Here is a 71,124-nt window from a genome sequence, read left to right as displayed (position 1 = left end):
ATTACCGTAGTTTTGTACAAACAAAAATATCAAAATGTATTTTAGTCATGGCCAAAGTGAAACATATTCTAAACCTAAGATCTCTAAACTCAAAGCATGCACAACAAAAAAGAGCTTTTGTATAACAATATATGGAGTGAAGCTATGGAACAGTCAGAATGATGAGCTACGAATGAATAACAGCATAAACCACTTTAAGCAAAAACATAATAGTTTGCAGTAAATATAGTAAGGAAGAGGGATGATCCATCTAATTTAGTTATACAGGTTGTTGTCTATGAAAGTGATAGTTTATATGAGATACTCTTTTAGTGTATTGTTTATTATTGTGAATGGTAAAGCTGGTATATTTGTATACATGTACATCTTTGTGTGTGTATGATTATATGGACAGATGTCTGAGGGAAAAAAGGGTATTTAATCCCCATTTTTAATATAGTTTATAATGAAGATTAAACTAAAGATATATTGTTAGGGGGTAGGATTAAAAAGTCTTCCTACTCCATTTCGAACTACGTTTTTAATTTTTATTGTTTGAAATAAAGGACTAACATGTATGCCTTAAGCAGGAACACAAGCAAAAACATAGTGATCTACATTTAGATTAGAGTGTACTAGCCTCATTTATAAACCATAAAAAGATATTTTGTTGTATGTCATCATTTGATTAATGACATGACCATATTTTTCTAGCTGATTAAAATGTTTAGCTCTTTTTTTTAATGTGGCCCTACCAAATTTAAATTTATGTATGCTTGGAGGAATTTTACCTTCCAGGACATTTTTCTTTTTCTTTTTTTTTTTTTTTTGTCTTTCTGAAAATAAAGGCTTTCTATTCCGCTTTATCTGTTATTCAGAGTTAGCTGGGAAAAATGTTGATTAAATGAAGTTATTAGTGTTATTAATGCTTGTAACACATTATGCAGAAATATTTGTGCAACTTTTATGGTTTAAGCTTGCATGCTTAGTGTTATTTCAGAAATGTTTTGAAATTACACTAATAATTGATAGTTTATCAGAATTTAAAGACCTTAAAGATCCATGGACTTATTTATTTTACGTTTCAAATATGTTTTGCATTGTCAATAAATTCAGAAAAAAGATGGTTATGATTCACAAAAAGTCTGACATTTTTGAGAATAAAAATACATGTTGCGCTAAAAGTGGGCTCATGCCTGTAAGGATGTTCTTAATGTTAGTGATGTGTTAGCCTTTGGTTTTTCATAAAAAGTGTTTTTGTTGATCAGTACAGTTTTGGAAAATCATCCATAGATAGCAATTCCCCTGATGGGTGTTCTACTTCACTTTCATCAACTATTCCTGCTCTTAATCCTCTTTTCTACTTTTCTCTTTCCATATAAAATATATTTCTGCATATGTATTCAAAAATATAATTAAAGCTAATTTGTTTTCACTTTGCAGGATCTCAATTGCCTCATTGGAAGATATTTAACCCCACTGCAGAAAGAGACTTTTCTCACCCAGGATGAGGTATGTAAATTCGTCTGTGCATCTTTAAAGCGTTGATGGCCTTGCAGTTCCAGCGCTAAAACATTTTTTTCTAAAAGTTGGTTACATAATCACCTCAAGTGTTGCTGTTCGAAACAAAAGACATAACTAATAAAAAGGGGAAAGGCTTGGAGAGAGGTTTTTGCATGCACTTTCACTAATTTGATTCATTTATGCTTATTGTATCTAAAGATTTTTCCTGTACGTTTGCTTAAATTAACCTTTTTAAAATAATTGAACATGCATTAAAGTGAAAAAGCTGAAAGCTCCCTTTTCTCCACAGCTGGATGTTCTGTTTGGGAATTTGCCAGAAATGGTGGAGTTCCAGGTTGAGTTCCTCAAGACTCTGGAAGATGGAACCAGACTGGTTCCAGATCTGGAGAAGCTGGAAAGAGTGGATCAATTTAAGGTTCATTTTCTCTTTGTGAAGCAATATTATTAATCAGTACCTTATTAGAAAATGATCTTTAAACGATCCCTTTTTTTGTTTTTAATGACAGAAAATACTCTTTTCCTTGGGAGGCTCTTTCCTTTACTATGCAGACCGCTTTAAGATCTACAGTGCTTTCTGTGCCAGCCACACCAAGGTGCCAAAGGTTCTTGTGAAGGGTGAGTAACTGGAAATGTTTTCTTCTGGAATTGTGAAAACTTTATTAAAATTGACTTTCTTTTCTTAATTCATGACTCATATGGTTGATTTAAAATTACTTTTGAGATCTCCGGTCAACACGTCATCACATAAAACCACGGCCTTTTCCAGAATGGGAAAGATTCGTTCACTGTATATGAACTGGACTGAGTGAGTGTGACCATTTTCAAGAATATTAAATGCCATGTTAGAGCCAGGTGACATTGGGAAGCAGTGATTGGTCCAAATCGGTTGTAGTCATTGTTTCTATGACTTTTGCCAATCAGGAGTGAGCTTTTTGGAAGTCCACACCCCTGCCACATGAATCTGATTGACCAGTTTATAGGTTGACTATCATACATTACAGCAAATATATCATTAAAAAAATAGGATTAGCAAGAACATGTTAAAAAAAAGCATCAGTGTAGGAATGGTTAGTCTGACAAATAGATTGACTGAGTAATAGCAGTTTATTTCTCAATAGAAGTCTATGGGATTTTGGTTTCTTGGAGCCAACATGTACTTCCTGTTTGAAATCAATCAGTCCAATTTTTATATACAGTCAAAGAATTAATAAGAATGACAAACAAACCTGAGAATCTTTAGACACAAAGCACATTCTTCAGTCACTAGTTAGAAAACTGCTCCCCTCTCTTTAGGTCATGTGACAAACTGTAGTTTTCAACCAAGGTCCACACATTACACCAATGTGTTTCTGCATGGTTTGGTTACAATGACACATTAGATGTTGTGTCACTGTGTGTGTGCATGAGTGAATAGGACTGTGATTGCAAAGCACTTTGGGCCTTAAAAGTGCTTGTTTTAAGTTGAAACAAGGTAAAAAAAAAGTGCTATACAAGTAAACGTCATTTACTATTACAAAGTAAGATTGAAAGGACAGAAGAAACTGGAATGTGGTCACTCCACATCTCTTTTTATTTACATTTTATTTGTGATTTTAGAAAGGGTGACCAGTAGGGATGGAGTACCAAAACTGGCATTTTTGTAGCGGTGTGCGGTACACACAATCTGTGGTGCAGGTTTGGGCTTTGCTTGAATTAGCACTAATAGTTGCGATCGCAACATTACGAAATCCTGGAGGACTGACTTATGTGAAGCTTTTAAATCTGAAAGAGTTTTGTGAATTTCCTATAAGGGGGCGCAGATGAAGAGAACGCAGACCCTCCACAACACACAAACAGGCACGCAAACACTCCTGCATGGAAAAATGTCTTCTGCTCTGCATTTTTAAATTCAGATACATGCCGAGACCTTTTTTTTTTTTTTTTTTTTCATTTTCTGCACAGGTAAACACGTTGAGTTATTTATTTATTTTTTTTAACCAATTTCCTTATTCACAACAGTTTAAATTTGCAACACAATATACTGCAATTAGTCACGACATGATAAAATTAATCCACAACACAAAAAAAATCATCTTATCATATTATTCTGCCTCAATAATACTAAACGATCCAACATACAATGAAAAATGTATTAATATACATTACTGTGCATTTTATTTCCACTGTTATTAATCTTTAAAGTGAGGAGGCCATTTGATTTAGTCTACATTTCAATGTTGCATGTTACATTAAATTAAAATATTGTGTTTTAATTTGTTCTAAAATAAAAGCTTTTAATGTATATAGTTAATAAGAATATCGAACCGATAAGCGGTATTGATAAGAGGAGTAGTATCAATAAAATCTTAACACTACCCATCCCTAATCACCAGTTTCTGTGGTGACGAGGAAAAGGTTTTCTGCAGTCAGTAGAAGCGCCTGGTGCTGTTTCACTTACAGTTTTTAATAGTAATAGTTTATTTAAAAGAGGAAAATGCAATTTCAAAAAAACACATGATAACACATAGTTAGAAAAAGCCTGAATTAGACTAGATTTCATCTGGCCATATTAAAATACAAACACCTAATATACAAACGGATAAAAGACGACATCACAGCATTTATTCGCAGCATCAAAACAGGCTTTTAGTGTTGGCAGCTGTAGGTGTTTATGAAACACAATTTCTATTTTTTTTGTGTAGTAACCAAAGAAGAGGATGTATTACCCATCAACCATCTGCAACGTTTCATAAGTACCTATACATCTTTTATTCAGAGCTGTTAGTTCTAGACTGTTGTCCACCATACAGTGCAGCTGCAGGCTGTTGGGGTTAAAAGCTTTGTATGTAAATGTAATGAGCAGCGATAAACAGTTTGTTCTGTAGCTTGAACACCCACTCCTTTAGAAGTCTTCTGTCGGTACTTTCGTTTGCCACACTTGCATTTGGTGAGTCAGCTCCTTATCAGTACTGCGGGCATTATTTAAAGAACTTTTAGCACTTTTAAAGGGTGATTGGACACTTTTGTAGAAATCAAAGTGGTTAAAAGAGTACACAAAAATCACACAAGTGGTTGTGTAATTCAAGTGTTTCTGTGTACTGAAGAATCAGTTTAAAAAACACAATGATTGGAGTTCAACTTTAGTGCTTTAGATTTTACTTTTTTTTTAGAATTGTAAGATATAAATATTTAGTAAGTAGTTGCCAAATATTTGTATGCATTTTTGCTCCTGACTTGTCATTTCCTGAACTTATGTAACACACTAGCACTGACAAAGACAAAGAAAAGTTACACTAACCATGTTCTCTAGTCATTTCTAAATGGAAGTGAAAGACTCGCAAGCAGAATCTAATAAACACAAATGTCTAAATCAGATATGCAACCTTCAACATTCAAAGAGCTATTCGAGTCGATATCTGTTCGACCACAACCTGCTAGGAGCTACAAAGTCTTACATTCACCCTTAACCCTAGAACACTTTCGCTATTAAACGTTACACCATCACTTTTTTCAATTTTTATGAAAATATGACAATGTGTGATAAAGTAAAGTAGTTTTACTTTATTTTCAACTGTAGTTTATATAATAAAATGGAAAATAAAAACACACGAAGTTCCTAAAAACATGCTTGAAAATGACAGAAAAATTAGTAATTTAAGGAAAAAAAATCTAAAAAAAATAATGACACTGGAGAATTGACCTTTGCATTTACAATAATAATACAATTATGATGAATGTTAATCAACTTTTCTTTTTACTTAAATAAAACCTGACCATAAAGACACACATTTTTTTCTAATTATGAACTTGTTTTGACAGAGGTTCCTATGACTCCCTTTCAAAATAAAAGGCTTCCTGTCATATAGGATCATCTCAATGTAGCAGCAGATGGTGTAATGTCAACAGTAATTAAAAATATATGCTTTAGTTTGCATATCTATTTTTTCTTGTATAAATATGTAAATCTAAAAACAAAAATTAAATTAGAACTAAACTAAATCCTTGCATTTCGCTCATTAATAGAAATATTAATACAATTGGGTGCTCCCAAAGTTAGATTCTGGCTGGAGCTCTAACAGTGGTAGACACCACTCAAAAATCTCTTGCATTTTTCGACTTTGGTTAAGCCACAGCAGGTGATGGAGCATTATGGGTAATGTAGTCAGGAGCCTGGTGAAGTGATTCATACTGTGCATCAACTTTGTGCAAATGAGTTGAATAAAATCTGAATTTAAAAAAAAAAAAAGTTACTTTTTAAAATAAAAAAAACATTTAATTTTATTTAACCACATGTGGCTCCGGAGTCTCAGGCAGCAGACCACTGATCTAAACAAAAGTTGCCAACTGTACTTCTTTGAAAACATATTAAATAAATCAGTTCCATTTTAACATTTTTTCTCTCCCTTTCTTGCAGCAAAAAGTGACGCCAACTTTAAGGCTTTCCTTGATGAGCGGAACCCGAAGCAGCAGCACTCCTCCACCCTCGAATCCTACCTAATCAAACCCATACAGAGGGTGCTGAAGTACCCCCTCCTGCTGAGGGAGCTCTACTCACTCACAGACCCAGACAGTGAAGAACACTACCATCTGGATGGTAAGACGGTTTCCTCTGAACGCATTCAGTCATGACAGTTTATCTCTAACTCTGCCTTCTACTTTTACTTTAGTTGCTATGAAAGCCATGAACAAGGTCGCCAGTCACATCAACGAGATGCAGAAGATCCACGAAGAGTTTGGGTCGGTGTTTGACCAGCTCATCACCGAGCAGAGCGGCGAGAAAAAAGAGGTGGAGTTGAACAAACACGGCTTGTTCTGATGTCTCACAAAAGGTCACTGATGATTTTTTTTTTATCTTAATGCCAGGTTGCTGATCTGTCGATGGGCGACCTGCTGCTCCACAGCACCGTGACCTGGATCAACCCACCTGTATCCTTAGGAAAATGGAAGAAAGAACCACAGCTGACCACGTTTGGTATGAAATCAGGGATTCATTCTGTCGCCACTTATCAAGTCTATTTATGTATGAAAAAAATCTGATGTTAAAAGTAATCCTGCTGACATGAACAGATAGTTGTGGATTCATTTCTATCATATTCTGCACAATGCATGTGCTGATTTACCAAGACACCAAAGATTTTTGTATTTTTCAGTGTTCAAAACTGCAGTGGTCTTCATATGCAAAGATGGATCTAAACAGAAGAAGAAAATGGTTGGTTTTAGGAAATTAACATATTTTTTTGCTAAATATGAAAAAGTATTGACATTTTTTTTTCTGCATTTTTAAGGGTGGCTCCCATCGGTTATCAGTGTCCTCAGAGGACAAAGATCCCTTCCGGTTTCGTCACATGATCCCAACAGAGGCTCTCCAAGTCAGATCAATAGGAAACACAGGTTTACATTTTTTCTTCCCCCACTAATGAGTCTGGATTGTACTAAGTGCGCCTGCTGTTCCTCCTTAAAAATAATTTGTGTTTGTCCAGCAGATGGCGAGAGTTCCGCTGTGTGTGAGATCGTTCACACAAAATCAGAATCGGAGGGAAGGCCAGAAAGGATATTTCAGCTGTGCTGTAGGTGAGGAGACCGTAGGCTTCATTTTACTGCAGTTTAAAGCATTTTTTTCACTGATGATGTCCCGCCACAATAGAAAAAAAAAAACGTTGTAATTCATGGTTCTGTCTCCCTCAGCTCTCCAGAGAGCAGAAAGGACTTTCTGAAGACGGTGCATTCCATCTTGAGGGAGAAGCATCGCCGACAGCTCCTAAAAACAGAGAGCTTACCTCTCAGCCAGCAGTATGTGCCATTTGGAGGGAAGCGGCTGTGTGCCCTGAAGGGAGCCCGTCCAGCCATAAATAGAGCCGGTAATTGCCAATCTGTGGCTGCATTCAGTCTGCAGCATCAAGTGCCCCACTTCCTCACTTGCTGACATAATTCCTATCAAATATTTTGCTTATTCATTTAAAAAAATCCAACAGAAATGCATAAGTGGCATTCATTTTTTCGGTAAATGGTGTTTACAAAAAACAACTTTTCCTTTATACTTATTTATATCAGCAGCATCAATAGACGGATAGAGACACTCGACTCCTCCCCCTGTGTTTCTCCAACAGTGTTTGTGGTCTTTTCTGCTGTGAATGTATTTTGCCCCAAACGTTCACTTAGTAACCTTTAAAGAGCATTATTGCATTATGAAGATCATGCATAAGCCTGCTTTAGAGCTCACGGCTGCAGCCGGCAAGATGGAGACTATCTTGCAAGTAATTTTACTGTTGAATTTTCCTCAGCTGCAATTTTGGTTATGGACACTTATTGCTGAGTCCCCTGTAGGGCACAATCTCATTGTGAGTCATGCTTGTCACCGGCCCAGGCGGTTAATACGCTGCGTCCCGCCTGCTGTATGAAAGCAGAAAATCCAACAAGCCTTCGCATGTGGATTTAGAAGTCATGCTTTTCAAGGTCACGCTACAGTTTTTAAGTTTAGAACTTCGCCCTCTAAATTCTTTCCCTAATTTAAAGACTAATTCTGATAAAAGTTATTTTTTATTGGAGGATATATGTAAAGAACTTTAAGCTTAAAATTGCATTTCTTACTTTTTTTTATCCAATTTGCTGTAAATCCAAAAATGCTGTTTCAAAAGGCTTGTAGTGGTGATGTAGATGCTAGAAATGGCAGGCGAAAAGCTAAATGCTCCTCTCCATTCTGATGCATCCACTCGTAGACGAATACGTCTCCATTTTTCTCATCTTAGCTGGCATTTGGTTCAAAACTGTATGGCTGGATAGCTCCAATACAATGATAATGTTAGCTTAGGGCTGTGAGGGTCTGTACGCTAGCAGCAAAGCATGTAAACAGATGGATAATGGGGAGTCTAAAGATTTTATTATTTTGAAAAATCTAACCTGAATCTCACAGCTTCACCTTGGCTCACTTGAGGTGTGAAGTTTGGTCAAGGAAAGAAAATGACTACGTTTAAATGAGCTTTTATTCTGAAAAATCTTTTTGGCTTTGAAGACGACAGGATTCTCTCGGTTGCATTTCAGTCACTTGGGCGATAAAAGTCGTCTGGCTAGAAAAGTTGTGTGTGAGATGTTTTTTTGCAAGTGAATAAGGGATGAATTCAGGATTGAAAGTACAGACGGAAAAATGAATAAATACAACAATAGGCTACCAGGAGTCCTATTTATAATATGGATTTATTGCAACAGGAGATTCCCGCACACTCAGCCTGTTTGCATAATATTCTTGACATTAATTGACAGAGGATGTTACCAGAGTTGGATGTTCCACTGGTGTTATTATTAATATTACATATTTTGTTGTATTCAAGCATGCCCCCACACCCCAGGCCTCGGCTAGATCCTCAGGGATGCAGTTTCACAAAATGACCACTGGAGGCTGGTTTCAGAAGTTTGGCTTCCTATTGGCTATCACCTTAAAATTTTTATGCCCAAAAGAAGTTTAATCTTATATCATATTTTATCTTTTTTGTTTCTGTCCACACTGTCCCATTAGTTAGGTTAGGAGGCTTTTAGAACAGCTACAAGATTGGGCAAAGCTGTGCCTAAAGGAGGTCTCACTTCAATAATTTTTCTGATTTGTTTTCAAACCGTTCCCAGTGATCTTTTAAATATGATTGTGCCGTTTTTACCCAAAGTACAAAAACTTTTCTCACACAGTTTTTGCAGAGCTGCATTAGAAATTCACCTCAGAGTTGTGTTGAGAGTTGAGTATTTTCTACATGACATACAAGCTCTTTTTTTCACTGAATAAATATTGATTCATACTCAGAAATACTATTTTTAGCTTAATTTTCTTTATAAATGTCCCCATCATCAGAGAAATGCCACAAAACCATGTTAAATCACCATTTCCATCAGTGAACTTCAAGGGATACCTTTAGTGGAACCACACAAGATGAGCTCGATTTGCACTGTCAGTGGTTCCATTTCCTCATTTGATAAAACTTTATCTGCAACTGTCTTAATGTGAAATTTAAAAAGGTCTTCAAAAATAAAAGTATTCTGTCTTTTTTATAGAAAAATAGGTAACATCTAAAATGTATGTTTTATTTTTATCAGCATCTGCCCCTACCAGGACACTGGGCAGACGGAAGTTGGTCCGCAATCGCTTCACCATAGACACCGACATCGTCTTCGACGGGGACCCCGACCAGAATGACCTCACGTCACCACCAGAATCTAACTCTAGAAAGCTGCAGCAGAAAACCGAATCATCAGACGAGCAGCAGCAGCAGTCTGAGGAGGGGGACACAGACCGCTGGGTGGAGGAGCAGTTCGACCTGGAGGAGTACGAAGACCAGGAGGACATGAAAGAGACCGACATCCTGAGCGACGAGGACGAAGAGTTTTGCCAGGCTCCCAAAGCTCAGTCTGAAGATCTGGAAGCCCCAATGAAAGCTCTGTCCTTGGAAGGGGCTGAAGAAGTGGAGAGCGAGAGCTTGAAGTCGCCGTCTCTCAGCGACACGCACGATGATGATGAGAAGCTGTCTGACATGGAGGAAGGTGACGCTACTGATGACACGGAGGATCAGAAGGATGAGGTTTGGGTAAGACGGGAGCCATCAGGCTCATCTCAAGACTGATCCGCATAAAGATCCTCCATTTGCATTGATTTATATTGCACAGCTAGTAGAATAATCTTTACCTTACTGTTGCTGTTTCTACAGGGAAGATGGTTTGTAAAGCAATAAGGAATCAAATCAGATGTTTCATGAATTAGGCTTTGAAAGATGAACTGATGGTACAATCACGTAATCATGCGCTCTGATTGGCATTGTTTGCACATTCGGGCAGCGTTTTATAGTTTTACCTGCTGTTGCCAAATCTGATCATTGTAAAAACAATAATGTTAGTGAGATCTTCTCATAGCTAAGGGCTTTATATTATTTGTCCTTAAAGACATAGATTAATGAATTTCAGATTCAAGTCTTGTCATTTAGGCTACTTGTACATTTTGACTCTTTCTTGGATGGTGGTTTTCACTGTTTTACAGACTTCAAAAATAGTTATTTATCCTGTTACTTTTTCAAGCGATGTTGTAAAATGGATTTTTAGTTGTTTTAAATGAACAGGATCCTGTTTTACTTGAATTTGTTTGAGTTGCTCCTTGTTTTTACTTTTACTGTGAAGTCATTTACAGCTGTACATATTTCCTGTTTGGTGTCGCCACGCACATACACCCACACAACGCTTCTCTGTAGAGAAATCACACGTCACAAGAGTCTCAAAAACAGCTGCTTGTTTTTGTTGCATTAAAAAGACAGTGGGTTTTATTTATTTATGTGTAAATAATCATGGCTACAAACTGGTATGTAGTTTTTTTTTTCACAAAAAAAGTCAAAATTTGCTTAAACAATCAGGGGAAAAGACTTGGAATACCTAAATCATGGAAGATGTTATACTTGTAAACAAGTTATTGCGCTACTAAATGGCTTTTTTTGTTACTGTGTAAATATATATATGAAATGAATTCATATCATAATAAATACAGTTGTTTCCTACTTACGATATTTTTGTATGTGTTGTCATTGATTTATTTGATTGGTTTGATGTTTTTTGGACAGCAAAGTCAATGTTTTGGCAAAAATAATCTTGAGAATGAACCGAGCAGATAATCAAATGTTTTTTTTCTAACAGCAAAGACAACAAAAAAGGAAAATAACAAAAAAAAGGGCAACCCCAAACAAAAAGAAACAAATAATTGTGGATTGTTGCTTTGTGCTATATGCTAAAAATGTAAACAAAAATGAACAAGAACATTTAATTAATGATTGGCCAAGTATTTTACTGAAGAAAAGTCTCCTTTGCAAAGAGGCTCAAATGGGAGAGACATTGAAAGTGCATTAGCGTCAACTTCCCAGTACAGAAACAGCCCTCCTTAAGATTACCAATGACCTCCTTCTCGTCGGAGACTCTGGTTTAGTTTCCATCCTCCTCCTGTTTGATCTGACTGCGGCCTTTGATACCATCTCCCCTCCCATACTTCTGGAAAAACTTTCAAATCTCAGCACCTCTAACTTACCCTTCAACTGGTTCCAGTCATACCTCTCTGACCGCACTCAATTCATTCAGTTAAAATCCTTCACTTCTCCAACAGTGCCAGTCACAGCAGGTGTGCCCCAAGGCTCTGTCCTGGGGCCCCTGGTTTTCATCATCTATCTTCTCCCCCTTGGTCAAATCTTCTGTTAAACACGTTCATTTCCGCTGCTATGCGGATGACACCCAGCTCTACTTCTCATTCAAGCCTAATGCCACTCTCCCTCCTGCCTCCCTCTCCAGTTGCCTCCTAGAAATAAAATCCTGGTTCACTGTAAATTTCCTTAAACTAAATAGTAATAAAACTGAACTTCTCATTGTAGGAACCAAGACCACCTTAAATAAGCTCAATAACTTCTCAGTGTCCTTTGATAAAAGCTCCATCCTCCCTTCCTCACAGGTTAAGACTCTGGGTGTCATCCTTGATAGCACTCTTTCATTTACTGCCCACGTTAATGACATCACGCTTACTTCCGCCTCCATTCACCATCTCCGTCCCTCCCTACACTCCACAGCTGTTCTAGTGCACAGTCTCATCACCTCCTGTCTGGACTATTACAACTCCCTTTAATCTGGGCTCCCCTACAAAGCTACGTAAACTTCAACTGCTTCAAAACTCTGCCTCAAACACCCAACTAACACTTTTCACATCACACCTGTCCTGCAGCAGCTCCACTGGCTGCCAATGCCTCAACGGATCAACTATAAACTCCTTACTCTGATGTTCAAAGCCCTCCACAACCTCGCACCTCCATACCTGTGACCTTATCCATGTTATCCATATCCTCCTCCCTTCAGCTGGTTGTACCCACCAGTCGCCTCATCTCCATGGGGCGCCTCTGGAACTCCCTTCCTTCTGATCTACGGAACATGGACTCCCTCAGGTTGCCAAAAATCTCAAAAACCCCCTCTTCAGACAGGCATATCCACCCTAATTTAACGGAACTTCACTACATTTTATAAGTTTTATGACTGTCATTTTTAAACTATGTATTATGTTTAGTTTTTACCTGTAAGGCGACCTTGAGTGTCCAGAAAGGCCCCATATTAACAAAATGTATTATTATCATTATTAGAGGAAAGAACAATAATTGTGCATAACTAATTGGCCACCCAAAAGGAAAATTAGAGGGAATTAGTATGAACTGAAACATCAGAAAACCTATATCTGCAATGTTGCTTCCACAAAAATGACTTTTGCAGTTATTTCTTTATTTTCTCCTCCAAGATTTTTGTGAAAATTAACGTTTTATGTGCTCTTATTTTGAAAATAAACGACCTAAACAAATGAAAGTAGTGACTATCTTCTTTTAATTTTTAAACAAGTAAAAAAAAGCATTTTTTAATATTATTTTTACAGAAAAAATTGGATTAAATAAAAATATATAATTAAAAATGTGGAAAATATTATTTATTAATATTGGTTACTTGTTAAACTTAATAGTCTTTTGTTTTGACTGAGGAAACTAAATTTTCTACTCCCTATTATAGCAGTTGTCCACTTGGAACAGTAGGCATGGATAGCAGCGTACTGACAGCTGAATCATCACAGTCTGTCAGTTTCATTTCCACACTTGTATTATAACCCCACATGGTTCCTGTCAGCCATTGCACTCATCATTAAACTGGTTTTAGGTCCATCATGAAGGATTTAATGCCGCTAATGTCTTTGAGAAATTGCTATGACAGAAGCAAACATTTGCCATGGTGTCTTTGACTGTACAGCAAGTCACGATGATAGTGAAAAAAAAACATTTATTTAGTAAATGGAAACACACTGAAATTAAAATACACTTAGGGAGTGGAAATGAGTAGTTGCATTTATGTACAGCAGGTGGCATACTTCTCTTTTTTTATACATATAAATCCCAGAACATTTCATTCCACTTTTAAATTACTTTATTTACTTGTATCAAACCATATTAAGGTTAATTATTATGATTTTTGCGAATAAATGTTAGTAACAAATGCTTTTTTTTTTTTTTTTTAATTAAGCCACTCCTCTGTAGGGTGGTTTTCGTGAGCGCATCTGTTTACTTTCACAGCGGCTGGGAACAGGGACAATGGTTTCAGACGCAAACCAGCTCGACTGGTTTTTCAGTTTCTGTTCCTGTTTTATGACCTCCCTAGACAAATATCCCTGCCTATCTCTCTCTCTCTCTGTTTTTCTTTTATTTCTGGTCTATCATGATTCTCAGAAAACAGCCGGCGTTAGTTTGGGCCCTCCCCTTCCCTGACCAAATATGGTGTATTTCGTGTAATTCCTCAAAATGGTTGATCTACTTTAACATGACATTTTCACGGCAGTAAATTAAGATCAAATTCATCCTCTTTCAGACTTAGGAGGTTAGATTTCACATTTGTTTCTCTTTTGTTCTAAAATAACGTTGAAACAAATTAAAGGACTGCTTTAAAAATGGGAATGTGGTCAAGCTTTATGTGGTCGGATTCTGTAACTTTATGCTCTTTTAAAAATTCTGTTACTTCAAGAATGTAATAATGAAAACTCAGAGGAGGTATGTAAATTTTTTTAAGTTCACTCCGATCATCCTTGATCTATTTTCAAAGCATTTCCAGGTGTCCTTCATTTATGTTGAAACAGTTTTTAGCCAAAATAATAATACATTTAAAAAAAAAAGTTGTTTTCTAGCACAATAAGCCAAATAAGGTTTATTAACATACTTACTAAGATTCATTGCCATCTAAAGTGAGACCATTGTTTACAAAGGCCATATTAATAAACTGCTTAAAAAATATATTAACTATCTTTATTAACATTATATGGAGTGTTTTGCAGCACCTCATCTAAATTTTTACCAAAAGCTTAAATTTCTTTGTCCTCCGTCATCAGAAAAATACCACAAAAACACGTTAAAAAGACAATTTACATTGAAGTGGGACTTCAAGGTGACAAAATTTGCTCGCTCTGGGTTCTCCTAATTCGGGGATATAGGCAGCTCCAGGCCTCAAAGGACGCTGTGTCTGCATGATTTATAGATTTCCAAGCCCTCCTTATGACTGATTACCTGGTTCAGGTGAGTCCAGCCAATCAGAACATGCCAGGGAAGGATATATTGGAAAACGTGCAGAAATGCAACCCCTGTAGTTGCCTATCTCCGTTCGAGTTACTTTATTACAGAAATAACTTAAATACAAGTGAATGTGAGTACTTGACAAACAAGCAGACATATGTTGACAACTGTACGACATCACTTTCATTTTTAGATGAGGAAAAACCAGAAAGTTTTCCTTGTTTTTTTTGTCATGGAGAGCTTGCAGGTTTTGTGTCTCCAAACCAGCTTGATGGCATAACTTGCATGTTAGTTCTATCGGACAATCTTCAGTTTTTACTGTAGCCACAGTGAAAGCTTTTCTTTAGATGTAAGGAGTAAGGCGAGCTGTCACTTCTTCCAACCATGAAGGTCAAAGTGGAAATCTTAGCGTTGGTTCTGGGTGTCGTTAGCCTGGTTGGGACCATAGCAATCACCGCTTTACCCACATGGAAGGTTTCTGCTTTCATTGGTGCCAATCTCATCGTCATGGAGGAACTCCAGGAAGGATTGTGGATGACTTGCTACAGACACGCCAACTTCAGAATGCAGTGCAAGGCCTACGACTCGCTGCTGATTCTCCCCGGGGAGCTGCAGGCAGGCCGGGGGCTGATGTGCCTCTCCATAGCGCTGGTTATTTTTGCCATAATCGTCATGACTTGCGGGCTGAAAGAGACCTCTTGCTGCCGTGACAGTATTAAGAAAAAGAACATCGTGCTGGCCATTGGAGGAAGTTTGTATTTGGTTTCTTGTTTGACCACACTCATCCCTGTGTGCTGGGTGAGCCACTCCATCATCAGTGACTTCTACAATCCCACAATGGGGGACGGTCAGAGACGGGAGCTCGGGTCAGCCATCTACATCGGGTGGGCCACTTCACTGCTCCTGCTGATCACTGGAGTCATCCTCCTGATCCGATGCAGCAAACGGACAACACAGGAAGAGGAGTACTACTATGAAGATGACCTTCCAGAGGGGAGGGATGTCCAAGAGAAGAGGAGCATCTCACTAGCAAGGATAACATCCAGTGTTCAAGAATATGTCTAATGATGGTGCTGCTCTGCAGTAAGTCTGAAACATTTAGGGTTCAAAACAGAAGAATTTAACTTTAAATCCCTCCAGAAACAACACTTTCTTTCATTTTGTCTTTTGTAATCCGTTAACACTCAAACCATTTTTGTGAGATCTAATAGATGATGAAATCAAGCAAACAATGATGGACATGTATTCACTCAGGAAGTTATGTTTTCGTTTCATTGTATTTTAATTTATGCCTGATTCTTATGTAACATCCCTTATAATGAGACACTCATTTATCCCATAATGAAAGCTAAAGCTCTTCCATCCTGATATACCACTTTTACAGACACAAATATGTAAGAATGCACGTGTGTGCAAACCGCACACCTGCTACAGTGACAAAAGGGGAAAAGGAACAGGAATTGTTGAAAATACAAAATAAATCAGAAAAAAAATTCCCTTTACTTTGTGAAGTAAGATGGTGATTTGTGTTTTGATTGTCATCAAAAGAAAAAAGAGAAGTTAAAGTTTGAGATCATTTTCACTGTAAAGTTGTACATTTGTGTGCAGTTTGTCCACAGAGATGATGACTGTCTTCCCTTTGTGAGGATTGTATTTCTTTTAAGTTGTTTTTTCTTTTTTTGTGGTGCTTGGTGTGTTCCTGCTATCACAGTCCCACCAGATTCCACTTGTTAATCATCCACAGCTGTCATCATTTATGCTAATTTTCCTCTGTGTTTCTGAGTGTCTGGTTTCCAACCTTGTAAGATTGTTTACATTGTCATATTTCGCTGGTTTCTTCCATTGATCATATCTACATGTATTTATTAAACATTTAAATTCCTGCCACAACCTTAAGTGTCTCTTGTAATTTGGGTTATAGCTTCCATTTCATGACACCCTTTCTTTATCATTTTCTGTGAACGTAAAAAAAATCCTCATAGCGTTAATGTATTTCTTTGGGAAACTGATTGTTTTTGGGTCCAGTTGTTTCTGTACCAACTCTTTGTAATGGGCATGCTTCAAATTTGTAATAATCATCTGTGATTAAAACCAGATTGTTCTTAAAGCTGAGTAATCCACACTGTGGTGGCCAAAATTTCCAAGTATTTGATCCCTTGCTGATTTTGTAGATTTGCACACCTTTAAGTATAATAGTAGGCTCATTTAAACGGTGAGTGAAAAAAAAAAAAACACACAAAAATCAATTTTCAAGAATTTCTACACATTTATTTTCTAAGTATTTGAACCCCTTGTAACCATTAGGAGTTCTGGTTCATACAGACCTTGTAGACTCAGCCAAGCAATCTGTCAACTGAATTTATGGCTTCGTCTGAATTCCCCCCGTAATCCCCAACTACTACAAAACTATATAGTGCAGGAATATATAGTGCCCTGGATTTTAAAGGTATTTCGGACAAGTTTTTCTAAACACCGGATATGACGTCACCCATTTCACGAAGGGGAAAAAAAGAATAAATAAGAACATTTCACAACATTTATTCATGACTTTACTGTGTTCTGACGGTGAAAATGTGGTTGGTTTATTCAAATATTACATTTAAACACATTTTTTTTGTTCGAAATTGTTCGACCGCAATGTGGTCTATATCCGCTAATCTAGAGACCATCGATATAGGCTAGTTTTTTGCAAAGACTTCTGGGAAATTTCCAGTGCACTCGATTTTGGAATTAGTAGATTCGGACAGCACTAAATATAGTGAATGCACTATATCAGGGGTGGCCAACCCTGGTCCTCAAGAGCCTCAACCCTGCCTGTTTTCCAGCTCTCCCTGGACTGATTGATGCTGACAATTGAAATCAGGTGTGTTCAGTCAATCAGGATGTGGAATCATTTACGTCAACTAATCAGCAGGAAGCTGGTCAGGGAGAACTAGAAAACAGGCAGGGTTGAGGCTCCTGAGGACCAGGGTTGGCCACCCCTGCACTATATAGTGATTAGGAGTGGAATTAGGACACAACCGAAGACACCTGTTTGAACTAATCACCTGTAGAAAAGACACCAGTCACTTCTTTGTCAAGCATGGAGGTGGAAATATTATGCTTTTGGGTTGTTTTTCGGCACAGGGCTACTTCACCATGTCGATGGGTGGAGCCCTGTACCTTCAAATTCTGAGTGAGAACCTCCTTCCCTCTGCCACAAGGCCTAAAATGGATCATGGACGGGTCTCCAACAGCATTATGGCCCAAAACAATCAGCGAGGGCAACCAAGGCAAGGACTGGCTGAAGAAGCATATCAAGATCATAAAGTGACCCAGCCATCAATACTATAGAAACTTGAAGCTCAGAGTTGCCAAGAAACAGCCAACAAATCTGACTGATTTATGTAAAGAAGAGTGGATCAGAATTCCTAAAAAGATATTTCCCCCAATGAAATATTAATATATATATATATATATATATATAAGTATTCTTAAAAGCAGATTTTACGATTTTCTTTGTAATATTCTATCTCTCACTGTTCAAATGAACCTACCATTAAGATGATAGACGGTCATTTTATTTTAAATTGGACAAAACTACATGATCAGCAAGGAATCAAATACTTATTTTCTCCTCTGTAAATAAAACAGAATGATGAAGACATGGCGGTATAATGTGGAAAGTGTTTTACGGACAAACAGAGCTTAGGATATAAATTCTTTAAAGTTGATTTCTTAATTTTCTTTGTGTTTTTCTATCTCTTACTGTTCCAAGGAACCTACCGTTAAGATGACAGATTGTCTTTTTTTTAAGTGGACAAACCTACAAAGTCGGGAACGGACAGGACACTGTTTTCGTCCACTGTAGTCATCTACATTGAGGGAAGATGTTGATGCACTGAAGAAGTTGGGTTTGCTTTCAGATCATGTTTTTTAGATAAGGAAAAAACAAACAAAGTCTTTCTTTTTGTTTGGACAATAGGCCACATGCAAGCTTTATCAGTTCAAGCTAACTGGGTGGCATTGCGTGTCAAGAAAGCCCATCGCAGTTTCTAAAAAGAACCGACTCCAGAGAATTTGGTTTAGATGTAAGAAGACAGAGCAACCATCACAGCCATGCCTTCCCGCTGGGACATTCTTCCGATGCACTTGGGCATCATTGGCCTGATTGGGGCCATAGCAGTAACTGGTTTGTCCACATGGAAAGTTTTTGTTTTTCCCAGTGACAGTCCTGATGTCACAGAGGAACTGTGGGAAGGATTGTGGATAACCTGCCACAAATATTCTGAGCTCCAGGTGGATTGCAAGCCGTATGACTTGGACCATGATCTTACTCCAGAGCTGAAGGCGAGCAGATGGCTGATGTGCTTCTCCATTGGTGTGATTGTTGTTGCTTTGATCATCACAGGTTCGTTGTTTCACGAGACCTTTTCCTTTTGTGACACTGAGAAGAACAAGAACGTCATTCTGGCTGTTGGAGGAATCTTGTTTTGGGTTTCTGTTTTAACCCTGCTTATCCCTGTCAGCTGGGGGAGACACTCTATCAATGGGTCCGACAATGGAGTGGATTCTCAGAAATGGGAGAGGGGCTCAGCTATCTACATCGGCTGGGCCTCTTCAGCGTTCCTGTTCCTCGCTGGAGCAATCCTCCTGATCAGATGGAGCAATTCCGTTCTTCTTCAGAGTCATTCTCTTGATCAGAGGAAGGGACGTTAAATATTAAGAACGCTTTGCTGAAGACAATCTTCTGGAGGGAAAGGAAGTCCACGAAAAGTAAAGTAAACAATCAACAAGGACACCAGCTAGCTCTGACAACAATGGAAAAAAAGTTGATTTACTTCTATTTCACATTAAGCATCAATATACTAACTAAATACTTCGCTTTGCCTGATGAAAGACTTTTAACCCCTTCCACAATATAAAGTCATCTCTCAGCAAAAGACTTTCTTACTTGTAGGCCAAAAAATTGTTCTAAAATCTGTCAAAAAAAAAGCCACACCAGGAGCAGATTTGTGGTTTGCTTTGGCAATCCTTTCCAGGCTGTTGCTCCAAGACTCTGGAATAAGCTCCCTCTCTCCCTCCGTTCCCTGGACTCTGTTCACTCTTTTAAAAGCCAACTTAAAACCTTTTATTTTGCTCAGCATTTTAACTGAGTCTATTTTTAATTGGGCTTGAAATGATTGTTTTATGTGGTACTTGCTCCTGTCTTTTATGTTTCTTAGCTTGTGAGGCTTTCATCTTTTATGTTTTTAATCGAGAAAGCTTTGTCTTTTGTTTTTTTATCTTTTGAAGTATTTGTTTTTATGCTTTTAACTTGTGAAGCACCTTGTGACTGTTGTCGGTGAAAGGTGCTATATAAATAAAACTTACTTACTTACTTACTTACTTACTTACTTACTAACAATTCACCTCGTAAAACACAAAAATATTACAGAAACATGCCTCTTGATTGGAAATGACTTTAAAAGGAAACATTTTGATTTTTTTTTTTTTTTTTCAAAATTGTGGTTTTTATTCTTATTTTAGCCATTTTCGCTAAAACTCAAACTCAGGGAAATGATGTGGTGTTGGAATAGTCAGAAAAATGACTGTCCCACTTGGAAATCACACATGAATATAAGAAAACAATTAATCTTCAAACACTACATGAATGCAGAATAACTTCCTGCACCTGAAAAACGGTGAATTTATTTGTAGTGCGCCATCTATGGGGAAACACCTGAACTACAAAGAAAATAAAACATTAATAAAGATAATCAAAATCATTCATTCCAGTTTGGCGGGACAGATTAAATGGTTTAACAAGCCACATTTGGCCCCTGTGTCATTGTTTACCCACCCACAGTCTAAAGAAAGAGTACTGCAGGTCATTTTGCTTCAGTCAGACTATAGATCAAAGATGATCAACTGCTTTAATTATCATTTTAACACCTTGTAATACCCTCACTGAAAAATCCTTCCTGTTATGCAAATATTTGTCTTTCTTAATCATATATTGTGCATTTTTTCTGCTCATTTATATTCTTTTTTGTTGAAACCAGAAAAAAGTCACCAACGACAAAAGGGGTTCCAACGTATTAAATTCTTTGTTTTCAGTAATTATGGACATTCATGTATAAACATGAAACAACTAATCAGATACTTAATTAGTTATGTTTAGTCCTATTTTGTTATTCCTGCTTTAAAAAGACTGATATCGACAGCTTTTGAACATGTTTCTTACAATCAAATGTTTAAATGAGTCAAAATTAGAATCTTCAATAAAAAAATGCTTTTATTTCCTTGTCTGTCATTATTTTCCTCATAAATTCATCAAAACATTCAACTAACTTTACACACTTTAAGCATATCCCAGTTTATTTTTTGAACAGGAAAAATCTTGTGTATAAAGGTTTAGTTTGTGTTTTTTACATTATTAAAGTGAGAAATTCTTCAGTGTAACAGGAACACTGAGACCTGCTGGTGTGTGTTATAATGAAACTGGATCTCATTGAGTTTCTGTACTCAACACCTTCTTCTGGACTCACTTTACAAATAGACGCCTGATCATCGTATCAGCTTTCAGTCTGTGAGACAAAAGCACACCAACCATCACTCATTATGGGAAGCTTTTATTCACAAAAAAATTAAAAGTCTGTCCGTTAAAACTCTTAAACTCTTAAGTATTTTTAAAATTTGAACTATTTATAACTAAGATTACTGTGAAACTGTTTTTCAGTGTAACCCAAAGTGAAGCTTAAAAAATGATTTAATCCTGTTTTTAAAAAAAGTATAGTTAGATGATTAGAAACCAATCTTAGTGCTTCATTTGCATCGATTGAAAGGGATTAAGTTGTTTATCAGAAAGCCTCTCAGGTGATTGGTTGAAGTAGAAGTTTCATGTGCACTTTAAACAAACAGCACTCTTTGGTCCTACCCAGTTATCTCTCGGATGTGAAGAAGTTTAACCAGTAGGACAGCATTGCTGTTATTTTGGGTGTATAGGCTGCATAACTTGCCCTTCTCTTCAGTTTTGCTTCCTGCCCTGTAGGAGGACAGCCAAAGAGTGCGTCTTTGGCCTCAGCAGCAATGAGCGTCTACACTCCCTACAGCGGCTACACCAAGCCACCTCTGACTTACCCGGCGAGCTACTACGATGAGAAGCAGTACCAGCCGTATCAGCCGTATACAGAAGGCCCCCCGGACTCCGTGGATGAGGAAAAGAGAAAGATTGAGAAGAGAAAGCGCCGAAGTGCCATCTGCTGTGAGGTGGTGGCCCTCATCATCGGGTTTGTCGGCCTTATTGGAGTAGCTGCCGTGACGGGTTTGCCTATGTGGAAGGTAACAGCCTTCATTCAGGAGAACATCATTGTGATGGAGACCCGCTGGGAAGGCTTGTGGATGAACTGCTACAGACAAGCTAATATCAGGATGCAGTGCAAAGTGTACGACTCCCTGCTGTATCTGCCCGCCGACCTCCAGGCTGCCAGAGGTCTGATGTGCGCCTCGGTAGCTGTGACCACCCTGGCCCTCATCGTCTCAGCAGTGGGGATGAAATGTACCAAACTGGTGGACCACCGCGCTCGCACCAAGCACGTGGTTCTCGTGGCAGGAGGCAGTCTCTTCCTCTTGGGCTGCGCCACCACCCTAATCCCCGTGTCCTGGACCGGCCATGTCATCATCCAAGACTTCTACAACCCCCTGCTGATCGATGCCCAGCGCAGAGAGCTGGGGGAGGCCCTTTACATCGGTTGGGTGACCTCGGCTTTGCTCTTCACCGCGGGAGTGATCCTGCTGTGCCGCCATGCTCCCAAGACCCAGATAGAAGAGGAACGTGTGATTTACAACGAGGGAAGCGTTTACCAGCCTCCATACACATACCAGCCGTACACCTACCAGCCACAATACAGCTACCAACCAGCTTATTCTGCACCTCCAGGGTCTGTGGTTTACAGTGCGCGTTAGTAACAAACTCATTGGGGACTTTGCTTCAAAATCGATTGAGTTTGCTTGTTAAATGGAAAATGAGCCTAACCTCTCCATACAGAGATGTGGGGTTTAGAGGATTAGGGTGTGAGTTAAAACATTTTTTTTCATTTTAGGTGTTACTTAAAGTGAAGTACAGATGGAAATTCTTTGACAGTAATGATAGACTTTATGTCTGAATCATGAAAACCTGTGCGTCACCTTTTACCCCCATACGTTTAATACCCATTCCTGTTTTGACTATTGTCTAAAACAAAAACGGTTTGCAATTACTTTGCACAAAGTACTGACTTTTTTCTGTGACATGTAGTGCACTAAATTCTTTGTAAATTAAATGATTTTGTTTTTCTTACTTTAGATTTGGCCATGCGTGTTGGCTGGCAAGATTTCAATAAATGTAAATAAAGAAATGGGTTAAAGAGTTTTTGTTATATGTTTTTTGCTTTTATGTATTGTAAAATATTTACTAAAGTTTCGCTTAGTCACAAAGTTTCCCCATCTTGTTTTACCGTGAAGAGACACTCAAAGGGTTGGTATGTTCTTTGGACTGTTGTCAATAGAAATGTGCCTAAACTGGTCAAACCAGATTCATAGCTCCACCCACCAAACAAGTCTAAAACCAGTATAGATTTCAATCAAGCTGAAGGTGCAGCTGCTTGTTTCAAATCTAAGGCCTATAAGGGCCTGGATGAAAAAAATGTTATTATCTCCTTTAGGAGAAACACACAGTATCAGTGATTATTTAACCCTGTAAAACCCACTACTTTAAATTATTGACAAAATTAGGTCAACTTTTGTGGAAGTGTTGTGCATTTTTTATAAACCTTTTGATAAAATCCACAAAAAAAAAATCTTTGTAGTTTCATTTTTTATGAGACATATAGTATTATTCAGGATACGTTGGATGATTTGGTAAGTTTTTGCAATCTTATTCTTGTTTTAGGGTCGGCACTGACCTGTTTCAGTTTTTAATTGAATAAAATAATCACTTTAACCCTTCCGCTCTCCTTAGTTTGTTTACATTAAAAGTGGGGTCATCTGGACCCCCCAAGACAGTGCGCTGAACTTTTTTTTTATCTTTGATTTTTGAGTTTCACTAATGTCCATGACAGACATAAAATCCTGTCCACCTTTGTCATGGAGGAAATCACATATCAATATGTGGTTGGAGTCAACTGGACCCCAAAGAGAGCGGAAGGGTTAAATTAGTTTATCAAGGCTCTTATAATTTGTCATAAAATGAATTTCAACTAAATTCAAATTTTAAATGTTTTAATTCTAAAATGCTCTGGTAGAAATCAAGAAAAGATTAATAAAACAAAAAAAAAATCTCTAAGCCCCCAGTGAGGTCTGAACCGGTAACCTTTTGATTGTAAGAGCGGGAGGTTTAACCGCTAGGCCATCTAGAAACTGAAAATAACATCCTTTCTGGTGTTAGGGTCGTTTTTGACCTGCTCATATAAAGTAAGTTTAAAAAAGAATAATTAGAGCTAAAATTAGAATCATTAATAGATTTCGCCTAATTTCCCAACCTGGGATGAATAAAGTATTGCTATTCTATTCTATTCTAGATTTCAGTCAACACACTGACCCCTTTTTTCCCAATCATATGAGGTTCAAAGGAGGCTCATTTGTCCAGTATAGTTGCAACAAAGCAAAATAAATAAACTCAGTCATATGCAGACACACAAAGACTTTCCTCTGATTTAGCTTCTAATACTTTTGGAAGTTGTAAGTGATTCTATTAGTTTGATTTATTGGTAGTTTGTGTTCTAATGTGTTTAGATTGAGGTTCTATTGCTGACATATATAATATTCTATATTTACCCTCCAATTTGAAACCCATTTTTTAAATGGTGTGACTGTATTATATAATAAAAACATTAACTAACTCAGCTTTTTTCAAAACAGCAAGTAGTCATTTCAAAAATGTATTAATAGATTACATGGAGGCAGTCATTTTGAAATGTAGGAAAAGGCCTTCTACTGCCTCTTGTGCAGGGCGTCTGAAACAGTGGAGTTTCTGAAGACCCCCTAAGGTATTCTTAAGCCCCCCCTAATTAATTTAGGGAGTTTTAAGTTTTTAATTCATTTATCTTCTAAGATTTATTTAACTCAAGCTTTTAGAGTCAAGATTACAAAGGGGAGAGACTAAGCATATATGAGTCAAATAAGCTTGTGCCAAATATTGTTGAGGGTTATATTTTAGCATTATGTCATCTCAAGTAATTTAATAATGATTTTCAGTCCTTTGAATTGCAACCATTTTAGTCACATGTGTCCAAAATTTAATCTATGCAACATCAATACATATGGGAGCAACAAATTACTGTGTTGTGTGAGCAAAAGTCGTGACATTGCTTCTATGTTGGATTAGCTATCAATTCAATATGTTTTAATGTCTCTTGAAGGTCCAGGCAGAAGGAGAAGCTAAGGGAGAAAAAAAGACAAGCTCAAGGGAGAAAGACAGATGAGTTGCAGCAGGTGGATGGAGAGGCAGAGGTAGATCTGAGTGTTACAGAGAAAGGAGAGCAGACAGATAGGGAAAATTATTAGGGGACAAAGACACTGGACCCAGACAGGTAAAGTTGAACAGCTACACACAAGATAATTTTGGTACATAGAAGATTAGAAAAACACAATATTCAGTCAACAAGAATACACCTTTCTGTAGTATTTAGCAAAAACACCAAACATGATAGTTTAGTCAGTAGTGGTTGTAAGAATTGGAAGAAAGCTTTAGTCGTCTTTGACAACAAGCAGAAAATGGATAATCAAAAGGGCATTGTTACATTGAAAAGCTACCAGGAAACTAGCAAACAGGGAAACTCAAATAATAGCAACTACAAATGCGCTATGTTTGTTCATATTCCGTGCATCTCTGAGGGGTTAAGCCCCCCTGGTCTGCAATCTGTAGTTTTTATCAGTCCATTGTGGCTCTTTTTGCTTTAAAGAAATATGGTAACAATTTGAAAATATATTGAATTTTCATTTTTGGTGAATTAGATTTAGTTAATTACATGTTGTCATTTACGTTTAGATTTTTAACATGTCTGATAAATGAACAAAATGATTGGTTAGCTCTACTGTCAACATCATATGTATGTGTGTATATATATATATATATATATATATATATATATATATATATATATATATATATATAGTGTTCCCCAGCTTATTCACATTTCTTTATTTGCAGTTTCACGTATTTGCGAATTTTCAGTCACGTGACTTATCTGGTTCATCTCAAAAACTCTGACAACTCAAGGTGCTTGTATCAAGCTATTGCTTCCAAAGGTGCTGCGGGAATTTCCCAGGAGGGGAGGGCAGTTGAATAGCACGCCAGCCCTTCCGCTACAAAAAGAGGCGCGCACACTCACAGTGAACCTGCATGGAGGAATGGCATAAGCTGACTCAGAAGCAGCTCGAAAATATCCTGATAATTGCAGAGGATAAATTATCTTTGAGAAAGTGTTTATTGCTGATGAAACCGGCAAATTCTGGATAGAAAGGCCCTCTCTCACTTATTTGTTGAGCAATACTCCAATGTTCTTTAATTAATGTTTACAAAGGCCGTGGGGGGTGAGACGGAAACTTGGGTATTCGGCGTATTTGCGGAGGTCTACGGTCCTTAACGGTTCCTGTGAATAAGGGTGGAATACTGTAAATATATATATAAAGAGAGAGAGAGAGAGAGAAGTGATCATTTTAGATTATTTGAAATATTAAAAACTACAATTTACAAATAAAAAAAAGTTGATTTTTCTAAATGAAATCAAACTTTGTAGTTCTCACTGGATTTGGTCAAAGAGAAACTGAGCCAAACAGCTTTTTTAGTCTTAAAGGTTGCAGACCTCTGTTCTAATTGAATTTATAATCCACTACAGGACAGAAAACATGGATCAATTTATATACAATGTTTTTTAAGGACAGTTGTGATCATACCAAGAGATAGGGGCCTCATAAACATTTCATAAAAAGGTTAAAAGGGGGTAAAAAGAAGGATTTAAAAAAAAAATCACAAATCATTCAAAAATAAATATAACTGCTTCACCTAAAGTAAGGTTGTTTTTTTTAGTCTGCTGTTGTAGACTTTGAAGGTGCATAAAAACGAGGAAGCAAATGTTAAAAGCAATTGGCTAAAAGCAAGAAAAGGGAATTATAAATGTTTTAGAAACACGACATATTTTTAGTAAAAGTGATTAAATGCAAATTTCCAAATAGGTTTATTTAGCCTATTTTGGTCTTTCTAAAGTTTCTCTACAAACACGACATTCTTGAATGTAAGTCAACACCACTGAACAAACAAAGCGGCAGGTTACAGAAGCTCTAGTAGCTGGTGCCCAAAGAAAAAAAACAAGCCCTGAAGACTAAATTTCCTAGCAACCGCTTGAAGTTCCCACCCCCTCTCATTTGACTGTATTATCCACAGGGAAAAGGCTGTTCAGCAGAAGGTGGACATCATCCTGCTCCTCCTCCAGCTCCATGCTGTTGAAATAGTCACTCATTGTCTGCCCAGGATTATGAGCTTCGATGTGTGACAGGAAGCAGGATGGCCAACTCAACGATGGAGATTGTGGCTGTTGTGTTGACCTTGGTTGGGTTGATCGGGGCCGCTGCAAGCACCGGGATGCCTATGTGGCGGGTAACAGCCTTCATCGGAGAGAACATCATCGTGATGGAGACGCGCTGGGAGGGCTTGTGGATGAATTGCTTCCGACAGGCCAACATCAGGATGCAGTGCAAGGTGTATGACTCTCTCCTGGCTCTTCCCCAGGACCTACAGGCAGCTAGAGGCCTGATGTGCACTGCTCTCGCTCTGTGTGGAATAGGTATCCTGATCAGTGTGGTCGGGATGCAGTGCACGTCATGCATCATGAACAACGACAGAGCAAAGCGACTAGTCCTCGTTATCGCAGGAAGCTTGATATTAATGTCTTGCATCTGTGTCCTCATTCCCGTTTCTTGGACTGGCCATGTCATCATCAGGGACTTCTACAACCCTTTGCTGATCGACGCCCAGCGCAGGGAGCTTGGAGAAGCTCTCTACATCGGCTGGGTGGCCTCTGCTTTCTTATTCGCCGGCGGATGCATATTCATCTGTTGTAACATACAATCTGACGAGAAAGACTCACGGAGGTATTTGTATTCCAAGAACGCTGACTACAAGTCTTACACCCCAATGCCACTGCAGCCTCAGCAGCTGGTGATGATCCCTCAAGCACGACCTCAGCCGATGCTGTCCAGACAACCATCCACTGTCTACAGCTACAATTCAAGACACGAACTACCGCCTCTGCAGCCTCAGGAGCTGGTGATGATCCCTCAACCACAACCTCAGCCAATGCTGTCAAGACAACCATCGACCATCTACAGCTACAATTCAAGATACCCCTCTGTGCGCAGCGGAGTCGCTTATCTCTGATCGCTAATGGTCCTCTTTTGTATGAATTCTTCTCATGGTAATTATTTTTTTTTATGGCTCTTCAAAGGAGAACTCGTAATATATATATATATATAATAAGTGGATTGCAAAAGAATCACTTTTAAATGCAATCTTTTCAAGCTACATGACGCAACAATGACAGCATGCTAATCTCAATTTGTAAATACCTGATTAAATGTAAATTTTAGTGTATAATTTTTTTAAATTTAAGTGGTTTTCATCTTTTGTTTTCATTAAAGTATGTTAAGAAATGCAGATGTTATTGCTGATATTAAGAGCTCAATGTAAAACAATTGTGTTTTCTACTTTTTCCACATTAACTTGATAAAAAAAAAGTTTTTTACTTTAAGTTTAACATCCATATTATTATATTATTGCATAAAAGTGAAGCAGAAACAAGCTTCTGTGAGCCGTAAATTTTAACCACATGGTGGATAAAACCATAGTAGATGTGTTGTGAAGACTTGGGACATCAAATCCCGATATGGTAATGTAGTGTTTTGAATTGATTTGTGTCTTTTATGTCTGTTTATTATAATATCCTGGGGCAGTTAACCTGCAATATGACACTGCTTGTTCAGGGTGTGGACTCGGAGGTGATCCAGCCACAGACGTCAGCATTTCTGAGAACAATCTGACCTCAGAATCATGGATCATGTGATCAAAATTTGCAAGTTGCTTTGAATAGACAGAGGGAGAGTTTGAAAAGGTTTCAGTCACCTTCAGGTTTAGAGAATTTTTTTGTAATTTCAGTGGTCTCTTCATTTCACTTTTACCAAATGAAAAAAAATAGCAAAAATAAAATAAGAAATATTCTTTCTTCTTGAAAACATTTTGTGATATCATGAAAATGTTTATCAAGCTGTGAAAAACATGGGTTCAAAGAACTTTGTTTTAACAAGGAAATGTCAAAGGATTGACTGACCGGTGTGACTTCCTCAATGATCTTAAAGGTCATATGTGCTACCTTGTGGATAAAACAAGAACTGCAGGAGCTTTGTTTTTATTCGCTTTTGTACTGAATAAAAAATAAAATTGAATCGAGTGAAGTTGTGAGTTTACAACACCCATCCTGTCTTGTTTTTGTATATGTGTACTGCTTGAAAACGCGATCTCAGTGACAAACTCTTATCAACTCAGCAAACCATAAACACTAAATAAGGAGTCTTTGAATTATTTGTATATAGTGGAAGAATTTATGATTTATTGCTCATTTTTCATAGACTGATGACGATACTGAATGATAACACAACAATTTTTCCTACTCATAGTTAGTGGTTTGGCGAAGCCATTTATTGTCAAAAAATTCAGTTTACCCTTTTTAAATCCGGATGACAACATAAACTTCCCCAAATGACCCCATTCAAGAGTTTACATATCTTGATGACTTTGTTATAAAAAGCTGACCCAAAAGGGTTTGAATGACAGCTTAAAGCAGTGTTTCCCAACCCTGGTCCTCAGGGCACACTGTCCTGCATGTTTTCCATGTTGCCCTGCTTATGCACACCTGATTCAGCTCATCATCAGGCTCAGCAGAAGCCTGACAATGACGGTCATCAAAGGCAGGTGTGTTTGAGCACGGTTGGATTAAAAAAATGCCGTACAGTGTGCCTTGAGGACCGGGGTTGGGAAACACTGGCTTAAAGTAACCATCCTCACCTGTGACTTGTTTGCCTGTAATCATAAATATCTTGGAGATTCTGGGCTCTCAACAGATCCGTCCTCCAGTGCGGCACTGACATTTCTGGATCTTGAGCTTTATGGGGAAAGATACAGAGCTGCCGAAAGATCTATGGGAAAAGGTAACCAAACTATACCAAACAGGAAAGGGACATTAAGAAGATATCCAAGAAACTGGGGATGCCAGTTAGCAGCGTTCAAACTTTGATCAATAAGTAGAAAGTGAGGGGTTCTGTTAAACCCATTATATATTAGATCTATGGTTAAACCCAAACACGGTCACAAAAATTCCATTCACAACTTCCAGAAAAATTGTTTGGGATGCAAAGAAAATTCTATGAATAACTTTAGCTGTGATCTAGAACTCCGAAAAACAGGGGTGTAAAAAATGAATTGAGTGGATTAAATGACGTTGTGGGTTTATAACCCTATGTTGTCTTGTCTTTTGTTTATGTGAACTACTTGAAAACTGGATCTCAGTGACATTCCCACATCATTCAACAAACCGTAAACACTAAACAAGCAGGAGTCTTCTTTACAGTCTTCCGTATGAGCCAATCAAGTGAGCAGAAAGCATTTTTCCCCACAACAAAAAGAATTTCTCAGCAACCAAACCCTATCAGGTGAGGTTTTTCCAGAATTGGATGCAACTGAGACAGATTTTTCTCCTTTCATTATGCCAGGTCAAAAGTTGGATTATTACTGTTTTTAAAAGAGTGCTCAGCAAGTTTTGGACTCCCTAGAGGGATTCTCTTAAACTTATAAAAATGGTTCAAGGTGTGTCTGAGTTGGCTGCCATGTGCGTTGGAGTTATTGGGCTGATTGGAGCAGCGGCCACGACCGGTTTGCCCATGTGGAAGGTGACGGCTTTCATTGAGGAGAACATTATCGTGATGGAGACCCGCTGGGAGGGCTTGTGGATGAACTGCTACCGCCAAGCCAACATCCGGATGCAGTGTAAGGTCTACGACTCCCTGCTTTACCTGCCCTCGGAGCTGCAGGCGGCCAGAGGCTTGATGTGCTGCTCTGTGGCCTTGTCAAGTTTGGGGCTCTGTGCGGCTCTATTAGGCATGAGATGCGTCTCCTGCTTTCAGAGTAACATATTGGTGAAAAACATCATCCTCTTGGTGGCAGGAGCCATGCAGCTCATGGCCTCGCTGTGTGTTTTTATCCCCGTGTCTTGGACCGGTCATGTCATCATTAGAGATTTCTACAATCCCCTGCTGATTGATGCTCAAAGAAGAGAGCTTGGAGAGGCTCTGTACATTGGTTGGGTGACTGGTGCCTTACTGTTTGCCTCATCGTTGTTATTCCTCTGCCGTCGTGTCCCCGTGAAAAAAGACTCGTTTGATGTTTATCGTCCTGTTAACTTAATGAATCAAGAACCACCAGTAGCCACTAGCAAGCCATCATCAATGATTTATGAGCCCATCTCAAGCGTTCCCAGCCTGGAACCAACATACCAGCATTTTGTGTCGAACAATGGTTCTATCGGGCAGCAGTTTGCTGTTCCGCTGCAGAGTGTTCCACCAGTGATGGCGTCTCAAAGATCCCTGGTCAACCCGTCTTTCATTTACAACCCTCCTCGTCCTGAAAGTGTGCCCTTCTTCTATCAAGGCAGCATTGCTCAGCCATCTCCCATGCACAGTTTGAACCACAACGCAGGCATGTTCACCCCTGCAAACTCTCTGTATATGAGCCACAATTACCCAAGCAATGCCACTTCGTCCTTCCAGTCCAGTTTCCATCCCAGGTCACAAACTCCTGTTTTCATAACATACAAAAAGTCCATGGTTCTACCAGAGTCCTACAACGGGAGCAGCCCTGGACTGTACATATAAAGATAAAAAAATAAACACAAGTTTTGTTTCAAACTGACATTAGAAGCATAAGGAACAATGCATTTGCATTTACATTTAGCTAAATTGGATGTTTATTCTTTTGAGAGTCCAAGCTTTTTTCTGTTCATATTCAGAAGTTTTTTGAGTACAAAAAATAAAATAAAACAGTTACCAGGATATTATTACAAATGTAGATGTATACTTATATGAGTTTGTATCAAATACTTGGTCTGATACACTTTTAGTATAGATAAATATTTAGAGGAACATTTGTTTCATCACTGTATATGATATATATATATTGTATTTTACCCAAATGCCTTGAGAATTTTATTTCAATGAAAAAACATTATTATACAATTTCATGATTAGTTTTTTTAAGTTTCAAATCACCATGATTTTTCATTGTTATTCTTTAAAATTTAGGTCAGAAATTTGACTTAATAGAAAAATTGTGATTTAAAGTTACCGGTAGGAAATCATGTGTGTATTGCTGAATAAATCTTCAGAAATTTTGAGCTTTTGAGTTCTTTTTCATTCCTTATTTTGTCTGATAACTTTTCATGTAACATTTCGAGATGTAAAGCATTATGTCCACGCCATTAAAAATATTAAAAACTAAATTACCATTAATTTGAACAAACATAAATAACTGCCTTTAGAATTGTAAACCTAATGGCACCTAACCGGAAGCATGTAATTAAAATCATTTTTTTATTTTTCTAAACTCAAACCAAGTGTGCAGACTGAAAGATGATCTTCTGTGACAACCCCTATGCTAAAAAAGTGAACAACAAAATGTGTGTAAAACATTCAAATTTTCTCATATTTGATGTTCTAACACATTTATATAGAATGGACATTAAAATAGGACACATCTCTTGAATATGTTACTTTTCACCACTAGATAGCAGCAGACAACACAGTGTTCCTAGTTTAAACCAGAGCTGTGCCTCTCATTGTCTTATCAGTATAGGATCTTTAAGGTTTTAAGATAACCACCAAAACAGGGAAGTTTATTGATAAGCACAAGCCTTAACAAAAGAACATGCCATCTTTGGATTGATGTGAATGTCCTAAAATGTAACAAACTAAGGTAAAATCATGTTAAAGCAGAGTAAGGCAGGGGAGAGCCAGGAGTTGGCAGAGAAGTTGAAATTGTGATAATATAACAGATGAGGATCAGTATACATGCCTGTAAGTGATTGAAGGTGTATTTTTAAACATGTTGAAAAATCTTAAATGTGTGCAAAAGAACAGAGTTTTGGTATATTTAGATCAGTTTATTGGTTTTTACAACACTACATTTTACTGTTTAGCAGTTCATTACATGAATTTGGACATTAAGACTTGAAACATTACACATTTCTTTTAAAGGTTAAGCCAAAGGGAAATATATAACTGTGGATGTGCCATTAAGTATTTTTTTTCTTTTCTTTAGCTAAATTTAAAAATATATGTATTAAAAATAACTAAAATATGTAAACAAAAAAAATAATAATAAAAAAGTTGAAAATCAAAAAAATAATTACAAATAAATACAATAAAAACCACCAGTTTCCCTATAGGAATTAATAAAGTATATATCTATTTAAATTGATTAAATTGTTGTTCTCATGGTCTTATTTATCACTTCTCTGTGTTTTTATGAGGTGACCTTGAGTGTCCAGAAAGGCGCCATATAAATCAAAATTATTATTAGTTTTAAAATCTGGCAAAATAGTATGACCTACTAAAGAAAGGGTTATCTAAGAACTTTCTTGGTGCCCTTAGAACAAGCACAAGATGCATGAATGCTGTATTTGATGGAGCTTTAAGCTCTACATTTTAACAGGACAATGAAAAAGTTCAACACAATAAAGACTGTAGGATTCCATTTTGACAACGAGGACTTTTGATAGAATCCAATGGTCATGAAGCGAAAACATAAATCCATTTTATGCATTCATTTAAAGTCCCACTTCGATCAACTTTTGATTCATTGTACAAGTGTTCATGCCATTTTTAGCAAAACATTTTAAAAACTGTTGTTTTTTTAGTTTCTGCAGTGATTCATTTGAAACTCGCCTCTGAGTTATAGGTGGTACCATTTTTATGGAGTAAGTCTTTCCCTTTTTTCCCTAACATCCCTTTGTTTACACTCTCTCCTGCTAGCTTATTCCAACCTAACAAAAATGGCGAGTAATATTGGGGCTTTCCAGCCGTACAGTTTGGAGCCAGATGTCAGCTCGGATGAGGAAAATAAAGACGTACATGAATCTAGTCGTCTGCCAGTACATGCATCAGAATGGAGCAGAAGAGGGAGCTTGTAGGTCCTACGTCACACCTACAGTTTTTTTCCAACCACATCTCTGCATATGCTCCTAATTCACAGCAATCTAAATAAAGAAATACTCAAAAATGCAACTTTGTTCTTAATTTGCTAAAATATGTCCTGCTACATGAGAAAAATGCCTCAAGAACATGTTGAAAACACCAAACCATTTTCCTTGGGACACGTCTTTAACCCTTTAAAGGGGCCCTACCATGATTTTCTTAAGCCTATCAGAGTGAACTATATCTATATATAAGACCATATATTACTTCTGAACCACTAAAAAATGAATTATTTATAAAACATTAGTTATATTTCGTGAGTCATTTCCTACCCGGAAGTAAAACGGCTGGATTCCTGCCGCTGCGTGTGGCTGAAATCCATTTCATGACGTCATCCCAGAGTTTGTGGCACCATGTCTGTATTTCTCCCACGAAAATAATCCAAACTTCTTCTAAGATTGGTGCACATACATATATCTGCCTTTAGTTGGCCTGGCCATCGCGTCACTGCTCCACAACACACACGAGGCTCCTTCACTGCTGACTGGACCAGGGGTGGGGGGGTATCTTAAAGGAGCGCCGCGAAAGTAACAAAAAGTAACAAAAAGTAACAAACACCTATTTGAGCTGGAATTTATTGAAGACAGGACACAATTAGGAGATATACGGTATTCTGCATCCAAAATGAAAGGTTCTTTGCTGATTATCACTGGAGAAGGGGACAAAATGAGCGTTGTGTTAGTCTGGGGGCGGAGCTTGCAGCACAGACCCCTCCTGGAGGAAGCTGTTGGCATCGATCTTACGTCAGCTCGTTTCCAACCATTCCTTTTCGTGGGTATGGGAGGGGCTGCTGCAGACAGTGCAGGTTTTTAGAGAATTACTCTTAAATGCATGAACGGATCAAAATGCCGCTTTGGGGTTCTTTATAGTGAGGAATTAACAGTAAAATGCATGTAAAACCGTAAAAAGTAGAATTATCATGGTAGGGCCCCTTTAGGCGATCATAAGGGTGCTGGAGTAACCAATAAAAACATGCAGCGACTATCGAACGTGGGGTACAACATGTATAGTTTGCCATGGCATGTACACAACAAAAGTTCTTCTGAGGACATTCTCCTTTTATAAAAGCAAATTGCTGCCAACACAATGTATGAAAAAAAAGATTTCTATACGACTCTATGCTATAGCTTGGTTATTGGGGATTTGTAAGATTGCACTAATCCTGAGAAAATACTAAAACCCTCAAGCTTTTTTTTTTCTTCAACTCATAGGGATTGCAGCACCACTGTCCACCACCTCAAACTGAACTCCTCACCTGCGTCCTAAAGTGCTCAGTTTCAAAGAAAATCGCAAAGTGAGTCAAGGTAACATGAGCACATTTTATTTAACCACAACATTGTCAGATAAACGGTTTGAGATGGTTAATCTCCAAGGCAGCCCGACCAACCAGTTTGCAGATTAAATCTGCGTTCCCATCAGGACCAGAGCAAAGATTTAATCATTCCTCGGTGTACCGGAGCAAAGACGCTGTTGAGATCAACTGTTGCCAGATTTAAAGTTAATCCTCAGGACGTATCTGTGTTTGCAGATCAAGGGCTCGACTCTGCCCTCAATCGAGCGTCTGTGCTGGACTTGGCAATGGGGTTGGGTGGGGGGCGTCCAGATGTGTCAAGTCAGGCAAAGGGAAGGTTTGATTACATATAGTCCAGTTTCATTATAAAACCATGGGAAATATTGAGGTTTATCAACAGTGAAGTTTAAAGGCTTCATTTAAAGTAAAAGAAAAAAAATAGTTGTTTTGAATTTTGCTTAAATGTATCATCTGGAGAATTTTTGAAAAATATAAAAAAAAATGTTCTCCCCCAAAAACAATTCATCAAAGTGAGTATAAATGCAAAAATCTATAGAATAAATGTTTTGTCACCCTGTATGACCCATAAAAATGTGCTCTTCATTCGTCAAGTATCTGAACTTTTATTTTGAAAGCTGCAAAGAGAGGGGCTTTCTGTTCTTGTGCAGTTGACAGAAGCACTACAGAGCTCAGTCCTCCTCCTCCTCCTCAGATGAAGCCCACAATTCAAGTGTGCACCGGGAAAACGTGATGAGTGCAGACTGAACATGGAAAGAAAAACCTCCCAGGCACATGAAGGATCTTAGCATGGGGCAGCTGGATGCATTTTGATCGCCTGCAGGAGAGGAGCGTGTGCTTTTGTCCCTTTTTCTCTTGTTTTTGTCATCACCATGTGTGAAGGATGGATGCGGGTTGGATGCCTGTTTGTTTTCACCACGGATACAAGGACTGACAGCTCATCAGCATGAACTGAGGCCAAACGAGAAAAAGAAGGAAAATTGATCTCGATGTTTAAAACTTCCACTGTGGAGGAGCGACCATGGTGAAAAGGCAGGGACTGTTATTTCCACTGCTCTACTTTATAGCAGAGTTTTGGCTCACTTCAGAGCAAGTCCTGAGAATCGGTGAGTTATGAAGCTTCACATTTTATTTTGTAAGAGCCTACATATCTTTTTTTTTATTTGTAAAAGTTTCACAAAAAACATGTACAGTTTCCATAAAAGAGAAAGGAATATCACACCTTGACAAAAACATTATTTTAAAGAAATATATGTCTTTTGTCAAAGGGAAAAATAAACTTTTTACATTTTATTTGCATTTTATTGGTGTCTATTCACTTAGTTATTTCTTGCAATACACTGATTTTGGCTACAAACACATTTTCTATCAATGTATCACAAAAACATTTTTTTTCTATAAATTCGAGTCCGTACAAAATGGAAATTACATCTATCAAAGCTAAAATTCCAGCTTTCCCTGAGGTCATTAGGGCAGAATTTCTATAATATTTCAAATTATGAATTAATCTTGTCCCTTTTTCCATTGTAAATACTACAGACAAAGTATTTGTCACTTCAAACAGAGCCACTGTTTTCCTCCTGAAATCTAAATCAGCAATCTTTAATGCTAAAAGAGACATTTGGTCCAGTTTCTTAGTGACCAAAGTCCCACCTCAATATTTAGAAAAATACTCTGTATTTAGGTTTTTATGGCCATTTACCCAAAAATGTATAAATTGTAGCTTTTAAATATTTACAATAGTAGAATTTTACTAACAAATACATTTGGTGTTGAAGTGAATAGTGTTTCAATATATGACAAATGAAACTTATTTTACTTTAACAGGAGAAAATCAAGTTCTTTCAAAATAAAATACACTTTGATTCAAACAAGACAAAGATTTACTGATTCATATTTAAAGGTGAGAGATTTAATTTGAATTTAAAACGTAACATTTTCTATCATTATGACACTTTTACCCCTTTTCCTCTTTTCAGTAGAAAACATTAGTGTAGAATCATTTTTTTTAATCTTTAGATGTAAATGCATTTACATACTTAAAAAAACAATTTTCTTAACAAGAAATAATTTCTTTATTTTCAATTGTGTTTCCTTGCTGAGCAAAATCAATCAATCAATCAAAAGAAAATTATCTTTGGACAGTTACTAGACATTTCTTGTGCTGCAGAAAATAAGAATATATACACTTAAGGGGCATCAATCTCCACATCATTTAGCTTATTTATCTGATTTGCTAAAAGTTCAAGCATAAATGTCAACTTAGCAAGCAAGCAAGTTTATAAATAAAGCACATGGCAATTTTAAGAGCTGTACAGATATACAAAATTACAAAAATAAGTAACATTTATTGATAAAACATAAGAAAAATCATTGAAATCAGTTAGATTAAAAGTCAGAAATTTTAAAAATAACGTAACGTCCATTTTAAAATACAGGACTAAAGTTAACTAAAACTTAGCAAAAACAAAGCTACAAACCCATTATTAATTCAAATTGTTAGAATTTTTTTGAAAAACGGTTGAGTCACATGGATGAAATGTGTCTCGGAGCCACAGGTTTCAGATCCCTGATGTAAATCATGTTCATTCCCTTTGTTTTTGTTTCTCCTTTTACCCCTAAAAAAGCAGGAGGTCAAACTTCACACTTCTGAGTGCATGTGTTGTAGCAACAATGCAAGGCTAAACTCTTTCTGCTTCCAAAATCCAGTCTTTTGGTTCCAGAACGTGCTAATTGCTAGTGAATTACACCGCTCTTGCTCCCAACTTTTCTCTTTGATCTCTGATTTTAATTTGGTTACAATGAGCTCATGTTTGTGTCTTTGCTCCTCACTTAGATGTTCCTCCCATGGGTTAGAGGATTTCATCACCAAAACGCCATTAAAAAAAATTCCGCCTCGAGACTTTATGCTAAACTAAAAAAAAAGCTTCAAGCGCTTCTGCTGTATTTCTCCAAACGTCTTTAACGTCTAAAGATGAATGTTGCATAACTATAAAGGCCAACATCAGGGCTCCTCCTCTTCTCTTTTGTTAATCACTCTCAATCATCTATCACTGTCAAAGGCTGCCCAATCCTCGTCGTTCTGTCCATGACCCCCACACATCCTAAGCTGCAACATATGGTGGACGACTTGCCTCAATTAACAGTTCTCCATCTCTGCAAACGCTGGCTTCAGATTGCAATTGGCTTTCGCTCTTTTCACTCGGCTTGGTAATAATGGTAAATCTTCAGCCCCCCCACTCCAGCTCTTAAACAACTAACACTAATCTTCTTTATGCAGAAAGTCCCTTCCACAAATATGGCACCCATGCAGCATCCAAATCTCATCACTGGTGCACAGAAGCTGCAGCTTCTTCCTTTTCTTGTGCGTTCAGATCTACTATCTAATAGGTTTTTGACCCCTTTGATGCAGCCATGTTTGTCTCTACAACTTTAGTCCTGAGGAATCCATTCGTTCTTCTATAAAAGCACTTTTAATATACTTTTGCGGAGGGCCTTGTAAACAGAGAAACCTCAGTGCTCCACATCAAACGAGCACAGTAGACAGTTTAAAGCCTCCTCATTCATTCACGGGCTGGCACCGGTCCATGTTAGTGTGGCGCTGGTGCTGCTGCTGGGGTAGGGGTGGGAGCTCTTCTTGGCCCTGGATTAGGAAAGACGGCAAAACACTGCGTCGTTGTGCTCCTCTGCCTTTAAAGACTCCCCTTCACCATCCTTGTTCTTCACCGAATCACAATAACAAATTCCACTCGTGAACAAAAATCTGCTTTACTATGTTAACCTTTAGAAGTCTCCATCCAACTAAATGCATTTTTTATGGAGCCTGCTTTTACGGCTTTTAAAAAAAAAAGGTCTATAGGTTCTTTGACATTTCCCAGCAAAACCTTTTGTCCTCGTGACCCAAATCATGATTAAAATTATCATATTTAGTGTTCCTTTTAATTTTATTTACTACAAATAAGTGCTAAATTTCCTACTTACAATTATTTCTAAAAAAGGCAGATCAAAATAAGTCAAAATAAAGAGAAAACATCAAAATTAAGCTTTTACTCTAGTTTTAAGACTGTCAAATCTTCATTTTAAGGACTTTAAATGTGCCAAAGTTGAAGTTTAAAGAAGCAAGTCCAGTAATTTAAGCTTGAACTTGGAGAGTTTCACTAAATATGAGTCTTTTCAAGTTTAGTTATGAAAGCATGAATCATCTCTGGCGGTACTGACCCTTTCCTCCTCGGTATATTTTCCCACTAATAGCCCGCTGAAGGAGGGAGAGAATTATTCCATTTTTCATCTGTGAACAGCTAAATTAATTTTTCATTTCACCTGCAACTGTATTAAAAAAGGCTGTGACATCATTCACTCATGAAACCGTTTTAACCATAAAACGAGACGTAAATAAAACATACAAATATTTATCAATATTTCACAGTAAACTAATTGCCATAAACAAGGCACGATGGAATACCAAGATGTTTTTTTTTATTTCTTTGAATTTTGATTTTTATAAAAATCAATAAAACAGCACCACTACCGAAATACTACAACAGTGTTTCATAAAATGTTTAACCTTTGAAGAAAAACCTGTGTTGACCATCAACACAAGTTTTTACCAGATTGTGGTGAGTATGTCCTAAAGTAAAACCATAATAAATAAATATAGATTAAATTCAATATATCAGTGCATTTGTGGACTTTTTGCAACTGAGATGGAGGAAACTTTCATCACTTTTTCTGGTGAAACTCTCATGGTATTTTCAGCAGTCGAGCAATAGAAAAGGCTGCAGGGAAAATTTTTTTTTTTTTAACTTTCAAAAGAGTTTAATTTATTTATTTTCAAAGCGTTCCCAGTGATTTTTAATTATTATTTTGTTGTTTTTAGCCAAAATTTAAAAAAATCTAGACAGTTTCTGCAAAGATTCTTTAGAAATTCGCCTTTGAGTTTTGGGCAGAACTGTTGCCCTGCCCCCATTTCCCATCATCCCTCTGTTTACACTCTCTCTCACTAGCTTACAGCCCCTTTATGACCCCAACTAACATTACCGATGCAACAAAAATGGCGAGAAATATTGGAGCAATCTAGCCTTATAGTTTGGAGCCAGATATCAGCTCGGATGAGGAAAACAAAGACGTACATGGATAGAGATAAAGCGGAGCAGGAAGATATGGCCTGCCTGTTGTAGTTCCTACATCACATCTACAATCTTTTTCCAAAGGCTCTTATTGACTTTTTTTTTTAGGGATTTTTGAGAATCGTCAATAACCTGAATCTATGGTTGTACGGTATATGATAATACGTCCTGAACCAGATGTTGATAATTCATGTAAAGAAAATGTTAAGGTCGAGTCGGGGTGGAAATATATAAGTTCGCTTCCTCTCACTCCCTTTCAAGCAATCTACTTGTGACTGATTATGTAATATACGCCTATTTTATGTATTATTACCTGGTTAATTGAAATAAACCAGAAATGCAATTTTTACATCATTTTTTTTCTTACATGCTTCTTCTATCATGAAAAAATATCAAATAATTATGTTAAAAACTCCTGACTGGGTCTTCATAAACATGTCTGACTTGAGTCAGGAGGTTGACTTGATTCTACTCCATATTTGTCATTTATATCCTCGACTGTTATCGTTTTGAGTTTTTTAGGACTATTTATGATTTAAAAACAGATAAAAAAGAATTCACTGATCAACATGTTTTGCCCGCATGTGGACACCGTTTTTGTTTCTTGGCCCAACACAACTCAGACAAGCTGTTCCTATCACTATATTTAGCAATATTTCTTAGAATGCATCCAAAAAAATGTTGATTAGAAAACATAAAATAGAATTGTAAGTATAGAAATACTTTTCAAATTTCTTCTTTTATTCTTATACAAAGAGGACTTTGAATTTTAAGTGTATTTGTTTTAATTAATGCTTTTTCTTTGCCAACTGGAGAGTTTCATCTTTGAAAAATGAAATAAAGCAGCTGCCTTGGTTCTCTGGTTAACAGGACTAAATGAAACATATTTGCTCAAAAACACGTAAAGAGGTTCTATTTATGTTTTTAAATTTCAATAGATAGCATGAAGGACCTTAAGAGGTCACAGCAGCTGCTCACTGAAGCTTGGTAACCAGAATTAGGATTGGCACTTTCAAGCACGCTTTTAGTGACCGCAGGGAGCCCAGACAAGGCGCTCTCAGTTTAGGGTTTGAGGAAATGTTACACCGGAGAAAACACTCATTCACAATCAAGGCCTCGAGGGGGGGGTTTTGACTGGATGTCTCTCATTTCCAAATCAATCACAGCGTCACCTTCAACTCTTCAAAGAATAGCAGAATGCTATAACCTCCTCCCATCTGTACCCTTTGTGTGGAGTTAATGCAGTTTGTGTGGACGTTTACGTCGCTGCAGCGACGTCTTTCTGATTTGTGTTTGTGCACCGTTTCGAAAGTGCTTACATTTGTTAGGCTTGACGTTTAGGGACTTTCTCTCTCAAAGGCAGGTGGCAACAAACCAGTGACAATCTGTTATTTATCTGTGCTGAATCCTAATGCTTTTCATATTGTACGTAACGCTCATGCCTGGCTGGAATTCTATACGTTCATGTTGCCAGCTGTTCCAGGCCAGCCATTTCTCTGGGGCAGCAGGCTGGATTAAGATTTGGATGGCTTTCAGAGTGATTTGTCCTCTCCTTTCTCCACCACTGACACACAGCTAGAGTAAATGAATGAAAATCAAAGAACCTCCAAATGCTGCTGTGACGGGGGGTGGTCTCACTTCAAGATAAAAGCACCAGCTGTCTTTATCATCTATTTTTATTTATTTTTCTATTTTATATTAAACATTTATGTTCCAAATTTGATCAGTTTAAAGACCCATTCCGATCAACATTTGATCTATTTTAAAAGCTTATACCTTGTGGTCTTTAAATTATGATTATGCTATTTTTAGCAAAAATCTAATAATCTCAGTTTTTCAGGGGTAGTTTCTGCAGTTTTTCTACAATTTGTTAGAAATTTGCCTCTAGTTGTGAGTGCATGGAGCATAGACTGTAAAATCACTGGACAGCGTGACCCCTCCCCCCTCTCATTCCAAACAGGAAGTACCCGCAAGCTCCAAGACGCCAAAATCCCATAGACTTAAATTATTCAGTCGTTCTATTTGCCGCAGTATAATAAGAATCACATTTTTTTTAAGTCCCCCTTCGATGAAAATCATGTTGTTAGATTTTTAACATGTCTGTGTGGCATTTTTCTCATGAAAAAGAACAAATGAAATAAGGAATCATTTTGTTTTTGCATTTCTGAGTATTTCTTTTTTTAAATCACTGTTAATCAAACTGTCGCAGACAGACTCTGTTTAAATTAGTTTTGTCTACGTCACAAAAGGTTCCAAATGGTGACATCCGTAATGCTGAATTATCGTTGACATTTGGCCTTACTATGCGAGAGCCAGAAGTAAGGCATGTCCTATGGGTGACGTCACACCTCCTTTAGTTCAGTGATAATATGCTGTATGTCTATGGCAAGGAAGAAGCCTTCCTCCATTTCCCATCATCCCTTTGTTTACGTGCTTTTCCAAATGCTCCTGTTTGGCCTGGCCGTTGTTTATTCCATGTAACAAGATCAAATAGGATATTTTTTAAATTGTATATATTTGCAGCTCCTGATTCACAACAATTTGAAAAAAGAAATACTCTGAGATGCAATTTTAAGTTGAATTTTGTTTATATATGCTCTCCATCAGCAAAAGAATCCAGAGTGGGTCTTTAAATCATTACCTTAGATTGAAAACAGGAACTCCACAATCATTTTGGTCTGTCTGTCAATAGAGAAGCTGTTTTGGCTTAGGTGAGACTAGAAGAGGTTTGTAGAGGATCTGATGAGAATTTCAGTTCAAAATCAACTCCAACAAAGGGCCAAACACTGTAAAATCATATTTCGGTGGTTAAATGACTTTGATACAGCTCAATGGCTTTGTGGTAGAGCGTTCACCCTAAACCTGGACGGTCATGAGTTCAAGTCCAGGCTGAGTCAAACCAAAGAATCTAATGCCTCCCTGCTTGACACTCAGCAATAAGGGGTTGGATTGGAGGGGTTTCTCTCAGGACTGCGTTACCAATATGTATTTGAACAATAATAGTGCTGCTTCACACTTCCATATCTCTGATAATAATCTACCAGATTATTGAGGAATGTAGAGATAGAAGCAAAAGGGGAACATCCATTGTTTAAAAAGAAACTTCAACTTTACTCTAATGCGATCAGAAATATCACTTTGCACATTTGGAAACAAGACACAATTAAATCGGTTATTCATTATTTCTGCTTGTTTTCATTTTATGAAAAAAACAAAACGTTTTTTCTGGACTTCTGCACAGGTTTGCGGTTCTCTCTGCACACGTGTATTGAGCTAGCAAATAGATCATGTTGTAACATTTCAGCATTTTTAAACTGGAGATAAAAAAAATCAAGTATTCAGTGTGATACTTTTAGCGGACACATGTTAGAAGTAAGTCATTAAAGAGTGTACTTAAGTAAAACTTTGGTATATTTTCATTTTCCCGGTCACTAAATTGAAAGGCTGTGCAATTTAACTGTAAAGTAATATCTTAAAATAAAAAACTAAATTGTTATTGTTGCCTCTAAATGTCAAGGACCAAAGAAAGAAAGTAGAGGCAACTTTCCAGTTAAATTGAAAAAACTAAGTAAATATATTTAAAAAAATGCTGCTGTAAAAGTGAAACACTGGATCAATTACCAACATTTCTGTATTTTTTTTACATTTATTACTTTTCATCAAATCAAACACTAGAGTTAATAAAAACAAACATTTTTAAATGTAACAAATTTTGTAGTTTTTCTTAATTGATCCAATGCTTCACTTTTTACGGTGTAGGTAAACATATTCATCTTCATTTTTGGAAAACAAATGAATATATTTCTTTAAGTACAAATCTAATCACCAAACCGTATCTGGACATTAGTAAGACAAATATACATTTTAATGCTCTTTCACCAGAATATTTTAAAAACATAATTACTTTGATAAACTCAGGAGAAAAACTGATATTGACTAGAAAAAATAATCAGTAATAAAGTAGACTGATAATAGTGTGTTTAAACTTAATTGTGGGAAAATTAAAAGCAGAAAAATAACAGTACTGCACAGCAAAAACAGGCCCGCTAGAAATAAGTCCAAATTCTCCAAATTTGATTTTTTTTCTTTAAATACGTAAGAAAATCTGTCAATGGGGTAAGAAAGATGGTCCTAACAAGAATAATTATTTTAAGAAAAAAATCTAGCCACTAAGATTAAGATTATTTTGCTTTTAAAATCCTTTATTGATGAGATTGTTTTTCTTAGAAGACAATGTTTTTTTAAAGGGTCTTCTGACTTTCTTAAGATTTAGTTTTTACTGTGTATATTTTTCACCTTCTGTGCAAGAGGTCCATAAATATGTGTACATGTGGGTTGAAAGTCTGCTGTTTTCTAGCTAGGCCATTCCTAAATTTTAGTAAAAGCAGCTGTGTCAGCCTGTAAGATACAGGTCAGGTAAACAGGCTCAAGTTGGGGGAAGGTCAAACTTGATTTGAACGAGTCCAAATCCTGTCATCTCAACCAGGTCCCTTGGTAAGCATTAAGCACTGACAGAAGTCCTCCGAACTGGGTCACATTATGCAACGGTTTGGATTCGGTTGGGATAATCTTCAAACTTTGAACAGAGGGAAAAAACAAAAAAAAAACCCTATCTGAGAATGTCTGGGCCACAGTACCTTCAACCTTCAACTATTCGATTAGTTTTGCATGATATGTGTATTTTTGACACTCATGCTTCTTTTTTTTACACAGGGGGAATCTTTGAGACGCTTGAAAATGAGCCCATTAGTGTGGAAGAGCTGGCCTTTAAATTTGCTGTAACCAACATAAACAGGAACCGGACCTTAATGCCAAACACCACGCTGACCTACGACATCCAGAGAATAAACCTTTTTGACAGTTTTGAGGCCTCAAGAAGAGGTAAGAACGCCCACCTTCATTCTGAACACCCTAAAAACAATGAATAGGAATTGTGTGGCCAGATGTATAAAAAGATGTTTGCAAATAAGCATGACTTAATTGTTTTTTTTCTTACCTTCAAAGCCCCCAAACTGGTTCAAATGTAGCATCAAAAAGAGAATTACTTGCAGAGCTACTAAAAAAACACAACATTCTCAATTTGATATTTTTTTTCCTTCATCTCAGTGGACAGGGACTAACCAAAGGATTTTTTTGTACATAACATTTATATATAAAGTACAACTGACTATTAAAGCAAAAATAAATTTGTATAAATTGAAGTTATGAATAGAATAGAATAGATAACTTTATTATTCCCTAGGGGCAATTCAGTTAAACAGCTCTCCAGCAAGAACAGATAAAGACATGAGAGTAAAAAGCAAGACAAAACAACACAACAACACAAAACAGTGCATAGAATCGTAAGTAAAATAGTGTATGCATTATAACTCATCTTAAAATGATGTTTTCTGGCAAATTTAATTTTAGCTGTAAAACCACAAAAATAAACCAGAACTGCACATTTGGAACGGAAGAAATTGAAAATCCAGACTTCATTTTTGCAACTATGAACCTGTTGCAGTGTATTTTTAGTTTAATTTGATAAAAATTACTATGTGAAGTTCTGGCAACTTCAGCTGTCCGTTTTTTTTTTTTTTCCAGCTGAAGCTGACAGCTGAAATTAGCCAAAACAGCTTGCTTGTAAATATTAGCCTAACTACAAAACAGCCTAAAAAATAATAAAAAAAGGCTAAATTAGCCAGAATAACTAGCATGTAGCTGAAAAATTATCTAAACTACAAAATGGATATAATAATCTTAGTAAATCCCAAACTATTCCAAAGTCAGCAGAATACAAATATTTTTAAAATCTTAAAACCTTAACTTTCTAACATAATCATGAATAATAAAAAACAGGAATATTATTCCAGAATAAATCAACTTAAACTTTAAATAACTTTCAATATTTTACTCTTTGTAGAAATATATTTTGTCAACATTATGGAAGTTACCGTAGAAATAAGATCAAGATAAAATCGGGCCATTAATAACAATAAAATTATCTGGAGGGGCGGATAATTTTCACATGACCTAATAATTTTGTTTTTAAAGTAAGAAACATGAAAAACAGATCTTATAAAAAATGCAGAAGTTTCCACAGAGATGAATCAAAGGATAAATTGTCTTTATTGGATGTAGCAGTTATAGCAAACCAATGCCATAATACTCTTCTAATAATTAGCATATAAGTTTTCTTCTTTTATAAAATCATTTTCTAACTTAGCAAAAGTATAAACATAAAAACATTTAACAAAAAATCAAACACGGATTGTTCTTTAGATATAAACTGACATCAAATAAAGTTGGTCAAACTCATTAGAAGACATGTTTGGGTCTTTTTTTAATGCTTTAGCGACTGCACTTTGTCTGACTCTCCTATTGGTCATTGGTTTTCCTCTGTCTCAACACTCCAGCCTGTGACCAGTTGGCTCTGGGAGTGGGGGCTGTGTTCGGCCCCTCTCACAGCTCATCAGTCAGCGCGGTTCAGTCCATCTGCAATGCTCTGGAGGTCCCTCACATCCAGACGCGCTGGAAACACCCCTCAGTGGACAACAAAGACAGCTTCTACATCAACCTCCATCCTGAATATGCCTCTCTAAGCAGAGCTGTGCTGGACATAGTGCAGTTCTACAAGTGGAAAGCGGTCACGGTGGTCTACGAGGATGCAACCGGTGAGTCAGTGAGAGCTTTGAATCAAATATATACTATCACTCCCAATAAATGCGTGAAATATATCAAAAGTGAATACTAGAGGTGAGGTCAGATGTCACAGGAATGGGATTCTAGACACATTTACTCTGAAAGGACCATGAAATTATGTACTTTTATTTATGTTTAAGTTTTTTTAATTTGTTTACTCCTCAAATTGTAGCTGATTGTAAAATAAAATAGTTTCTTTTAGTTTTATTTAAAATTGAATGTTTGTAATGTTTCCTTTTTTGATAGGAAGATTAAAAAAAATAAAATATATATTATTAAAAAGTTGGATATTGTTCTTTCCATTCTATAATAGTGATAACCAATTCCAAGGTGGAGAGTAAAAACATATTTTCATTACATGAACCCATTGATTGGTTCATTTATTAAAAGTATTTTTTAGATAAAAACAAGGGAAACAAAACAAAATAAAAGTTTTGTCTTCAGCCTTCTGGCTGGCAAAGAAGAGGTGTGATTGTCAGGGAGAAGAAGAAAGTAAACAAGAATAAAGTACAAGAATAGAACACAATATCACAGAGATTAAAGAGAAAAGCCTTCAATCAGAAAGGCAAATGGTGAGAATGTGCAACAGGTTAGAGTGCAAAAGTACACTGAGTTTATAGAACAGGTGGAAAAGTAGAGATGAATGAGAAAAATAAGGAAAATAAGAGAACACAAAGTTAAAAATCTCTGGTCTTACTGAGATCATCTGCTCTGAAAAATGATACATTTAAGCCAGCACATCTTCTCCCATTGAACATTTTTCTTCACTTTTCTGCAGAAATTTCAAACCCTCATCTAATTATTGAATTTTTTTCAGATGTCAGCTCGACCAACCTTCCTCACAGCTTTGGTCAAATCCTTCCTCTTCCATCTCTTTTTGATTTGATCCATTCTTCACTCACTACTCACCCCTGATCTTGTTCCCACCCTCTTGAAAACAACGGCCCAATCTGAATTCTTCCCTTCTCCCTTCTCCTCCATTTGAAGGGACAGTTTAAGTGCAATTGTGTCCGGGATATTTTATTTTTTTCAATTTAACCCTCCAAGCGAGAGTAAACCATATCGCACTGAGAAGCGATTTTCTTCATCTGTAAATAATGACTTTTTGTTGTAGTATGACCTTTTTAAAGTTCTAAAACCGCTGTTGTTATGTATATTCAAGCGCTGGAAGATCTACACTAACGCTAGCGGGCTGGCAATAATTGGTGATGTCATCAAACGAAAGTGACATCCGAAATATGAGACACAATTTTTTCATAACTCTCCACTTGGAGGGCCAAATGAAGAGGAAGGGAGAAGGGAAGAATTTGGATTGGGACGTCTCTCCTATACGCCCAATTCAGATTCTATTGGTTTTAATACCTTCGTCGCATTTCAAATCAACTGTTTCCTTCCAAAACACTTGAAAAAATGGTTGTACCTCGATTTAACTTCCACCTCCCTAAAAACACTTCCGGTCTGGTAGAAACTGCCCACATTAAAATCACCAATAATCTACTCATAGCAGCAGATTCAGGCTTAATCTATATCCTTCTTTCACCTTCAATACCGGAGATGTCGCCGGTGACGCCTAAATAACACACATTCTTTGACTTAACATAATTTTTTACTATTGACTTCACTACTGCACTGGAGTTACATTAATTGCATAAACGGTTGAAGTACAGTAGTGAGAAGATCAGAAGAATGTCAACACTGGAGCTAAAGCTCTGGCGTTAAACCTCAGGGTTGCTTTAGACACCATCTTTCACAATCCCGTCCATCAATTTCACCTATATTTATTAGATTGTTCTACATTATCCTCCTAAAAATGTTCTGATTCCATCCTTCTGCCATCACTTTAGGTGTGCTCCAAGGCTCTGTTCTAGGACCCCTCATCTTTATCTCCCATTAGCAACATTTTCTGTAAATGTCACCCTCATTTTCAATGTTTTGCTGATAACACCCATCTCTGCTTTTCTAGCAAACCTACTTTCTGTCTTCCACCCTCCTCCCTCATCAACTGTTTACTCCAGTTTCAATCTTGGATCAGTTTAAGCATCAACAAAACTGAACTCATTCATCCTCGTTGGCACCAAATCCACACTTTCTAAAGCTGAACATATTTTTTTTTTTTTTTATTGATTCGTGCTCAGTCCCACCCTCCCCCCAGATTAAGAGTCAGAGTGTTATCCTTGACAGCACTCAATCATTCTAATCCTTTAACAATAACCTCGCACAGTCAGCATATTTTCCATTCTATGAAAGATCCACCACACTTCCCCTCCCTGTTTCTGTACTTGTTCACAATCTTGTCACTTTCCTTCTTGATTCATGTGACTCTCTTCTTCATGGTCTTCCACAAAAACTCCTCAAAAATGCTCCAAGAACATGTTAAAAACACAAAAATGCTCTTTTTATTAGAGTAGGTCTATAAGTTAAATCTTTTTAGAATATCTTTTCTGTAAAATTGTAACTCCGTGAATTTGCTACTACATCATCTCCATATTTTTATGTCTTATTAAGTGTCCCAGGGTGTTTTGAAAGGCCCTTTTGAAATAAAATGTATTAATATTGTTGCTAAGAAACATGAATCTGGAGGTCCAGCATACTAGTGAGAATGAATGGGGACAGCCAGAAGGAGAATGGCAAAGATGACTGATCTAACATGGCAGAGTTGTGGAAAAATGGATATACCAACAAGTGAAGACACTAGGCTATTATTGTGCTTTAAAGAGTGACAGGAGGAGCAAAAAGGCTACAATATATCTGACGAAGCCACGTCACATCATCTTTTCCTGAATGTGTGTTCAACTATGTTAAAGAATATTACGAAGCCAAAGAAGATGATTGGTGGGATTTATTAGAAGTTAGGGAAAAAAATAGTGCTTCCTGAAATGAGAAGATACATCAAGCTGCTACGCTAGTCTGCAGAAGTAAAATGTAGTTCACACAGAAATATGACCATTTCACCAAATAAGTTCCAACCATGTAATTTATTGACTTCATTAGGGCTGCACATTAGGGTGCGGCAGTTAGAACTCCAATGGAGTTTGCACGTTCTCCCTGTGCGTGGAAGGTTTTCTCCTCTAACAGTTTGAAAACATGGATCATAGGTTGATTGGTGGCTAAACGGACATTTAGGTGTGTCTAAACAGGAATGGATGGATGGATGTGTTCTGCAATTTTGGAGGCACGATCAGCTCTTTTATCTATTTTATGTCTTTGGCTCTTCGGCTTTAAAGAACAATGCAAATGCTTTGAAAAAAGCAATAGGTTAGTTTGTTCACACATGATGTATTTTATTTTGAAAGGAACTTGTAAGAGCTGCTGTCTAACGTAAAATAAATAAAAATGCTTTATATATGGAAAATGTAACAGTTATAATTCATTTTTTCGAATATGTTTAATAAAAACATTTGATAAATAAAAGGTTTTTTTTAATTTATTAAAAAAAGTAAATTTTTCCAACTTTCGTTGTGTTTTGGTCAGTAAGAAACTGACCCAAATGGCTCTTTTACAGCATTAAAAATGTGTAGAAATATTGGCTAAAACCCACAAAATGGAAAGTGTGACAAACTGCTCATCTCCCTGCCCCACACTTTGTTAGAGAAATTATAAAAATCCTTTCAAATTATTTGAATAGTGGAATTGGACTATTTATTCCTAAGAATTGTGCTCTATTATTTCTAAACTAAAGAGGATAAAGAGGGAAATTATCTATTTCCTAGATTTCAGCGAGACTTTCACAGTTTGAAACTTTCAACCGCACTGACTGCTTCCATTGCTACTTAGTTATAATGTTTGAAGATGTCATCATAATCAGTGGGTGATGAACACATTTTGGTGAAAATACAGGCAGCGAAAGATAATAGGAACACCTGGAAGTGGCACAGATAAAGATGAACAGACATTTTTTAACCTGGGCAACATGAGAAATAAATTTAGCTGTTTGGAAAATGAAACAGAATGGGAAAGGCAAAGGACACAGGAGATTAAGCTGTTGGGAGGAGCCAAAAGAGGCAGAAATAAATTCTAACAAAAGGCCGTAGGATTTTTATAGTTTAAAGAAAGCAATATATAAAGATAAAACAAAGAAATTTCAATTTCTTCCAACTCAAATGTTACTTCCAACTAAAAAAATTACAAAAATTGAAAATATCACACTTGAACAATTGAGAAAAAGTTCTTTTATAATTAAAACACTAAGACAAAGGAGACAAGAAAAAGCAAGATGTTTAATTTTCCTAATCTTATTGATATCTTAAAACCAAAGAGAAATAGTTGTTAGTTAGTAGTTTAATGTGTTCAGTTAGCAATTTCAAGAAAAAGTTAAACTGCAAAAGGTAACTTCAAGTATTTTTTAAAAATAAAATTATTTATTTATTCAATTTTTTTTAATCTGTCATTCCTCCACTAGGTGGGAGTGAATGTGTCTGTACATGAAATGGTCATCACAGGTGCTTAATGTTCTGTTTGTGAAATGATATAAAGTGACCTGAATATTTTATAAAAATTTTGCAGTTCATGCATAAAAATGTTTCAGACTGTTTTAAAGATCAAAGGTACCGCACCAATAAAAAAAACAGATTGCCCTACTTAACATAAATTATTGTAAATAATTGAAATTTTAACTGGATTGATTTCAATCGAACCCTTTCAAGTTAAAGTGTCAAAAAAGCTCAAATATTTTTATTGAATATATGTATTTCTGTTAAATCTATCATTTCATCCATAAAACTCAGTCAAATTTTTTGTTTTTAAGGATTTATTCAAGCAAAACTAGGCTAAAACTATTTTAATAGCATTGTATTGTATTACTATTTTTATTTTAGACTTAAAAAAATGAAAGCATAACAGTAAAATGACAGTTTTTGTGAGAAAAACTATTTTTTTTTTACGTTTATTGACTTTATATTGTGTTCGGGTCAAAATTGATCCATTTTCAAATGTGAAAATAGGTCAATTATGACACAATTTAGAGGTTACAGTAAGCTGTAGGAAATTTAAAAATCCTCTGGAATTGGAAAATTTTGAAATGAATCATTTCTCTATTTAATCAGTTTTTATTTTCTTTTTTAAACATAGACTTCTACTCTTTTCATTCCAGGATTGATTCGTTTACAGGAATTGATCAAAGCTCCCTCCAGATACAGCATAAAAATTAAGATCCGACAGCTTCCGTCAGGAACCAAAGATGCCCGTCCTCTCCTGAAGGAGATGAAGAAAGGGAAAGAGTTTTTTGTCATCTTTGACTGCTCCTACCAAACCACAACCGATGTTTTAAAGCAGGTAAGCCATCTCAACATAAATCCCACATTTATAACTGAGAGGCTTTAGTTGACTTTTCTGAAATGAAATGGTTAGTCAAAAACTGAAATTTTTAACAGAAAAATATTTGCTTGGTATTAAATTTACTTTTAATTAAATTATTTGTATAATTTTTCTCATCAGAAATCCTGTGTTTATTACAGCACAAATGTGTCTCTATATATGAGCACCAACATCAATAAGTACCGTATTTTCCGGACTATAAGTCGCGTTTTTTTTCATAGATTGAATGTCCCTGCGACTTATACTCCAGTGCGACTTATATACGAATTTTTAATGATGAGATATGGACCGTAAGTCTAGAGTGCCCTCTTATGGTGATCTATGCAATTACTTTATTTACTTTAGTTATTCAGACGTGACACAGAGGACTAAGAATTTAAGGGATTTAGTGATATGGAGTGAGATTGCGTGCAATTAATTACAGTAAAGATACAAAGTTGATGAGTTCTTGAGGCTATAGTTAAATAAAACTGTTATGTTATATAAATGCTACACCTTTTCGTTTTTTTCATGATGCTAATATGTGAATATGTGTTGACACATATTCAGCCTGTTTTCTATTCACTTATGAATGTTATAACTTACCTTCCAGGATGATGTAATATCGTTTTTTTCAACCAGTTTGTAAAATAAATTACTTGAAAAAATGCGACTTATACTCCAGTGCGACTTATGTATGGTTTTTTCTTCTTCATTATGCACTTTTTGGCCCCTGCGACTTATACTCCGGCGCGACTTATAGTCCGAAAAATACGGTGCTAGTACATGCCTAAGCTTACATTGACTCAATAATGCAAAAGAAGTAGATACATATTTCATAAATGGAATAAACTAGTGGCAGAATGTCTTTTCACATAAAGTTGATAGATTTTAAGGATTTTTATTTGTCAGAAATGAAATTCTGGTATACATTTCAGAGGAGAAACTATAATCGTTTTATGTTCTGTAGATTCTGTCCATGGGAATGATGACAGAATATTATCACTACTTCTTCACCACCCTGGTAAGAAAATATTACTCCAATAAAATCATCTTAATATTCTTCAGCTGAAAAAATGACTTTAAGAATCACAATGTCTCGCTATAAAAGCAGAATATAAAAAGTGATCTTTGCATGGCATATTTTTATCTAACGCCGGTTAAGAAATGTGTGTTCACCTTGAAAGATTTATGCAGATCAAGTCAATTGTGGCTTGTTTTGTAAAAAGATTGCTGGCTGTTTCCAGTGACCTTGATGTTAATACACAGTCAATCAGGTGTTCCTTTACTTGTTGTAAATTTGTACTGAGGATTATTTTTACTGCAGCAGTGATTCTGCAGTGATGAACACGATGTTGATTTGCACAGGACTTGTTTTCCCTTGACCTGGAACCGTACCGCTACAGTGGGGTCAACATGACCGGGTTTAGGCTGCTGAATGTCGACGATCCTAAAGTGGCTTTGGTGTTGGAGAGGTGGGCTATGGAGCGGCTACAATCTCCTTCCAAAGTTGAGACGGGAATGATGGAAGGAATGATGACGGTGAGTATAATTCTGGTTTCTTAATGACTGACATTTTTTCCTGTAGAATTGGTTTTATGGAGTCAGTGTATTTCATTGACTGCATGTGAGAACTGGACTTAGTTGGTGGAGTGTCATCTATAGAAAATTGCTTACTTCCGGCTCTCAACGATTAATAGCTGTTTATTTCTCTAAATAAGTCTGGAATTTCTGGTTCTTTGAAACAGTGAGTACTTCCTGTTTATAGCCCCAAAGGGGGAATGGTCATATAGTCCAGTTCTCACATACAGTCAATGATGTATTTGGCCAAAATTCAAATCAGGTGGTATTCTGGTCTTTGGTTTTTTTTAAATGACGGAGGTGATACCCCACATGAAAACTAGGAATGATTTAGTGAAAAAAAATAAAAACAGAAATATACAAAATATTTTGAAAAAGAAAAGCAATTTTACAGTTTACTCATTTTTTACTTAAGGTATTTCCAAACCATTCTGATTGTATTGAACTATACAGAAAAAAACATTATTTACAAGATTAAAATGTGAAAAACAATTTCTCTTGAGTTGATTTTCCATAAATATTTAATTTTAATTTTTTTAAAGAGAATGTAAAAAAGTTCCTATCTCTAGGAACTATAGCAGTACAGCTTGGATTGGTAAAGTTACATTAGAACAAACAACAAGACTTAAGAACTAATTTTTTGGGTTGCAGAGACCAAAGGAGGCACATTTGGGCCTATTTGCACAGCAATTCACAGTTAAATAAAATGCAAAAACAGCACAGCAACACAAGCATCTCATACCAACTGCAGGAGGCAGCTTGTGGGCATCGATTCAAGCATAATCTCCTCCGTTTACCAGAGTATTCTAGAGTCAAATGTGAGGCCATCTGTCCCACAGTCGCAGCCCAACCAAAACTGGGTCATGAAACAGGATGATCATCCCGCATCAGCATCTTTAAAACAGAGTGACTCAGAGAAGAGTCGAATCGATGTTGCAGTGATTTGGTTCAAGTCCAGTCCTCAGGCTGAGGAAAAAGCCGCTGGGGGATGTTGAAGGAAGGAAACCTGCAAACCCAACTAACTGAAACAACTTTAATGCCTTTCCAACAGAGTTTGTGGCTGACAAAATTATACTGGAAATAGAGCAGCAATAAAGTCCCGGTCCAAGAACCCAATGATCATAAAGCCATAACATCCAACCATTTTCTATACTTATTTAAAACTCCATTCCGATCTTCTTTTAATCTATTTTAAGTGTTCCCAGTGGTCTTTTAATCATGATTATCCTGTTTTTTTGTGCAAAAAAAAAAAAAAAACTGTGTTGTTTTCTAGGACATAATTTCTGCAGAGTGGCAGTACTTTATTAGAAATTCACCCCTGAATTGTGGGTGGGCACAGAGTAAGCCTGCCCTTACTTCCCATTACCCCTTTGTTTATACTCTGCTGGTAGCTTGAAACCCCTCACACAAGCGGCGCAACAGAAATGGCGAGCAACATTAGAGCTAACCATGCAGCCACACAGTTTTGATCCGGCTCAGATGACGCATGGATCATTAACTGTATAAGAGAACTGGATAGAGTGGGAGTGGGACGAACCCTTCTGGTTCCAACCAAATGAAGTCAATTCAGTCGCCATTTTTCCACAATATGTCCATCACCATGTTGGAACCAGATGTCCTCAGTAAGCTATGATTGGTCCGTGTCGGTCTTAGTCTATATTTCTATTGGAGCCACTCTCTCCTATCAGTAGTGAGCCTGTTAGAAGGCCACACCCCTTCTACTGACAGCAGGCTCAGGTGAATCTGTAAACCAATGTTCAACGCAAGGCCACCTACTTTTATTGAGGCCTCTGATTGGTCAGTTTATAATTTAAATAACTTGTACTACAGCAAAATTATTAGATAAAAAAATAGCCAGAAGATGTTAAAAAGATTAAACATAGCAAAAATGGTTATTCTGATAAATAGAACGACTGACTAATAGCTATTTATTTCTAAATAGAAGTCTATGGGCTTCTTGGATCCAGCAGGTACTTTCTATTTGGAACGTGACGGGTCAGGGGTCACTTTGTCCAGTTCTCTATATACAACCAATGATGTGGATCTAGTCGTTTATAAGTGGATGCATCAGAATGGAGTGGAGCAGGAGCTTGTGGCTTGCCGTAGCAGCTTCTGCATCAGAAACTATAAGCTTTTTCTAACTGAATTTTTGCTTCTGATTTAAAAAAAATGCCACAAGAAAATGTTCAAAACACAAATAAGACTGTTTTTTTTTGTAGCTGTATTTGCTAATGAAAAAAAAAATCAAAAAAGCTGGATGTTTAAAACTCCTATAATTACAATATTTTCTTCAATGTAAAGTTTCTCATTAACCTTGTTAAAGTCAAACCAGACTCATATGTACGCTGTAAAATTTTAATGTAACTACACAAACATGATTTTGCATCCAATCAGAATCTGCTCTGACTCTGAGTGATTCAAATGACTTTAGCGATCTCCCTGCATGGATTTTTAAACTTGTGCTGTGGTTTTGCTCTGTTGAGACATGGCACATGCTGCTGCTCACATGCATCAATAGAGCTGATGGGATTCGTTCTGACATGGACCTCATGGCCCCGGTGAGGGATAATGATGGTTGGGTTTCTCTTTCAGACCGAAGCGGCTCTGATGTATGATGCTGTTTATATGGTGGCTGCTGCTTCCCAACGCACCTCCCAGATCACTGTCAGCTCCCTGCAGTGTCACCGACACAAACCCTGGCGCTTCGGATCTCGATTCATAAACCTGCTCAAAGACGTGAGTTAATTTCATTCCCGTCCCACACCTGAACCTCTCCTTCTGCTAAAGTAAACATCAACCCTTTTCCCCTCTTTTCTTCTTTTAGAGAACTGTTTTTTCTTGAATAGTTAGTTGACAAATTGCAACCGATGGGGTTAAGCAGCTTTGGAAGTAATGGAAAAATTGAAGTAATCAAACCATCTTGGTGGGATGTTTTTGTTTAGGACTGCACCCCACTTTAAAGGAACAATTCTGACTGAAATATTAAAAGACAAACCAGAACAATTAGAGGCTGATTTTTATCGGCCTCTAATTTTTCCATTTTATTCATTTCATTGCGGATAAGAAATGTTTATTGAAATCTAAAAGCCTTAGCTGCTTTGTTGCAATTTTTAGAAGTGTATGTAAACAAAAGGCTATAATATTAAGAACCACAAAGGAACCAGATGACAAGATTCATAAATCCGCTCTTGAACTTTATAATTTCTGTATATTGTCTTTAGTTACAGTTATATCAGTATTTCCACAAAGAACAAAAAAAAAAATATATAAAATGAGAATTCTTGTCCTGTCTGTCACTAATTTAGTCAATATATTTGTCATTTGTTTTGTTTATTTGTTTCTCTCATGAAGGACATTTTATGAAGGATATTTTAGTAACATATTCAATATACTATATGAGTCCACAAGAGCACAAACTAAATCTTAAAGGAAAAAAAAAATATGACCTGCCATCTCACAGAACACTAACTACACATAACATTTTCCTCAAGTTTCTTCTTAACAAATATTTTCTTGAATAAAAGTGTATTTGAACATTTTTTTTAGAACGTCCTATTGGGAATTCCAAATTTTTCCCCTGTCAAATGAAAAACCTAAATTAATTTAGCCTCCTGTGATTTTCATGTTCTAAAGTCAAAATAGATAACTTTTTTAAGCTCTCTTGCACCTCACTATTTTAAGCATGCTTAATACAAATTTGCAGTCCACTAAATCTTCAAATTTCAACATTTCTGACGTAAAAAAATAAAGCATTTGCATGAGATCCCTATATTTTTATAAGAAAAAAAAGTTGACAACTTCAAATAACCAAAAACATTTTTTTAGCAACCAAATATGTAAAAAATGTTTTTGTGCCTGTTAATTTAGACCAGGGGTGGGCAAAATTTTGGACTTTTTGTGGGCAGCAAAGGTTTTAAAATTTGACAGAAGGGCTGAACCAGGAACAGCTGCGTGAAGGTAAATCAACTCATAAGAAAAATAAATAACATGGAATCTGGATGAAAACAAGCTTTAATTTTGATTAAAAATTCATGATTAATGTTAATTAATGTTGTTTTTTTTTTTATTTCAAAACTGTGACATTTTTTCTCATTTTAGCGCCAATTGCACTGATGGGTTGTGGTCCCATAGGGGAAAAACACAATTTTAGTGAAATGTTACATTCTTATGGTGTTGGAATGATCAGAAAAATGACTGTTTGACTCAGAAAAAACACACTTGAAAATCAGCAGTGGCGGACTTAGCAGTTTGAGGGCCCTAGGCGAAAAATAAAATGGGGCCCGCTAATGTGAGTGCGCCTTCTCCACTTGGGCGAACTCCTCTCCACCTGCACCCTCGGGTTTCTTCACACGCGGCCCGCAACAATCACTCTGTCAGTCCGTGTTTGCTCTGATTTGCTTTGATTTATTTAGATTTCTTTTGTTGTCATACAGATTACTGAGCGGGTCGGTTGAAAGACCGTGTCGCTCCCAGGTACAGGCGATTTTGATTGCAACACCTGTGACATTTAAAATCTTTTCCGCCAATCACGTGACGTCCTATAGGACACACCTCCATAAGTAAATAAATTTGCATGCCACAAATAATAGAATAATATCCATAGGAATTAAATAAACTAAACAAACAGAAATATGCCAAAAATGGCTCTTACAGTGTTGGAATGATCAGAAAAATGACTGTTTGACTCAGAAAAAACACACTTGAAAATCAGCAGTGGCGGACTTAGCAGTTTGAGGGCCCTAGGCGAAAAATAAAATGGGGCCCGCTGCTGCGGTTATAATAATCGGTTGCGATTTTGAAGATAAAAATGAAATTATTATAGAATCAAACGTCTGAATTGCATTTATGGAACAGGTCATTTTTATTTTATTATTAGGCAATACATCTCACGATGGCAGGTAAGAGCAGGTGAATCACTGCTTCACCTGCTCTTACCTGACTGCACGCTCCTGGTTGAGACGTATTTCAATTAGGAACTAAAAACTACCAAACCGATCTCAAATCCGCCCCAATTATGTTCTCCTGCCTAAAACAATTTTTACACGCAAAGTCGGAATCAAAACCGCCTAATGGGCAGAAAACTGCTCGATCTGGGAAAACTGAATTCTCTTCATTAACTTGCTGTTGACTGGATTGTTCCATTGCTGCACAGGAACGGGGAGGACAAAACACTTTCACGTGGTCAGTCTTGTGCCATTTCACTAATTAGATTCTTGTAAATGACAGAGTTCAATAATAATGGGGGTATAATATGTCTTAAATACTTTTCTTAAAATAAGCTCGGAGCGCCTTGCCTACCTATTCCTAACAACAAACCTTCAAACACTTCATGAATGCAAAATAACTTTCTGCACCTTAGCTAAGGTTAATTTGTTTGTTGTGCACTTTCTGTGGGGAGACAACAGAATTACAGGGAAAATAAAACATTAATAAGGATTATTATTCAAGTTTGGTGAGCCAGAGTAAATATTTTAGTGAGCTTCATGTGGTTTGATTTAGCCTGATTTAGAGCATTAGGTGAATTGTCTGGTTTATCAGAGTCGAAACATTTGAAATTAAAATTCCTTCCTAATTGTTTTTAATTATGGGGAGACGTCCATGTTAACTTGAACAAAGAGAGACCACACAAACACAACACTTGCCTTGAAGCACTAGTGTTGGACACCATACCACCATGCTTCTCTGATCTGTCCACATACAATACAAAGAACAAGATCTGATCCGTTTTCTAGCATTTTTTTTCAGCTGACCTCAGTGCAAACAATCAAAGTAGTTACAGCAGTCAGGCTGGAATCCGGCACATCTCTGCCTCAACCTGACGTTTATAGACACGGCCAACAAAACCACCATTGACATGAAAGAATGTTTGCTGTCTGAAATATTTATTGCACATATGTGAGCTGTAACACCAACAAAGCAGGAGATATTCACCACAGCGCTGAGTTTAATGCCACAACTTTTCATTTTATCTGTGCAGTAATGTTACTGAGATTCTATAAAATCAGATTTATGGAACACAGTCAATTAGGCATTTAAACCTGAATGGTTTTTGGTTTATTTCAAGTGATTTACAAATCCAAATCCATCTGAAACTTGAAAAATATTATATGAAATGTTTTTTTAATTGAAAGTTTTAAATAACAAAATCCCACAACTTTTAATAAAAAATTGAAAGTTGGGGAGTACCAGGTACAATTTTGGAGTTTTTTTTTCTTTTTTAGACACCCTTTGGCAAAAAACATTCAATTCCAAGTGTTGCTATAGCTGTGGCTTCCTATTCTAACTAGAAGTCGTACTCCAATATATTTAAAATTAACTTCCACTTCAGAAAAAACACAATTTTCTCCTAAAAGCCTTCAGACGGACATTCAAAATGCATTTGTCTGCAAAGTTTGGGCCAGAAAAATCAAATGTCCCCGTATTCTAAATCATGCATTTGTTTGCAATCTTCACGCTAGAGTGCAATCAACTGCAGTGAGGCCTCTGTGGTTAAATCTAGCTTTCAGAATCTGAACAGATCCATGTCGTTATTGTATTTACAGTAATGACGTTCCGCTGTTGAGACAGAGACACTTTTGATTGGGGAGGATTTAAATCGAGCCTTAATGAAGAGTAAATCTGGACTTAGAGGTCGAGTAAATCTCACAGCAGCAGCTGGGAGCAATAACACTGTGTGAAGCAGTCTAATCAGAGCGCACTAAACTCCTTTCTGCCTTCCATAGATTTTTAAAGAGGCATTAGATTAGATGACAATGTTCTGAGGGATGTGATGTCATGTCTGACCTTGAATATGTGACATCAGAATTGAAAATCGTGCACTTTTTAAAAAGTTATGCTCTGTTCTGCGGTTAGCATTTTGTTATTTAAAGCTAATTTATAGTTCATTCTTTTAAAAATATAATAAAAAATTAAATGACAGCACATATAGTTCATAATATTTTGTGTTTTTGTCTGTATGATGTGGTAGGGGACCAAAAAAGGTGTGTTATAGAGAAATCTGAAGCTTAAAAGTCTCTCAAATACCTTCCTTCTTTAATAAACTTACAGATAGCAATCCTTAATAATAATAAAGCAGGAAAGCGCTTATCTTTTGTAATTTATAAATTTCACCAATGGAAAAAAAAAGGATATCCCAAATGTTTGCTAAAAACTGTAGTGATTTGCTGTAATGTTTCCATTAGAAAAACTGAGCTTCCTTTGTGAGCGCAGAATTAAGATGCAAGCTCATTTTCTTGAGATTTAACCTGACTGTTATCCAGCTCGGCCGCCTAAATTTAGTCATTTCAGTTATTACTGAGCAACGATGCCCACCTTCTGCTCCCCAGTCAGACAGAAGCTTTGTCTGTCTTTTCCATTTTCATCACATTACCAGACTTGGAGGCAACTAATGATTCCGCTGAGGATCTAGCAATTGCAATATAATCTTTTGAGATGCAGACAGTCTTAGTCAGTGTCCTTTTCCTAATGGAGACCTCATCAATTATTAAATCGCCAGGAAATGGTTTCATTTTTTTTTAGTGCTCAACTTTGCATTCACTTAATTTACTTATAATTTGTGTTTTTTGTTCTCTCTTTTCCACAGACTCAATGGAGCGGCTTGACCGGACAAATACTTATTAACAAAACAGACGGCCTTCGAAAAGAGTTTGATTTGGATGTCATCAGCTTGAAGGAAGACGGCTTGGAGAAGGTGAACTAATGACCTATAGAGTTAGTGTTAGCTGTTAATAAAAGTCAGTAAGACTATCAAAGCAGCTGCCATATTTTCAAATGTTTGAAGCTGCAAAGAAAGATTTGTCTGTAAACATCCAAATAATTAGATCAAAAAGAAAATGCAAAGAATTAACTTCCCAGAATCATTTGACACAAAGCTGCAGTTACATTTTTAGAGATGTTCGTTTCATCAAATTGTAACCATATTTGCAATGCTACTGCATTTTTTGTGCCCATTAATTAGGATATTAAGTAAATCTGAAGATTTTACAAGGTATTTTGGATTAAAGTATCCTGCTTTAAACCAAAATCTTAATATAATTTAAATTGAAATTAAAATTATAGATTTTTGTCAGTTTTGCTTTCAACATAGATTTTCTGTTGCACTTCAATGGGAATCTTTGTTTTTCTTTTTTTTTTCAACAATATAATTGGATTGGAAATAGTTTATTTCACACAATTAAAGCAAGAATAATACATAAACAAAACAAACAACAAAGGTTTATGTCCATACAAAGATATATATGAAATCTATTTACCTAGTCATAAAATTGATTGGAAAATATGCATACTCCCACATACAACAGTAAATAATTAAATAATAATTCCTAAACTTAAACAAACATATTTTAACTTTTGCATATTGTACAATGAAACTGTAAACTATTAAGATTGTCAAATGCAGCCAACATGCTCTTATTTTGAAAGATCAGAAAGGATTTATGGTTGCTGAACTAAGTTAGCAGATGTTTATGATGAAGTTATAATAGAATTGATTTTATTACTCAATTTTATATCTCAGGGGTAAAGTTAATTGTTTTTACTATTTTAAATTGGTGGTTTATTCATAATAAACATGTCATTTTTACAAATTCATTCTGTAAAGCAGATTGTCTTACACTCAGAGGTTGTAAAAAAGGCGATTTTTTTTTTTTTAATACGGGATCAGATCCATTTTTGAAATGTTTGAATTGCTTACGGTTGACTGTAGTCTCTAAACTTAGATCAAAATCTGAGAGTAAAGACATGCATGTATTAACTTTACTTCCTCCTAAACATAAAAATCCAACACCTCTGTGGTGAAAGAGCTAATAAAATAAAATGCTTTTTCTTTATTGTTTTTGCAAGTCAATGTCCGGCAGCCGCTTGAACAAAGTGTGGAAAAAGGTTTGTATTTTAGTTTCATGAGCAGATGTGCTGATTTACTCTCCTAAGCAACCCCTGTGACGTCCCCCGTTTCCTAAAACAAGTTTATAAAAACTGGCGACATTAACATTTCAGTATCAGATCTGTAATTATGTTGATTTAAAAACATCCAGATTGTGTTCTTTCCCTGTTTTTCCCTTTTATGAATGTCTCGTCTCACAGTACTTCAATTTTTCTTGGCCTAAATTGAGATGAATCTGATTGTGTTAGGCTCTCCTGAGCTATAGTGTATTTACTGGGCTGTTTCACTCTTTATTCTTTACAGATTGGTGTCTGGAACTCCCAGATGGGCCTTAATTTAACAGAAACCAGCAGGGACTCATCTACAAACATCACAGACTCAATGGCAAATAGGACCCTCATTGTCACTACCATTCTGGTAGGAGCACTCCTAAATTCATCACTGGTAAACACTTGATGAGACAGTAATGCCAAACAGTAATCAATAAGAGCTTTGTGTGTGTTTTCTCTTTGGCTTTTACCAGGAAAATCCTTATGTTATGTATAAGAAGTCCGATAAACCGCTGTATGGGAATGACCGCTTTGAGGGTTACTGCCTCGACTTGCTCAAGGAGCTCTCCAACATCTTAGGTTTCTCCTACGAAGTAAAACTGGTGTCAGATGGCAAATATGGTGCCCAGAATGACAAGGGGGAGTGGAATGGGATGGTGCGTGAACTCATTGATCATGTGAGTACTGTTAAGAAGGCCTTAAATCCTTGGTCACTTATACCCTCATGGGTGGTAATACTGGCTGTGTGCAAGGAATACTTGTATGGGGTATGAACCTGGATAACTGGAAGGTTGTAGAGTGCTTGGTTAGCCCGTAAGGTGAAAATGTTTTCATCACTTCTTTCTGTGGACACACTGCTGGACACAGGTCGTAGCAAGCAATTATACATAATAAGTAAGGATAAAGAAGGTGAGGCGTACAGATTTTCAAGTTTTTTCAATGCCTCCAAATCCTGCGCAATCCTTCCGTGCTCTTGACTTTTGTAAAATGAGGGAACTAGACAATGAGAGTGATATTTGTATGGGCATCCTACAGGTGTCCTTGCATATCCTACACATTCTCACTCCCAACTCGTCATGTATGGACATATGGTTTGGACCCTCGCCACGTAACTTTTTGACTTTTTGGGTGTTCCCAGCTTATTGTTTTTTGACATGCTGGCTGTTCATTGTTCGGTCCAAAGGCTGCTTGGTACCGGGCCACAGACAAGGAAAAAATGCATACGCTAATCAGGGATCCACAACACTTGAGACATTGTACCGAATGCGATACCAGTCTGGTCCGCTTCCTAGTCCGCCTCCCGAGGGTTGGGGACCCCTGATTAGGTTATGCTTTTTTTCCCTGTCGGTGGCCAGGTATCAAGCGGCCCTCAGACTAGTACTGGTTCGCAGCCCCGAGGTTGTGGACCCTTGATTTAATGGGAACAGCCAGCATGTCAAAAAGCGAAGAGTTATGTCTCAGAGGGGGCCCAAACCATACGTCCATATATGACGAGTTGGGAGTGAGATTGCGTTGACATATCACCTGTACATCCTGGCATTTGTGTAAGGAACCAGTACTTTACTAATGACTAGAGTGAGGCATATAGTCACTGAACAGCATCACCTGTAAGTTCATGGAACTTACATTAGCCTTGCAAATACTTCATGATACACTAACCACACAGAACAATTGTATTTTCCATTTTCATGACATCCCTTAAATTGACCATACGAATCTCAAGAGAACTGTTAGACACACCTGTACTTGCTTTTAGATGCAGCTACTCCCGTCTACGACCCTCCACAAACAAACCTGTATGAGTCAACCCCCATACAAATGCATGTGACAAAGTCCATGTCATGAGATGAACTAGACTTTGCTCTGTCCCAGGTGGCTGACCTTGCCGTCGCTCCTCTCACCATTACATACGTGAGGGAAAAGGTGATCGATTTCTCCAAGCCCTTCATGACTCTGGGAATCAGCATCCTCTATCACAAACCAAACGGCACCAATCCAGGAGTGTTCTCCTTCCTTAACCCCTTATCTCCTGATATCTGGATGTATGTGTTGTTGGCCTGCCTCGGTGTCAGCTGTGTGCTGTTCGTCATCGCCAGGTGAGCTTTGGTTAAATGGAGAAGACCAGTAAATGTTTAAATTGTTCCGAACGAGCTCTTTAATGCACAAAAAATGTTTTTGAGTTATGTTGAATTTAGTTTGTTTGAATGTTTAATGTAAATTAACCAGACTAAAGAAAGAGTTTAAATAAATGTGGTTTCTCCTGAAACTGTATTTTGTAGCTAAAGGTTCTTGATTTGAACGAAACAAGGACATATAGACATTCGGTAATGTTCCAGGAGCTAACCACTATGTACTTGGTGGGAATTAAATCAGAAATCCTCTTTTGTGGCATTCAGCCATCAGCAGAGGGTTAGGAGAAGGTTTTGCCGTAGAGATGCAGCACTGGTAGTGCAACAGAGGTCAAGCTGGCTGAAGGCTGAGCACGGCACCTTCATACGTTTGAATTGTTTTCTTTGCATTATGTCCCAAGATATGTATGCATAAGAATTATGATGCTTTTCTTTTACAGGTTCACCCCTTACGAGTGGTACAACCCACACCCTTGCAACCCAGACTCAGATGTGGTTGAAAACAACTTCACTCTGATCAACAGTGTGTGGTTTGGAGTTGGAGCACTTATGCAGCAGGGTGTGCATACACTTTTGTTATCTGCATTTCTGCTTTTATTTTTGCCAAAAACACAAATAGAGAGGGTCTTAACTGCTCATTGTTGGGGTGAATACTCTATGATTCCATAATGAATGCACGTCATTTTTCCTTCCAGGGTCTGAACTGATGCCCAAAGCACTTTCAACGAGGATAGTTGGTGGAATATGGTGGTTCTTCACACTGATTATAATCTCCTCTTACACTGCCAATTTGGCTGCCTTCCTCACTGTGGAAAGAATGGACTCTCCGATTGACTCTGCTGATGATTTGGCCAAACAAACCAAAATAGAGTATGGTGCTGTGAGAGATGGCTCCACCATGACATTTTTTAAGGTACGGCGCACGTTTTTTTTTTATACTTGTTTTTTCCCCTCCTTCCACCCTACCTTGTATCAGTAATTGGGTTCATACACTGTCAAAAAACATGAGTTACAGTGGAATAAAAAAGGATTAAAGGTTAGAGGTGTAAAAATGTCCACATGAACTGAATTAAGAAATGTCTGGGGTAATTTATTGCTACCCTGAAGGGTTTCCTGCAGCTAATCTGAACACTGGATGGTCACATGACATCTACTAATTATCCTTACTACTTATAATATCTCTCTAAAATCGTGTTAATTGATCCTAAAATGGCAATTCAATAGAAATTGCTTTTGACACATTTTACTGCTCGTTTTCACCAACAGAAATCTAAGATCTCAACCTATGAGAAAATGTGGGCGTTTATGAGCAGCAGGAAAAACACAGCCCTGGTGAAAAACAACCGGGAGGGGATTCAGAGGGTCCTCACCACAGATTATGCTCTTCTGATGGAGTCCACCAGCATCGAGTACATCAGCCAGCGCAATTGCAACCTCACACAGATTGGAGGCTTGATAGATTCCAAGGGCTACGGTGTTGGGACTCCAATTGGTGAGAAAAATGAGTAGCAGACAATGCTTTAACAATCTAATCTTTGACACGATACATTGTATCCCAGTAATGATGTCTTTTGGGTTGCAGGCTCTCCATACCGAGATAAGGTCACAATTGCCATCCTGCAGCTTCAGGAAGAAGGGAAACTGCATATGATGAAGGAGAAATGGTGGCGAGGAAATGGCTGTCCGGAGGAAGACAGCAAAGAGGCCAGTGCCCTCGGCGTGGAGAACATTGGTGGAATCTTCATCGTGCTGGCAGCTGGACTAGTCCTGTCAGTTTTTGTTGCGATTGGAGAATTCATTTACAAATCTAGAAAAAACTTGGACATTGAGGAGGTGAGTGTTGGTCAGTGCGAATGGCACAATAAGTATTAATACTTTTGGGGACTCAGAGACTTTTATGCACCGACAACACTTTAGTGTTACCATTGTCTTTACAGGATGACAGGAATCAGTGGGCCAATTTTTTTTTCTTTTCTTGTCTAAAAAGCATTGTTACAATCAGAACATGCACCACAGAGTTTTGTGTTTCTAGTAGATTTAGGGCACACAAACATGCTCGTGAGAATTGAAAGCATACATTAAAACCCCAATTTATAAACATGAATGACGATGTAGTGAATTGGTTGTAACACTTGACCATCAGGGCCTTGCTCGTCTTGTTTTACTTCAAAAGCATTGTTGGTTTATCTTATGTGAAAGATACACTATCCCATTAATTCATGCCTGATTGCCACCTTCATATCAATAAGTACAGTATGATTAGGACATTTTTATTTACAGTATAGCACATAAACTTTTATTGGGATTTGCCAATCAATATCTAGACAAATGTTTCCTTCAATCGTGACATTTCTTGATATACTTACCATTGTTTGTCTACTTTTTAAAAATGATTTATGTATCTCAAAAAACTAGATCATCATCAAAATGTTTTTTTTAATCTTTTTTTTATTGTTTCCTTAAAGGTAAAACTCTGAACCTACCTTCACAGTCTCCTTGGCGACACATGTTCAAGCAGTCACTGGCTATGTAGTTGCACGTTAACGCACGTTTCTGGCTTCCACAATTGAAACCAACATTCGTGCATAGCTAAGAAAGTTTATACAGCCATTTCCAGATTAAACACATGGCTCCTGAACATGTTAAAAGTTAAACCAGGTTGAACTTTGACTGATCAGGGAATCGGATCTGATAGTAATGAGATCCCCTTTAATTCACAGAAGTGCCAAAAGCGTGAAAATTGATCATGGAAGAGAAATCAATAGTTGTGGTTTGTTGGACTTATACAATGCATTCTCACCCCCAACTCGTCGTAAAAGGATGTATGGTTTGGCTCCCCGCCGTGTCACTTTTTGAAGTTTTAGATGTCCCAAACTCATGTTTATTGACATAATGGCTGTTCCCACAGGTCCCCAAACCTTGAGACGCGTACCAGTACCGGTCCGAGGCCGCTTGGTACAGAGATACAGATGCTAGTCAGTGGTCCACAAAGGCGAATGGTTACTGGTACCCTGACCAGGTACCAGTTCCGTGTCCCAAGGGTTCAGGATCGGTCATTTTTTGAATTAATGGAAACAGCCAACACATCAAAAAACGAGAAGTTGGGGACACTCAATATGTCAAAAAGTGATGCGGAGGAAGCCCAATCCAAACGTCTATATGTAACGAGTTGGGAGTGAGAATGTGTAGAATTATATGACACCAAGAAAAAGCGTGGAACAACATCAGTGACATTTCGTACCCAACTGTAGGTGGCGAACATGTGCTAATAAACAGTAGTAAAAGAGACAGAAGCCCTTCCTGACTTGGCCAGTGTGAACACCATGGGCTAAACGCGCATTAAAGAACCTACATTTAGCGTGTTCTTGAACACATCCCCAGTGTGTCAGTAGTTTAATATATGCTTTGGTTGCAGGATCCTGAATTCAATTTCACCAACAATACCAGCACAACTTTTGATGATGTTCTAGTTTATTGAGATGCAATAGTATGTTTTCAAACATACATGCACAGGATTTATGTTGTAAATGTTTCTGAATGATTGAGGTTTCACAAAAGTTGTTTTTGTTTTTATTTTTTTTTACTTTTAGAATTTTGTGACCCCCCCACCCCCACCCTACAAGCCTCATAATTGGTCAATTTTAACAAACTTTTGCATCTAAACTTGAAATCACAAAAAAATAGCTGATTTTTTTAAAATAATGCAGCTATACATTGTGCACATTTTGTTTTTTAACATCTGTTTAGTTGATTTAAAACAATTTCTTACACAATATATCAAGGGGGAGGTGCTATGATTTTCCGCTGCTTTATTACATAACCGTCATTTTATATACTGACATACTTTTCTGTTTATTTTTTTTGGCATAAATTTGTGTTCCATGCAGTGTTACCTAAAAACTTCTACTTATCAAGTGGACTGTTTTTACTTTGCAACATTTGATGTATGTTTGTTGTTTTACTGCCTTGAACTTCCCTTCTGTGTGTCGATGACCTCCCACTGGTTCAGGCATTTTTGGAGTCGACAAACTACCACTTTTCAATCTACAGATTTTTCTTATATTGTTAGAAGCTGAATTAGTCTACATTTTCTCACTCCTCTTTCGCATCTTTATAAGTACGATTTTTTTTAAGTCTCATACAGTTTTTGTGAGTTTTAAATTAAATAATTAAAAAAATAAAGTGGGTTTTGAATTTAGCAGATTGAACTGGGCTTTCACAAAAAGACATTCTCACATGGTGGTTGGTTGCATGTATTAATGGTGAAATAGGCTTTTTAAATACATCGAGATGCCTACTGTCCAAATGCTTTTTGCTTTATTGTGTAATATTGTTTTTTTTCTCACCTTGAAGTATGTCAGTATTGAAATCCTTCTTGCTATGACAAACGACTGTTCGCTCAATCATTACCTCACTGTTTCTATAACAAATTTTTCCAATGCCGCATCATGAATCAGAAGGACTTAACTATGTTTGTTCAATATATATAAATGTTATAAATTGGACCCGAGAGTTTAAGCCTTCAGCGACAATGAAATATATACACTCTGCATACAATCACCTGTAGATCTGTAATCACTTCGTTTTTGGTTGTCTTTTATTTCATTGAATGTTTATGAGGCCACAATTTTAAAGGGATGGTTTGTTAAAAATAAACTTAAACTGACTGTCAATTTGATTAATAAAAAATGAAACTTGTGAAATATTTAGACTCAAAGTTGATCATTATTGATCATGTTTTATATGTCAAATAACATGATCATCCTAATTATTTAAGTACTACCAAGTCTATTTTAAGTTACCTTTTACAAATAAGATTCAAAAAACAACTTTTAAACATTAGTAAATAAAAGAAACAAGTACACAATATGTTTGTAAATATGTTGCAATAATTTCACACATGACTAATTCGATGTTTTTTTAAGTGGTGACTGTCATTGAAGTTCATATGCTAAGATTTGTTCCATCCAAGTCTAAATTTTACAAAATCATGAATTAAAAGCAACAATTTTTGTATTATCTCTGGCTTTAAAAAGCATTTACACACTGGAACATTTAAGTGTCTTTTGGTAAACAACCAAACAATGAAAACACATCCATTCTATCATTAAAAGCCAAATATTATTTATTCACTGTGTGATGAAATCCAACAGATGCAGAACTATCAGGACAAGAAAGCAACTGTGCTTGTAATCTGCCACTACTGTTAATCTAACTGTTGCAGATCTGGAATGTCGCTTGCTGGCGTTGGCACACCCTCCTCTTCTTCTCTTTTATACTTGAGATTACAGTAGTTTGGTCATCTTTTATATAATCCTGTCAATGGGATGCAAACTCTGTCTCAGCACTACCCTCAAGCTGAAGTTCTTAGAAACTCCAGCCTGTCATCAGTTAGCACACAGTAGCTCAGCAGCTTAAGATTGTGCGAGGAGGTTATGGACGGGGAACTGATTCTAAGTACTTCTCTAAGATTTTCTCTGATGCTGATAGAAGTATAGTGTACAAGTAAAAATACTCTGACAAAACAATCACTGAAACGTCTTCACGTTGACATGTGAAATATGAACATTTTTCCCTTAAAATTAATATATTTAATTCAATGTAGTTCACTTTCAATGTAGTTCACTTTCGGCTTATCCCTTTCGGGGTCGCCACAGCGTAACAGCACCCACTGTTTCGCATCAGTGATTTGGCAGAGTTTTTACGCCGGATGCCCTTCCTGACACAACCCTGTACTTGAGGGGCACAGGGACCCAGTTAGGCAGCAGCATCAAGGGTCTTGCCTAGGGACCCAATCTGGGTGGGGATCAGTGGACAACCCTGGGAATCGAACCCAGGGCTCCTGCGTGCCAGCCCTTCACCTAGCCCACTGAGCCACCCAGCCGCTGCTTTAATAATAATTTAATATTTAATTCAATGATAGGTGTATAAATATGTCTCATCAGGTTTAGGATAGATTTTTCTGACACATCACAAGACTATTTCAGTTAAGGAAGCAGTTTGTAATATAATATTTTTTAACCTCCTAACTACCAGTGCAAAGAAGTCCTCTGTTGAGGACATTTCTAAACCGGAATACGTCTAAAACCACTTCATAATACTGAATTAACTCATTTTCTTCAGGGGACATTTGGGGCTTTTCAACACTACCAAATGTAAAGGGGCGGGGCTTCAAGAAATGTTTTTGGTGGATTAAAAAAAAAAGTTCTATTTTG

At 37.0% G+C, this 71,124-nt stretch overlaps 7 protein-coding genes across 12 annotated transcripts in view; all 7 read left to right on the top strand.

Annotated features, from left to right (window-relative positions):
* LOC112149543 (TIAM Rac1 associated GEF 1) overlaps positions 1-11,170 on the top strand; it is a 58,680-nt gene extending 47,510 nt beyond the window's left edge. For 2 of the 3 annotated variants that reach the window (XM_024277302.2, XM_024277303.2), the window contains exons 17-27: positions 1,423-1,491; positions 1,793-1,918; positions 2,010-2,118; positions 5,897-6,076; positions 6,150-6,268; positions 6,346-6,454; positions 6,633-6,691; positions 6,768-6,873; positions 6,963-7,053; positions 7,168-7,340; positions 9,559-11,170. In XM_024277302.2, coding sequence (XP_024133070.1) covers positions 1,423-1,491; positions 1,793-1,918; positions 2,010-2,118; positions 5,897-6,076; positions 6,150-6,268; positions 6,346-6,454; positions 6,633-6,691; positions 6,768-6,873; positions 6,963-7,053; positions 7,168-7,340; positions 9,559-10,082 — 1,665 coding nt within the window. In that variant the 3' untranslated portion in view covers positions 10,083-11,170. The remainder of the gene's footprint in view (positions 1-1,422; positions 1,492-1,792; positions 1,919-2,009; positions 2,119-5,896; positions 6,077-6,149; positions 6,269-6,345; positions 6,455-6,632; positions 6,692-6,767; positions 6,874-6,962; positions 7,054-7,167; positions 7,341-9,558) is intronic. The other variant, XM_024277304.2, reaches the window with a different exon arrangement.
* A 1,882-nt stretch (positions 11,171-13,052) lies between these two features.
* Positions 13,053-16,402, top strand: LOC112149895 (claudin-8-like). The gene has a single exon (XM_036214660.1). It carries the CDS (start codon positions 14,952-14,954, stop codon positions 15,630-15,632), a length of 681 nt encoding a protein of 226 aa, XP_036070553.1. The 5' UTR covers positions 13,053-14,951; the 3' UTR covers positions 15,633-16,402.
* Positions 16,403-18,665: 2,263 nt separating this feature from the next.
* On the top strand, positions 18,666-19,265 carry LOC112149400 (claudin-17-like). The gene has a single exon (XM_024277057.1). The coding sequence runs from the start codon at positions 18,666-18,668 to the stop codon at positions 19,263-19,265; it is 600 nt and encodes a 199-aa protein (XP_024132825.1).
* Positions 19,266-21,492: 2,227 nt separating this feature from the next.
* zgc:110333 (uncharacterized protein LOC550497 homolog) lies at positions 21,493-23,125 on the top strand. Its single transcript, XM_024277363.2, has one exon. It carries the CDS (start codon positions 21,618-21,620, stop codon positions 22,491-22,493), a length of 876 nt encoding a protein of 291 aa, XP_024133131.1. The 5' UTR covers positions 21,493-21,617; the 3' UTR covers positions 22,494-23,125.
* A 3,068-nt stretch (positions 23,126-26,193) lies between these two features.
* Positions 26,194-29,069, top strand: cldn8 (claudin 8). Its single transcript, XM_024277421.2, has one exon. The coding sequence runs from the start codon at positions 27,070-27,072 to the stop codon at positions 27,940-27,942; it is 873 nt and encodes a 290-aa protein (XP_024133189.1). The 5' UTR covers positions 26,194-27,069; the 3' UTR covers positions 27,943-29,069.
* A 1,184-nt stretch (positions 29,070-30,253) lies between these two features.
* Positions 30,254-33,116, top strand: LOC112149710 (claudin-8). The gene has a single exon (XM_024277588.2). The coding sequence runs from the start codon at positions 30,411-30,413 to the stop codon at positions 31,482-31,484; it is 1,074 nt and encodes a 357-aa protein (XP_024133356.1). The 5' UTR covers positions 30,254-30,410; the 3' UTR covers positions 31,485-33,116.
* Positions 33,117-34,706: 1,590 nt separating this feature from the next.
* LOC112149925 (glutamate receptor ionotropic, kainate 1) lies at positions 34,707-69,619 on the top strand. 4 transcript variants are annotated; one of them, XM_024277925.2, is made up of 16 exons: positions 34,707-36,275; positions 45,009-45,176; positions 46,691-46,948; positions 52,066-52,247; positions 53,239-53,292; positions 53,637-53,810; positions 56,442-56,585; positions 61,432-61,539; positions 62,691-62,729; positions 63,034-63,147; positions 63,254-63,457; positions 64,653-64,876; positions 65,350-65,468; positions 65,605-65,822; positions 66,176-66,401; positions 66,492-69,619. In XM_024277925.2, the coding sequence occupies exons 1-16, from the start codon at positions 36,191-36,193 to the stop codon at positions 66,779-66,781; spliced, it is 2,607 nt and encodes an 868-aa protein (XP_024133693.1). In that variant the 5' UTR covers positions 34,707-36,190; the 3' UTR covers positions 66,782-69,619. The 4 variants fall into 4 exon arrangements, with proteins under 4 accessions (XP_024133693.1, XP_024133694.1, XP_036070889.1 ...); XM_024277926.2 differs by lacking the exon at positions 62,691-62,729; XM_036214996.1 differs by lacking the exon at positions 34,707-36,275 and having other exon boundaries at positions 44,580-45,176.
* Positions 69,620-71,124: the final 1,505 nt, after the last annotated feature.

This window comes from Oryzias melastigma, linkage group LG13 (genome assembly GCF_002922805.2).
Source record: "Oryzias melastigma strain HK-1 linkage group LG13, ASM292280v2, whole genome shotgun sequence".
Lineage (NCBI taxonomy): Eukaryota > Metazoa > Chordata > Actinopteri > Beloniformes > Adrianichthyidae > Oryzias > Oryzias melastigma.
The sequence above is the reverse complement of the archived record's forward strand: the minus strand, read 5'-3'. Positions and strand labels throughout refer to the sequence as shown.

Bases quoted from the DNA above. Each gene is read 5' to 3' on its own strand.
- LOC112149895 (XM_036214660.1), top strand. From the start codon at position 14,952: ATGAAGGTCAAAGTGGAAATCTTAGCGTTGGTTCTGGGTGTCGTTAGC.
- LOC112149400 (XM_024277057.1), top strand. From the start codon at position 18,666: ATGCCTTCCCGCTGGGACATTCTTCCGATGCACTTGGGCATCATTGGC.
- zgc:110333 (XM_024277363.2), top strand. From the start codon at position 21,618: ATGAGCGTCTACACTCCCTACAGCGGCTACACCAAGCCACCTCTGACT.
- cldn8 (XM_024277421.2), top strand. From the start codon at position 27,070: ATGGCCAACTCAACGATGGAGATTGTGGCTGTTGTGTTGACCTTGGTT.
- LOC112149710 (XM_024277588.2), top strand. From the start codon at position 30,411: ATGGTTCAAGGTGTGTCTGAGTTGGCTGCCATGTGCGTTGGAGTTATT.
- LOC112149925 (XM_036214996.1), top strand. From the start codon at position 44,915: ATGTCTGGGCCACAGTACCTTCAACCTTCAACTATTCGATTAGTTTTG. The intron at 53,293-53,636 runs GTAAGAAAATAT...TGATTTGCACAG, and splicing joins ACTACTTCTTCACCACCCTG to GACTTGTTTTCCCTTGACCT. The intron at 66,402-66,491 runs GTGAGAAAAATG...TTTGGGTTGCAG, and splicing joins CGGTGTTGGGACTCCAATTG to GCTCTCCATACCGAGATAAG.